At 43.9% G+C, this 72,089-nt stretch overlaps 1 protein-coding gene across 1 annotated transcript; it reads right to left on the reverse strand.

The window, feature by feature from the left end:
• Positions 1-32,019: 32,019 nt before the first annotated feature.
• LOC148684913 (uncharacterized) lies at positions 32,020-35,697 on the reverse strand. The gene is made up of 2 exons (XM_088675997.1): positions 35,580-35,697; positions 32,020-35,457 (listed from the first exon to the last, which is right to left on the reverse strand). Exon 2 carries the CDS (start codon positions 35,322-35,324, stop codon positions 34,284-34,286), a length of 1,041 nt encoding a protein of 346 aa, XP_088532123.1. The 5' UTR covers positions 35,325-35,457; positions 35,580-35,697; the 3' UTR covers positions 32,020-34,283.
• Between the last annotated feature and the right edge of the window lie 36,392 nt (positions 35,698-72,089).

Raw genomic sequence — 72,089 nt, forward strand, 5'->3', positions numbered from 1 at the left:
TTACCTTGTCATTGTGAGTTGGCTGAGGCTGGTGTGTGTATTTTGCATTCTAGTAAATATCCCTCCAGGACTTTGCAGCCTCTCTGGCTGCACAAACTTCCTGATCCATAAAACCTCCATAGGAGGAGTTGCCCCATGATGCCTTTCTTTTGGGACTTGATTGAAGAGGAGACACCCAGGAAGGCTGCAGAGTGCAGAACACCAGCGAGTTGGCTTATAGATTGAAATTAAGGGCACTCACAAACTCCCTTGTCAAAAACAAAGTGTGTGTGTGACAAAGCCCCTCCATCTTACCCATGAGAATTCCCTTTCCCTTTGATAATCTTTAAATGCAATTTAAGGATTAATTGATGGGGAATGGTAAGAAGGGAGAAACAAAAACAAAGGAGAAATTTTTGACATAGTTCTGGTAGAAACTCTCCACTTCTTGGGGATAAAACAGAAGATCCCAATGAGAAAATGGAAATGGTACACACATACTTGTGGGATTTATTTATTTTGTAGTTGCCTCCACCTAAATGTAATTTATGCAAGTGTTATTTATTAAATAACTGGTGCCTCAGTGCCAAGTTGCCCTAATTCAGCCACTAAACACACTGACTCATGTGTTCATCTGTGAGCTGTTCTTCATCCTTCTTTATCCCCGAGAGCTTGTGCATATGAGACATTTCTGGGTAAATAGAGCTCAGGGAGAGTTCACTTGACTTTTTATGGTTTAATTTATTAGATATGTGATCCCAGCATAATTTGGACAAGAAAGGTCATTTCTCCACCTTGTATCCATTAACGAAGTACTACAGAACTCGAGAGGCGCATAATTATGCAGTTCTGTGAGAGGTTTATGAAATTTCATTAGGGAGGTATTTTACCAGCCTTGACGGCTTTGGCTGTTAAAATATATATATATTTATTTTAAAATGTGCAGTTCACCTCCTTAAGATACCAAAGGAGGTGTTGAGCATGGAGGGAGAAAGTACCCCTCAGTCTGGACACCACCTTAATGACAAATTGAAAATGACGAGAACATTTTGGAAATAACTTATCAGGTAGGCCGGGTGAGATGAAATATGCAAATATTTTAAGACCTGCAAAATGTATAATGCATAAAAGAATCAAGCTCACCAAAGAACTTGGGCAAGCTGAGCATGCAAATGATTTATTATATCTTCCAAACTGCTTCTTCTATTTTATTTTATTTCCTTTTTTTGCTGTGGCCATTGGAAATATGTTGAGTGATCAGTTTTGACAAACTGCTGAACTGCACACCTCACTTTTTAGAGATGGCCCTTGTGGAGGACAGGTTTATTCCAGGATATATGACATCATTTTCTATCAACTGGAAACTGGGGCCAAGTCATACTTCCTTTTTCCTTTCTGAACAAAACCTCCAGTGCTGAGGCAATTTATATGTTTTCACATAGTGGAGGAGAGGCTAAATCTCTGTTTAAACATGGCAGATGTTCAGACAGGAAATGCAAAGCATCTAACTTCCTGATCCACCTCAATCTTGGTTGTATCCAAACCCACTCCTTGACATCATGACTGAACCTAATCAAAGCTGGATGGAACCAAAAAAAAAAAATCCTTCCAGTAGCACCTTAGAGACCAACTAAGTTTGTAATAGGTATGAGCTTTCATATCTGTATTTTAATTAACTGCTTTTTATGTTTTATTGTAATTGTATTGGTGTGAGCCGCCCTGAGCCCGGTCTTGACTGGGGAGGGTGGATTATAAATAAAAATGTATTATTATTATTATTATTATTATTATTATTATTATTATTATTATTATTATTTACAGGTAGGTAGCCATGTTGGTCTGACGTAGTCAAAACAAAATTTAAAAAATCCTTCCAGTAGCACCTTAGAGACCAACTAAGTTTGTAATAGGTATGAGCTTTTGTGTGCATGCACACTTCTTCAGATACACTGAAACAGAAGTCACCAGACCCTTATGTATGGTCAGGGGGTGGGGAGGGGTATTACTCAGAAGGGTGGTGGGAATGGGTGATTGGCTGATAGGAGTGGTAAACCTGTTGATGACTGTTAATGACTGCAATTGGTCTTGCAGGAAAAAAAGCAAGGGGTGCCACACTCTAAGCCTCGCATTACTGCAATTCACGCGCATAGGCTTTCTTCCTGCTCTCCCATTCAGCAGCAGACCTCACTCACGCTGTAACGTGCATTACTCTTCCTGCAAGCTCTGTCATCTCCCTTAGCCAAACTCCTCCGCCAACCATCTTCCTTCTCGTCACCAGACCCTTATGTATAGTCAGAGGGTGGGGGAGGGGTATTACTCAGAAGGGTGGTGGGAATGAGTGATTGGATGATGGGAGTGGTAAACTTTATTAACAGTCATTAACAGTCATCAACAGGTTTACCACTCCTATCAGCCAATCACCCCTCCCCACCCTCTCACTATATATAAGGGTCTGGTGACTTCTGTTTCAGTGTATCTGAAGAAGTGTGCTCTTCTAATCTACTTCCTGCCAATGTGCAGCACCTAATGCTGAAACGCTGACTTTGTTGAGGGAAAGGAAGGCATTAGGAAACATATGGATAGTTCAGACTTTGTGTAATGAGGATAACCTGTCGTGCTATGGTCCATGGGGTCACGAAGAGTCGGAGACGACTAAACAACTAAACAACAACAATGAGGATAACGGAGTGCAATGTACTTATTCTCTAGAAGGCCTTGTCACCCAATCGGTGTGTGCAATACAAACTCTGTAAGTAGTACCTTAAAGACCAACTAAGTTTTTATTTTGGTATGAGCTTTCGTGTGCATGCACACTTCTTAGTGTGCATGCACACGAAAGCTCATACCAAAATAAAAACTTAGTTGGTCTTTAAGGTGCTACTGAAGGATTTTTTTTTTTGCTTCGACTCAGACCAACACGGCTACCTACCTGTATCTGTAAGTAGTGTCAGTATTTACCCTCACCTATCCCTCAGCTTCTCCCACACATCCTCGTTCCTCACCAATGATTAACACCTGTTGAACAACTCCCTAGCATTTATAGCTAAATCCAAACAGGGTAAACTTGCTAAGCAATCTCAGTTCTTCAGCTTAAGCCAGGAAACAGTACTCTACATGAGATGTAAGTTTATTTTGATAAATGTTTCATAGTAATATTGAAGCCATACATTACAGTTATGTATTTCTGTTTGAAGTGAATATCTGTAAGTGCTAATAAGATTTGGTTTGTATTATCAGTGAATATCAAAATATACTAATCTAAACATCGAGAACTACTGAAGAAGCCCAGGAATTATTGTGGGAGTGAGCTACCTGCAAACCCTAGTTAACAAGCCCCTTTGGGGGCAAACGGTGGGATTCTAAATAACAGGACTGCCAGGGTTGAAACAGGAGGAAAACGCTGTCCCTTCATTTACATCTTCTCTTCATTCTTATCTTCAGCAACATCTGTTTACAACATCTTTAGCACCTCACGGTATTGGAAACGACGTCAAATTTATCTTTGTTGGTATCTCTATGAACTTATTCAAAAGAATATCTAAAGACTGAGTTTTACATCTGGAAAACGTATCAGAACTGGACATTCAGATGAAGTTAAACATTTTACAGTATATTGGTATTAGATATCAACAGATTGTTTTCAGAATTGTCAGTTTGTAAGTTTCTGTGGCTCCCACATAAGGCTTTTTTATATACAGAAGTCTCAGAAGTTTGATAAATTACATATGCTGATTAATGCATAATTGCTTTAGAGTTCATTGTGTGTCACCCATGCGTTGCATGTTTTATGTTGTACCCAATCAGTGTTGGCTCATTTATTTATGTATTTTGCCGCCCTACAAACCAGGGTGTCAGGGCAGTTCACAGAATAAAATCAAGATATAACCACAAAATACATAATAAAAATAATAACAACAACCCAATACCCCCCCCCACAAAAAAACCAAAGGCCTGGTTCAAAAGGAACATTTTTGCCTGGCGCCTAAAGGTGTATAATGATGGTGCCAGGTGAACTACCCTGGGGAGAGCGTTCCACAGAAAGGGAGCCACTGCAGAGAAGGCCCATTCTTGTGTTGCCACCCTCCGAACCTCTCGAGGAAGAGTCGCATGAAGAAGGGCCTCAGAAGATGATCTCAGGGTCCGGGTAGGTTCATATAGAAAGAGGCGGTCCTTGAGGTATTGCGGTCCTGATCCATTTAAGGCTTTATAGGTCAAAACCAGCACTTTGAATTGGGCCTGGAAACTAATTGGTACCCAGTGCAGTCAGACCAGGATCAGTGTAATATGCTCAAAGGAGCAAGGGGAAGGGTTGGTGGGGATCCTCTCTTTATGGCTGAACAGGATCTTGCACCCTTTGCCAGATTTCTCTGGGAGGTCTTGGACAGACATTTCCTACACTTTTGGACCTATGGAGTCTAGAAGGTGACTTAAGGCAACTAAAACAGGACAGGGCTAGCCCAACCATAAGATGGGTGAGACAACTGCCTCAGGTGGCAGATCCTGAGAGAGGGCCGTGGAAGCAGCCTCCAGCTTCCTACTGAATCTCTTCCTCCAGCTCTAGCCATTCTCTTCTGTGGCCTGTTCTGGGTCCCCTAATATGTCCTGCTGCTGAGGTACCATGGAGGATGAAAGTTAAACCACAGGAGGCCTAATGAGACAAAGAGTGGTCAGCTTTGGCCTACAGGCTGTTGGTTGCCAAACATACCTTGAAACATTGTAGCATGGAACCTGGGATCAGGGATCACAGACGCAATTGTGGAGAAACAGAAAGTAAGTTTTATTGCTGAGCAATAGGCACAGTGGGATAATTCCTCAAAGACTGAGCAAAGAGTCATCAGCGCTCTTGCCTTTATATACCTTTCTTGTATCATAACATATTCATATCCTGCAGCAAACTGAGCCAATAAGCAGGAACACAGCCCTTCCTGTTGTCCTTATAAGATTGTTGTTGTTTAGTCATTTAGTCGTGTCTGACTCTTCATGACCCCATGGACCAGAGCACGCCAGGCACTCCTGTCTTCCACTGCCTCCTGCAGTTTGGTCAAACTCATGTTTGTAGCTTCAAGAACACTGCCCAGCCATCTCGTCCTCTGTCGTCCCCTTCTCCTTGTGCCCTCCATCTTTCCCAACATCAGGGTCTTTTCCAGGGAGTCTTCTCTTCTCATGAGGTGGCCAAAGTATTGGAGCCTCAGCTTCAGGATCTGTCCTTCCAGTGAGCACTCGGGGCTGATTTCCTTCAGAATGGATAGGTTTGATCTTCTTGCAGTCCATGGGACTCTCAAGAGTCTCCTCCAGCACCATAATTCAAAAGCATCAATTCTTCGGCGATCAGCCTTCTTTATGGTCCAGCTCTCACTTCCATACATCACTACTGGGAAAACCATAGCTTTAACTATATGGACCTTTGTCGGCAAGGTGATGTCTCTGCTTTTTAAGATGTTGTCTCGGTTTGTCATTGCTTTTCTCCCAAGAAGCAGGCGTCTTTTAATTTCGTGACTGCTGTCACCATCTGCAGTGATCAAGGAGCCCAGGAAAGTAAAATCTCTCACTGCCTCCATTTCTTCCCCTTCTATTTGCCAGGAGGTGATGGGACCAGTGGCCATGATCTTGATGTTGAGCTTCAGAGCATATTTTGCGCTCTCCTCTTTCACCCTCATTAAAAGGTTCTTTAATTCCTCCTCACTTTCTGCCATCAAGGTTGTGTCATCTGAGATTACTTCTCCTCTTTCTTAGCATTTCTAATGCATACCCATATAAGGCACTTCCTTAGGCACTTCCTGAGAGCTGTGGTTGGTGTTTAGGTAAAGGGTAAAGGGACCCCTGACCATTAGGTCCAGTCGTGACCGACTCTGGGGTTGCGCGCTCATCTCGCATTATTGGCCGAGGGAGCCGGCGTATAGCTTCCAGGTCATGTGGCCAGCATGACAAAGCCGCTTCTGGCGAACCAGAGCAGCACATGGAAACGCCGTTTACCTTCCCACTGTAGCGGTTCCTATTTATCTACTTGCATTTTGACGTGCTTTCAAACTGCTAGGTTGGCAGGAGCTGGGACCGAGCAACGGGAGCTCACCCCGTCACAGGGATTCGAACCGCCGACCTTCTGATCAGCAAGCCCTAGGCTCAGTGGTTTAACCACAGCGCCACCTGGGTCCCTTGTGGTTGGTGTTTAATACAAGACAAAAATCCCCTTTCTTATCAGGCATCCTGTCAGCCGTCAAATAGAACATCCTGACCTTTTCCGTAAAAAAATCTTATCTGGTCTTGTGGCCTTGATGCTCAGAACATTCTGTCTAGCAGATGGCAAACTGAAAACAGCTAAAATACTTTGCAAGCAAAGAGCAAGAGATGCAGAAAGCATAATCAAGGCACAATGATAGGAATAATAAGGCACATTAGGCATAAAAACAGATTAATAAAAATCTCCAGGTCATTTCCTTAGGCCCCCTTAACCCAGAAATATTATCTGCAGGAGACAAAATCAGTGGTCCATGACAGGCATGTTGAAAATACACAACATAAAGATAAGTAATTAACAAGCTATAATAGTCAGTAAAACCAACTATACGTAAAGCAATATCAGGGTAGCAGTAACATTGCAAAGATTCAATTTAAACAGTGTCAAGTGTTATGGAAAGTGAATTCGTTTACCACTGAATAGGCTGGCTGTCCATCCAACATACCCATGTCATATCCCCAACCAAAGCACGTTTAGACCAGGAGAAAACAATAAGAAAGCTACTTACAAATCCATATATACATGTCAACATTTATTCTGTAGACTTCCAAAAGATGTTTGATCCAAATAAAGTTATCCCTCCCCCCCCATATTTAATAGAGCTTTTCTGATGAATTCTGACATGTTTATTTCCTGCTTCTCTCGCTCAACTTAAAGTTGTCCCTATAAATGTATGATTCAGACACCTCCTTTGCTACAATGATGCTAAAAATTATTCATTCGCTGCTTTTTTGTGGTGTTTCGTGTTTCGTTGTTTTTTTAAAAAATGCTTTTCAATGTGCATTTCATTCTGCATTTTATGAGAGCTAGTAAATGATTTAAAAAACAAAACAAAAAAACCCCTCCATCAGGAAAAGAAAAAAACTTGCAATGAAAGCCAACCTCTTAGAATACTTATAGCTATTTATGAGGCACTACTAAGTAAACATGGCAAAGGCCATAGAGATGAGCTGGAGAATTAGCACATGACTTATTATTAACTTCCTTCCAAGGATTAGTTGACCTCCTCCACCTCATTCTCCTACCTGCATGTAATATGGAAGATCTAGCTAACCGCAAGAGCAACAGGACAGGTGTCCGTCCATCGACCCATCACTCAGCTGCACTAATCGCTCATTTACTAAGCAAGATAGTTTTATGGATCAAAATCAACGTTGACATGATACCATAAGAAACTAATTCTTCCACCTAGTAATGAGCTGCTCTTTCATTTATCAGCTGGATGAGAAGCAGGGTGATGAAACACAGTTCAGCATCCTGCCTCGTTGCAATTTTTAATTAAAAGGGAAGGGGGAAAGAAAACCCTCCTCTTGCCATCTGAGGAAAAGCAAAAGAGTGCAATGTCAACCACTGCACAGATCTACAATTCAATGCAAATTCTGACTAAGCCTCTTAAAGAACGGGAACAAAACCTAACATGGCCTTGTTTCATCTTTTCTAGAGGAGAAGAGAATAAACAAGCTTGTCTGGCTCCATCTGCTAATGGATGTCGGATTGCCTGTACACAAAGGAAAGCATTTCATCCTCTTGCTTACAGTCCATAAGAAACCCTGCCATATTTTCCGGCACTACAAAACAGACAAGTATATAGTCATTTCTTCTATATCCCTAGAAGGAGGTTTCACATGGGGATTTAGTTCTGCGCTCAACTTCCTCGACTTTGCTTTGACCTCTCATGATCCCTCCAACTCCAGGAGATAACACACACACACACACACACACACACACACACACACACACACACAACACACACACTGGGTGCTTGCAATTAAATATTGGCCACAGCTCATGGCAGAGCACTTCATTTGCATGCAGAAGGTCTCAGGTTCAATCTCAAGGATCCGGTGGTAGTTGTTGCCCTTCAGAACTGGTGGGTCGGAAGGCAGAGAGGCCAACAGTAAGTAGAGCCTGTACCAATGAGAGACAGAGCCAGCTATTTCTGGCTTTGATCCCCACCCTCTTCCCTTCTGAGTTCTAAAAGGGGCAATACGGAGACAGCTACTCCTCCACATGCACTGCTGGGTGACCTTGGGCTAGTCACACTTCTCTGAAGTCTCTCAGCCCCACTCACCTCACAGAGAGTTTGTTGTTGGAGAGGAAGAGAAAGGAGAATGTTAGCCGCTTTGAGACTCCTTCAGGTAGTGATAAAGCGGGATATCAAATCCAAACTCCTCCTCCTCCTCCTCCTCCTCCTCTTCTTCTTCTTCTTCTTCTTCTTCTTCTTCTTCTTCTTCTTCTTCTTCTTCTTCAGAAGCCGACAGGCCATGCCACCCCTTGGACTGGTGGTAAGCAAGAAGGCAGGCAGGTGGTGTCTGACTGAGGCTGGTGTGACAGCGTTCCATTAGCCTGAATGGACCACCCTCCATTGCAATCATGTCTGGGTAGGACTGGGGAAGTCCCCTTGTCTGAGACCCTTGCGAGCTGCTGACAGTCAGTGATAGAGTATGCAGTGGGGAACCTATGGCCCATCATCTCTGACTACTGACCTCGCTGGCTGGTGCTGATGAGAGCTGGTGTTCAATGACATCTCTAGGGTCACATTTCCCCCACCCCTCAGCTCAGCTAAGACTGAGCTAAATAGACCTAGGCAGCTTCCTAGGTTCAAAACAACCCATCTCACCTCCCTGCAGTATACAGAGACGTTAAAGGGATATTGGGCTGCACCCAACTGAACTGTACTCAGAGTAGACACATGGAAATTAATGGACCTAAACTCATCATGCCCATTAATTTCAGTGGGTCTGTTATAAATATGACGGGGCTGGGCAGGGCACACCCACTGTTGATCACACTTGCTGCTGAAATATGGCTCCCAGAGGGTTTTCCAATGGTGGCCCTTCCTTTCATTTGGGGATGGAAAGTACCATGAGACAAAAAAGTGCCTTTTCTACCCACAATTCCACCCTTTTTCAGAAACCTCCCCACCACACTGGCAAACCTCATAGATCAGAAAAAAAATTGGGGAAACCCAGCCAGGTAGGTGGGGTATAAATAAATAAACCACCACCATCATCATCTTTAATTGCATCAGCCACTAGCCATAGCAATAAAATAAAATAAACTATACAGAAGATAGGGGTAAAAACTTAACTATACAAAATACATTTTGGCGGTTTACATCAATAATCAAATAACAGATCTTATTCTAACTGCCCCCGCTAAAAATCTTGCAGTTTTTGCAGTATTATTATATAACCTCATAGATATATAATAATGACCTTAAAGAGCAAGACACTACTCTTGTTTCATGCAAGCTGTAGCCCTAGACAGGACCATGCCTGTAAGGGGTCGGAGATAACCTGCAAAATTCCCTTGTGCCTGCACCACTTGACAGAACACGTGATGCTTTCTCTGGGGAGTGCAGAATCTCTTTAACTTGTTTTGAAAGAAAGGGACTGTTTAGCCTAAGCACAATCCAACCACCACTTAAATGAATTCACAAGGTGAATTCAAGCACAGCAGGATGAGTCCACCTGACACCTCTGCCCTGGTTTATGAGTTTGTCTCTGAATCTCCCTAACATTCAAAGTTTAAATAAATGCAATTTGATGGGGATGGAGGACACCCTGGAGGCTCCTGGCTGGGTACAACTCGGGAAGATGCTATTTTGAAAGGGAAATGAAGGAACACAGGACGAGAATTGCCTAAGAGAAAACAGAGAATAAATTCAGGAATCCTGAGCACGGTACCTACTAAATCTAGAGAGGCAGTTTAAAAGAATCTAAATAATTAAATGTGGAGCCTAGTCAGCAGAATTTTGGGAGCACCAGAGGGCAGCTCAGGAGGCAGGCAGAAACACACTTTTGTTTTTGTTTCTTTAGGTCTAACATCCACCAAGACTTCTCCTGGCCTATCTCATGCATCCTTGCATCTAGTTACAGGTAGGTAGCCGTGTTGGTCTGAGTCGAAGCAAAATAAAAAAATTCCTTCAGTAGCACCTTAAAGACCAACTAAGTTTATATTTTGGTATGAGCTTTCGTGTGCATGCACACTTCTTCAGATTCTTCTTCTTCGTGTATCTGAAGAAGTGTGCATGCACACGAAAGCTCATACCAAAATATAAACTTAGTTGGTCTTTAAGGTGCTACTGAAGGAATTTTTTTATTATCCTTGCATCTGTCCATTTAAACTCATTTGGTATAGGTAGACCTAGAAGGGGAAGAAATGGAGGCAGTGAGAGATTTTACTTTCTTGGGCTCCTTGATCACTGCAGATGGTGACAGCAGTCACGAAATTAAAAGACGCCTGCTTCTTGGGAGAAAAGCAATGACAAACCTAGACAGCATCTTAAAAAGCAGAGACATCACCTTGCCGACAAAGGTCCGTATAGTTAAAGCTATGGTTTTCCCAATAGTGATGTATGGAAGTGAGAGCTGGACCATAAAGAAGGCTGGTCGCCGAAGAATTGATGCTTTTGAATTATGGGGCTGGAGGAGACTCTTGAGAGTCCCATGGACTGCAAGAAGCTCAAACCTATCCATTCTGAAGGAAATCAGCCCTGAGTACTCCCTGGAAGGACAGATCGTGAAGCTGAGGCTCCAATACTTTGGCCACCTCATGAGAAGAGAAGAATCCTTGGAAAAGACCCTGATGTTGGGAAAGATTGAGGGCACTAGGAGAAGGGGACGCCAGAGGACGAGATGTTTGGACAGTGTTCTCGAAGCTACGAACATGAGTTTGACCAAACTGCGGGAGGCAGTGCAAGACAGGAGTGCCTGGCGTGCTATGGTCCATGGGGTCACGAAGAGTCGGACACGACTAAATGTCTAAACAACAACAACAACAGACCTAGTTACAGCACAGATCTACTTGTGGCAACTCCAATTAGAAGGAATGTTTGGAGACGTGGGGAATGGCTAGCTTAGAAATGATTCTGTTTTGAGCTCAGGCTTGCAAGAGAGGTAATTTTTTTAAAAAAGGTTTCTTTGGCTATGTCAAAAGCAAGAGGGAGAACAGGCAAGTGGTAGGTCCTCTACATGGAGAAGATGGAGAAATGCCACTCTTTGGGTGACAAAAAGAAGGTGGAACTACTGAATAGCTACGTTGCCTCAGTCTTCACCCAAAAGGAAACTGATGCCCGACCTGGTGATAACAGAATAAATGATGCAAGGAGGGAGCTGCGGCCCAAGATAGGAAAGCAGGCAGTAAAGGAACAACTAGCTACTTTAAATGAATTCAAATCTCCAGGGCCTGATGAACAGCATCCAAGGCTATTAAAGGAGCTTGCGGGTGTATTGCCTGTAATGATTCTTGTATTTGGGGAAGCAAGGATTCCACACATGAGAAAACCACTTCTGCGCCAGGGTCGGAGGTGGAGTTGTGGGCGTTGCGACCCGACCACGCACGCAGGGGCTGAGAATTCAGCCCCTAAGCAATTGGGGGTTCCCACACGCATCATTCGAGGGCCGACCAATTCTGTCGGGCGGGGGGGCGCGTCCTGCTTTTTTTAAGCAGGTGAAGGGCGGGAACCTGCCCTCTTTCACCCCTCTCACCAGCTACATTCACTTTAAATGAATTCAAACCTCCTGGGCCTGATGAACAACATCCAAGGCTATTTAAAGGAGCTTGTGGATGTAATTGCCTGTAATGATTCTTGTATTTGGGGAAGCATGGATTCCACACATGAGAAATGGATTAGGGCAGTTTCTCGGACTGCTTTTTCCTGTCTTTGACTACTAAGGAGGACCGGCCCCTTCCTTACCTTCCAAGTCCCGGACTGCAGAATCCGGGACTGCCAGCCCTGTGACACCGGAAGTTGCATTGACGTAACTTCCGGTGTCGCTTTGCCCTTCTATGGGCACCAAAAATGGCCGCTGCTGGCTTTGAAAGTCGCTTCTACGCATGTCAGGAAGTGCGTCAACGCAACTTCTGGTGTCACTCTGCCCATCTATGGGCACATAAAATGGCCGCCACCGATACTGGAAGTAGCGTCTATGCACTTTCGGACATGCGTAGATGCGACTTTTGAAGCTGGCAGCGGCCATTTTTTGTGCCCATAGAAGGGCAAATCAGAAAGAAAAAATGGCTGCTGGCAGGAGAAAATAACGGAGAAAAACGGGAGACGAAGTGATACGGGGGACCACCGGGAAAAGGTAAGTAAAAACGGGGGTTTCCCGGGGAAAACGGGGTACTTGGCAGCTATGCCCCTTCCTGTTCCCAAGTTTATTTGACCTTGCTGAACTAGCCCATGTTTCTGTAACTTTCGGGCTTGATTATTGCAGAGTGCTCTTTCTGGGGCTGCTCCTGGGTGACCGAGAAGGTTGAAGTGGTGCAGAGTGCTACTGAAGATGGCGCCATAGAGGAAGGGCTGTGGCTCAGTGGCAGCACATCTGCTTTCCATGAAGAAAGGTCTAATCTCTGGCATCTCCAGGTAGGGCTAGGAGAGACCCTAGGAGAGGCACTGCCAGTGAAGACAATGTTGACGTAGAAGGGCCATCGTCTGACTCAGTGTCAGGCAGCTTCCCATACAAGGCACCAAATGCTGGAAGACAATGAGAAACGTTGCTGCATTTCTTCTGATAGGCATTAGAAAGTACCTGGTTACATTAGTTATCAATCTTTTTTCTGGGCCTAGCTTAAGTTGCTATGCTTAAAAATACATTTTAATCCTTGCACAGTCTGGGACCCTCAAACTTTAAGGACTGTCTCTCCTGATATGATCCCATTTCGCAATACTTTCTCTGTTTTCTTTGTATATTACAGTAAAGTAACGGAAGGAGTATGTTCGCCTTAATTTGCAGCCCTACCAAACGAAATTCCATGCTACTGATTACAATTACCTCCCACCAATTAATAAACAAGAGTATGAGATGATTAACTGTTAAAGGTAAAAGATAAAGGACCCCTGGACGGTTAAGTGCAGTCAAAGGCGACTATGGATCATGTGGCCAGCATGACTAAATGGCGCAACGGGACACCGTGACGGAAACCAGAGTGCATGGAAACACCGTTTACCTTCCTGCCACAGCAATACCTATTTACAGTGGTACCTCTACTTACAAATGACTCAACTTACGAATGTTTCTACTTCCGAATGGAGCTCCATCCGCCATCTTGGATGCAGTTTAGATAGGATTTTTTCTACTTATGAATTTTTAGATAGGGTTGCTTTGACTTACGATTTTTTTCTCCCAATGCATTCCTATGGGATTCGGCTTACAATTTTTTTCGACTTACAAATGTGCATTCGGAACGCATTAAATTCGTAAGTAGAGGTACCACTGTATCTACTTGCACTGACGTGCTTTCGAACTGCTAGGTTGACAGAAGTTGGGACAGAGCAACAGGAGCTCACCCCATCGTGGGGATTCAAATCACTGACCTTCTGATTGGCAAGCCCAAGAGACTCAGTGGTTTAGACCACAGCGTCACCTGCATCTCCATATTAAAGTAAAGCCCCTACCAAACAAAATTCCATGCTACCGATGATTAACTGTTAAGGCTTAATTTGGGATTGACATTTTCCATCCAATTTCACATTTCCGTTAGTATAATTTAATATTTTCCATCTCCTTTAAATTCTTTTGCCGTCAAGTATTCTGTTTTTTTAGTTTCCCGTTCATTTTGCAACAGACTCCACATGGAAATCTAATCATGGAAGATCTAATCAAAGATGGGAGACAATCAGGGAGAGAGGGAGGGAGGGAAGGAAGGAGGAAGGAAGAGGTTGAGAAAAATATATTGAATAGATTACATTCATTTTATCAACTCCACAGCAGCTAGAGGTGTTTCAATGAAGATAAATGAAGACCTCCATCATCTCTCTTTGTAGACTTATTTAACCAACAGACTGTCTGCTGTACGATTTGTGATGGGTTTACACAGTGGAAACTAAGTGAGATATATCTTGGCTGCCAAATCCCGGTATTCCTTTGGGTTTCAGATTTAGTACAATAGAACCACTTTCATTATCTTTGTGTTAGAGATAATGGATAATAAACCATCCTACAGTACCCTAAGGAGACCTCAGAGATCCCAGAAACACTCCTACCATACCAGATATGGCTCAAACCTTTCAAACCTCCCCCTCTTTTTTCCCACCCCCTGAAAGTGCTTTTGAATCAAAATGGAAGTGTGTTAAAGTGTCTAAAAGCAATAATTAAGCTTTGCTTCCATTTCTCTGTCATATATCTTCAGGATGAAGGGGATGTTTAAAAAAACACTGCTGCTTCCAGTTGAGGTCCTACAGCAAAGGCTTGGGAATCTGGGGGGTGTCCAGAAGTGGCTGGACTCCACCCCCATCTGTTTCAGTGGCCACTGTTTCACTGGCCACTGGTGATACTGCTTCACTTTCCCCCAGTTGTGCTGGACACCTGTCCTCCATTGTAGAAGTCTCTGGAATGAGCACATCTGGGTGTGTTGAGTCATCCCCAGGAGGCCAGATGCTACCCCTGCCTCTGTCCTTGGTGGTTTTGTCAAAGAGCTGAGTTTAAATCTGTGATATGTAGGTCTTTACATGAGGTGTGGGAAAGAAACAAGTTGCTGTTAGAAACAAAGACCCCATGGTGGATTTCACCAGTGGAGGTGTTGACGGTTAAAAAAATAAATATGGAGGGGAGGAGGGCCACTTACGAGGAGATATTGATGAAATCAGAAAAGGGATGGAAGTTGAAACCCTATGACAAAATTAAAGAATTTCTGAATGGATGGTTGCAATATCACCAAGTAAATGATGTGTTTACAAGTGATAAAAAAATAGGATTTGAAGATAAAAGGTCCAAATTTCAAATAGAACTGTTGGAAGGCAGAACAAAACTGTTGTCAAAAACGTATGATCTGTTGTTAGAATGGTATACGAAAGATGAATTGACAAAGGGTGCGATGATAAAATGGGCAAAAGATTTTGGGTATAATATTGAATACGATGCATGGTTGAAATTGTGGAATCACACATCGAAGTTTACTGCATTTACTGCCCTGTAAGAGAATGTGTTGAAGATGATGTATAGATGGTATTTGACACCAGTAAAATTAGCTAAGATGTATAGAATGAGTAGTAAAACATGCTGGAAATGTAAAGAGAAGGATGGTGAATTTTATCATATGTGGTGGACATGCGAAAAAATTAAAAGATTCTGGGAAATGATATATAACGAACTGAAAAAAGATTTTTACATACACCTTTCCCAAAAAAAAAACAGAGGCTTTCTTATTGGGACTTATAGGACAGGAGATTGTAAAAGGAGACCAAGTATTATTTATGTATGTGACAACCGCGGCTAGGACTTTGTTAGCCCAAAAATGGAAAACTCAGGAGTTACCGACGATTGAAGAGTGGCAGACGAAAATGATGGACTATGCAGAATTAGCAAGGCTGACTAGCAGGATCCGAAACCAGGGAGAGGCAAGGTTCCAAAAAGATTGGAGTAAATTTGTGGACTATATGGAGAGGAACTGTAGAAGTTTAAAGACACTTGCAGGACTGAAATAAATCCTACGAAATGACTTTAAGTAGAGGGAGTGAAGGAACTGCGAGATAGGAGTGAATAAGAAAACCTTATGTGGGAAGGGAGGGAAGTCAAAGCTCGACAGACCACAGGGAATTTGAGATAGTTGAATAGATGTTAAAAGGAGAAAATTTTGTGTTTATTGTGTGTGGTTGTGTTTGTTGTTGATTGTTTTGTTATTGTTTAATGTGTTTATTTGAAAATTTAATAAATTGCTTTAAAAAAGAGCTGAGTTTAAATCAGTGTTTCCCAAAGATTATTTATATATGCGAAAATGGCTGTGCAGATGTTATTGGCCCAGAGATGGAAAGAAGGTAAAGTCCTGATCAGAGAAGAATGGCAGATCAAGTTGATGGACTTTGCCGAAATGGCCAAAATGACCAGAAGAATCAGAAATCAGGAAGAAAGACCAAAATTGTAATAAGGAATGCGGAAAATTTATAATTTATCTTAAAAATCATTGTAAACAGTTAAAATCATTAGTAGGATTGGAATAACACTTGTAGTTTAATGGTGAACTTTGGATATAATGGAGATGCAAAATATTTTGATTATTATAAAAGATGCAGGAGGGAAATGATAAACAATAAGACCCCAAAAAGGGAGGAGGGAAGTCCAGGAGATTCTTTGGAATCTTGTTTTTATGACGTATGTAGACTCTCAACAGCGATGCCATACCATTTCCCTAAAATACGCATTGCATTTTATTTACAGGAAAAGGGGTGTCTCGTTTTCAGCATAATGACTCACTGAGGGACAAAAATGCATAATGGGAGAAAATCATTTACAGATCAGTGCAGCCATTGTTAATGCACACATAAAGGAAGGCAGGTAAAGTGCCAGGAGACAAAAAGAGTTTGCTTTCTGTTCCTGATTGTGGCTGATGGAAATAGCAAGGCTCCAGATGTTTGACAGAAAATCCTTTGTAAGCCACCTCTAAGAGTTTCGGCAATAAATGCATGCCTTCAATAGAGGAGCACACCAGCTCATCATCAAAAGCCCAGAGGAGGGGGTGGAAAATTAATCCAAAAGGATACATTAATTAAGAAGTCTGTGTACTTCTCTCTGCGCAGGGAAACATTAAATGCATTAAGTCAGTCTAGGTCCATAAATACCTGCCACGAAGGAACAATGTTCTTATTTGATGGCTGGCATAGTGATGGCCCTGAACACCTGACCTGTGCCATCCTTAACAGGCCAAGCCCCAGGCAAGTGTAAGGAGCAGACTTGGAGCTGATTCAAATGTCCACAAGGGCATATGGTACAGTAGTCTGGTGGGACTGTACCACCACATGGAGGAGAGGGTTGGCTTGTAGGCTCTGTATGATATTCCAGTGTTCAAAATGAATTGCATACATGAACTCAGTAACTTGTAAATCAACTCTTTAGGGTTGGTGAATCTATCCCTATCCTCATAGGGAAACTGCAAAGTGTGAATAGAGACTTGCCTAAGGCCATCTAGCAAAGACAATATTTGAACTAGTGGCTCACTGCATCACACAGCAATCTCTTAGCTATTGCACCAGCTTACAGGTGAGACATTAGGGACATTTTGATGCCTACATATTTAAAAACAAGATAACCCCTACTCCTGGGTCCCCAAACTAAGGCCCGGGGGCCAGATGCGGCCCAATCACTTTCTAAATCCGGCCTGCGGACGGTCTGGGAATCAGCATGTTTTTACATGAGTAGAATGTGTCCTTTTATTTAAAATGCACCTCTGGGTTATTTGTGGGGCATAGGAATTTGTTCATTTTTTCCCCCTTCAAAATATAGTCCGGCTCCCCACAAGGTCTGAGGGACAGTGGACAGGCCCTACTCCAATAAATTTTGAAGCACAATAATACCGGGAAATGACTACACCATCCGTCCCCATGAATTATTACCAACCAGCCTTTGTCAGATTGCTACATTTTCTATTTTAAACTTGTAGTGTTTGAATGTTGTAAATAAGTAGCTTTGGAGATAATTGCTGGGAAGATGTGGTACAAGACTTTTGAATTGGGAAGCAAATTTGGCCTGCCCGATCTTGATTCCATGGATGCCCTCTTTTTATGGCCTGGTTCCTATGTGAGTCTTTCAATCCACAAACAACAGACCACATAGTCCTGGATGCTAGAGCTTCAGACTGCATGGAACATGTGCAAATATCACACCCAAATAGGCAGAGTTCTTTGAACAGGTGTTTTTTCTAGAGCAGGGATGATCTACATGGCATCCTTAGGGATGGAGGAAAAATCCAGTTTTGTTCACATTCAAAGGTGCCCCTAGTAAATAGGCTTTCCCCCAAAACAATACATGAACTGAAACAAAGCCTCTGTTCTCAAGTCATGCTTTCCCAGATTTTGCAATGCATATTTCCCACCAAATCATAGGTAATTTAAAAATGCATATATTGGGGTAAAAATCAGGGCCAATCTGCCCATGAAGCAAATTGAGGCAACTATCTCAGATGGCAGGGTCATAGAATCAGAGAATTGTAGAGTTTGAAGGGACTACAAGAGTCATCAAATGCAACCGCCTGCAATGCATGAATCTCAACAAACCGTCTGCCATCCAATTTGAAACCATACTGGACCTACCCAGGGCAGCAAATCCCAATGTTGATCTCCCCTCCACCCTTGTTCGTGATGGTTCCCTAACCATCTTCTTCCCTGGTGTGTGTAGAGGATGTCATTTTGAGGTCCAACTCAGGCGCCAAAATGTCTTGAGCTGGCCCCAATAAAAATGCATATATAACATACAAAAATGCAATATATTTGGGGAGATTGTTGGTGAAAATTACATTTAAAAGTATGTGCATTAAAGGAAATTCACTGATGAAGGATTTTCATGAAGCAAAAAAAAGAGTTTACAAATTGATGTGGAAATAGGGAAAAACTTAAGACTGGAAAAATGAGAACCTGCGAGACACAGAATCTGACCCATTCCTAAGATGTGACTACAACTCCGTACATGCGTGACCATTGACCATGCTGGCTGGAGTGACGGGAATTGTAGTTCAATAGCATCTGGCTGGCACAATGTTGGCTACAACCTCCCCCCCCCCCCAAAAAAATAGAGAATTGAAAATATATCTTACTTTGCTGCCAGAGGATTCAATTTGAAATTAGTCTTTCTCTATATATGTGTATGAATTGACACCTCTTCCTTTTCAGCTACTGATTTGTATTTAAGAGCTCTGTTATGGTAGCAAAAGGAAGGGAGGCATTCATTCTGGTTTGCAAATGACAAAATATCATCGACTTTTATTTCCTATTAACTTCCCCTTAGTTTTGTGCTTCCCTGACAGGCAGATCACTTTTCATTCCCCAACTCTGATATAATGACAATCAGTCGACTTTTAAGCAATGCTTCCAGATAAATGATCTGATGATAGGCAGTGGGTAAATATTTCCAAATAAACATAAACAGGGATGAAGCGTTCGTGAAATCAATGGGGATGTGTCTTCTATAAAATAATATTTGAAGAGCTCCAGTGATCTTTAATACCAGGATCATTTTGACGCCAATTTTAAATGATTGCAGCTATAATCTGCTCTTATTTTATCAAGGAAAGGAGGGGATATTCAGGAGTATGGCATTATGAAGGTTGCAAAGCAAGCATCAATTCTTTGAACTCAATACAAACACGCAAAAGGACCAGTTTCTTTCTCTCCCAAAATAGCAGCTATCAGTTCCCACTAAAACAATGCTTCCTACTCCCCCCCCCCCCAAAAAGGGCCCAAATTAGCATCCTCACTGCTAATTTCCAGACATTTCTTGAATACCATTTTATGCCAACAGGCTTACTCAGTTGTTTAAACATTTCCAAGGGGAGCTAGTCATTTGTTTGACTGTTTTGTATCCTAAATGTTTATTTTATTGTATTTTTGTTTTCTTGTGCTTTTATATCCTGCTGTACGTTATACAGTACAATTATGAATGCAGGGTTTTATGTCTATTAAATAGTTTATACATAAATAAGTTTGGAAAAAGTTTTTTTTAAAAAAAAAAATACAATGATAAGATCACAGAAACATATAAAAATCAGATTTAACAATTCAATATTGTATCACTGGTGGTGCCCGCATGCTTGAGAAAAGAATAATGTCTTTGCCTGGTGCTGAAAGGATGGTGTCAGGCAGCAGGGGAACCAACACCCACGGAAGGCTGCAAGGAACGGATAAGACAAGGAAAAGTTCTTACCAACTGCTCTTTATTCAATATTCACAGAGAGAGGCTTGGAAATGCAGCCTCTTGGAATAACAGTGTTGCCCCGACTGAGTCTCCAACCCCTCCCTTCATGTGTCATCACTACAGGTGCTGAGATGTGCTCTCTGCCTCTGAGCTCTTTGCTCTCCTACTTTCAAGGCTCACCAAGTTCAGGGAGAGGGGGGTCCTGGAATTCTTTCTAAAGAAACTGTGTCCATCAGCTGTTGCCCCTCTGCTGCTTCTTGTTCCTCCTCTCCCATTATTTCCCAGCTTTCCCCCTCATCTGCCTCTGAGCTGTGACCTTCCTCAAACCCCTGTTGTAATTCTGAACTGTCTTATTCTTCTTCTCTGGAATGGTCAGGCTGGGGAGGTGGTCTCCACCATACCTCCTCTGCCCAGTCCCTGATAGATGGCAAGGTTGATGCCAGGTGGTGGGTCTCCCTGGGGACAACATCCCATAAAGAGGGGGTTGCTACAGAGAATAACTTCTTAGCTTGTTCAGGTTTTTTGTTCAAGTTCTTTATACTTCTGGTTGCCAGCTGTGTATTTATGGGAAGACCCAGCAGTGTGTTGTTCTGCATGCATATTAATCAGACACAATTATAAACAACAGGAGCAACTTCATGTTGTGTTTAGGACTGCAGCCTTAGACATTGTGCCCTGCCCTTGGGATCTCGTGCCAATTCTTCTATATTCTATGGAGACCAGAGGCCTAACTAATTTTATCCCAGACATCTTCTGGGACTTGCATTTCCTGTCACCTGTGCACTGGCTCCAGCTGGTCCTGAGATCTCAGCATTCCTAATTATGATTGTGGCTGTCACTTTCCCCTTTTGATAGTCCCTCCTGTTGCAATGCCTGTTGGCTCTCCCTGTTTGTGCATTTGAAGTGCCAGCAGGAACGAAAGAACTCTGGGGCTTGTGGTTCTTGAGAGTGTATGTCACGTAAGGAAGAACACTTTTCTGGCTCTCAGAATTCCAATTGCACAGTCTGCAGGTGGAAGAACCGACTCTCTTTTCGTCTACAGAAAGAGCGTCTGAGCCATCTGCTTGAATTCTGTTACAATGCAGCTTCTGACTCACTCCAACCAATCTGACAAGTACTTACAAGATCAGGATGCCTTATATAGAAATAATGAATTGATGTGCACATATATCCTCAAGCAGGAGCTATAATTTAGCCACAATTTGCCTCTCATAGTAGTGAGTTTACAGCTTGTCCTGTAGACACTGTAGAACCAGGCAGAGGGCCTTCTCAGTAGTGGCACCTGCCCTGTGGAATGACCTTCCATCAGAGGTCAAGGAAATAAACAGCTATCTGACTGTTTATTTTATCTTTATCTGAAGGAAGCCCTGTTTAGAAAAGTTTTCAATGTTTGATGTTTTATTGTGTTTTTAATATTCTGTTGGGAGCTGCCCAGAATGGCTGGGGAAACCCAGTCAGATGGGTGGGGTATAAATGTATAAATAAATAAATATTATTATTATTATTACTACTACTACTACCAGCGAGGCAGCAACTGCAAAAGTATCCTCTGGAGAAGACTCATTTGTTTGTGTGTGTGTTTGTGTGTGCGCATGAATCATTGTCCTTTTCCCAGAGTTTGGTTTTTTGTGATGGTACACATCAGTATTTTTTTACATTTTTTTCCCTTTACATTTATATCCCACTTTTGTTTATTCAAGGAACCTGAAGGTGGTGTACATGATTCTCCTTCTCCTCATTTAATCCCCACAACAATTATGTGAGTTACATTAGGCTGAGATGCAGCGACTAGCCCAAGGTCACCCAGAGAGAGCTTCGTGGGCGAGTGAGGATTTGAACCCTAGCCTCTCCGAGGTCCTAATCCAACACCCTAGCCCCACTGGCTCCCTTAGTACATCACCATTTTTCTCTTCTCCGCTGCCCACAGCAGTCATTTTGTACGAGTACTAGCGACCCGTTTTTATTTTTATTTTAAGGGGAAATGTGCAGCCGCTCGCATGGAAAGCTGCTAAGACTTCAAAGCCGACCGCTTGCCACAAACATGCCTGTCAACAGCTTCCCAGTGACATAACTGCTGGGGGGTGGGGACGCTGACAGATGCTGCGGAGTGCAAAGTTGTCCCAAGGCGAAGGTGACAGAAGGAGGGACAGTGATCTAGGGATTGCTATCCTTCCCATTCCGCATGGGGTAACCGGTTCCATTCACATCACAGGAGGCAACCTCACCATACATTCCGCTGGTGATAATTAGACCCGACATGCTCGTCACCTCTACACTGCTTGCCCTCCAGAAGGAAAACAAGGCTGACTTCAAAACAACCCCCTGCCAAGAATAACCCCTGGAATCTAATATTCTTCTTAATTATAACCCCACCCCCCAGTGTTGAATAGCACGATAATTCCAGAATGAGCAGGAACACTCAAGCATTCTCAGCAATGCTATGGTGTGGTGTTTTTTTTTAAAAAATATATATACCTGGAAACTAGTTCAAATAAAACAGGGCAATTAAGTCAACCACAATAAGTATCTTTCCCAGCCACCATCCAAGGACACTGTACAACAGAGAAGAGGATTTCTCCGTTCCAAACTTTGCGAAAGCCAGTTTGCTGAAGCAAAGAAGCAGCCTCATTCCAGGTCAGACAATCAGTCAGTGTTTTCTGCTAGGACGCAGGGCCATCTTCTGAAAGACACACGGTTTGAAATTCCATTTAGATACACATCTGAAGAAGTGTGCATGCACACGAAAGCTCATACCAAAATAAAAACTTAGTTGGTCTTTAAGGTGCTACTGAAAGAATTTTTTATCTTGCTTCGACTCAGACCAACACGGCTACCTACCTGTAACTTCACACAACATGTAACCAATGGAACTTGCTGCCACAAGATGTCCATCAATTTGTTGTTAATAGGGGATTAGAAAAACTCACATTCTTCCCACAGACCTCCCCAGAGTGACCCTAGAAGCCAGTCCTCAGTAGCTGACTTGCCTCCTTTTTGACTGGAGCACAAAGGATGAGAAGATACGTTCTCAGTAGCTGGTTTGGTGGTTTGGTGGTTCTAAGTCATAGAATCATAGAGTTGGAAAAGACCACAAGGGCCATCCAGTCCAACCCCCTGCCAAGCAGGAAACACCATCAAAGCATTCTTGACAGATGCCTGTCAAGCTTCTGCTTAAAGACCTCCAAAGAAGGAGACTCCACCACACTCCTTGGTAGCAAATTCCACTGCCGAACAGCTCTTACTGTCAGGAAGTTCTTCCTAATGTTTAGGTGGAATCTTCTTTCTTGTAGTTTGAATCCATTGCTCCGTGTCCGCTTCTCTGGAGCAGCAGAAAACAACCTTTCTCCCTCCTCTATATGATATCCTTTTATATAGTTGAACATGGCTATCATATCACCCCTTAACCTTCTCTTCTCCAGGCTAAACATACTCAGCTCCCTAAGCCATTCCTCATAAGACATTGGAAGTGGGAAGTCACTGGAAGTGGGAACCCTGCTGCAGAAATGATCGGTCTTTGACCTCCTGCAACCACAAACCACTACATCTCTGGTTGTTGTTGTTTAGTCGTTTAGTCGTGTCCGACTCTTCGTGACCCCATGGACCATAGCACGCCAGGCACTCCTGTCTTGCACTGCCTCCCGTGGCTGAGAAAAAGATTGATGGGTGAGAAAATGAGAAATGGGGAGAAATTGAAATTGACAGAGGTAGAAGGAGGTGGGGAAAGACCCATTCTTTTCTATGCATTCTATCCCATCAATGGAGGGAATTTAGGATCCAACTTATGCCTTAAAATCAGCAGCCTCCCTCTCTGTTTGAAAACGTCCCCAATGATTAATCAACTACAGCTTAATTGATTCATCTACTGATTGAACTGATTAACACTTGTGGCTTTTAAAAAAATAAGGAAAGCTACTTCTATATTTACTTCAATTCTCATCTTATTTTTATGATGTGAGTGAGCAAGGGCTTCTGGTGCTTGTTTTAAATAGCCCTGACAATTAAATTAACCTGTCTGTACAAGATTTGGGGGGAGGGGAGAATTGCTCGCTTTCAAGATAAGAATGAGCATCTCAAAGACTCAGGATAGCTATGACATTTGAAAAAGTCCTCTTGAGAAATGCAGAAGTGATAGCATTAAAATAATCACAGTGAATGTTCTATCATCAGGAATCTCTGAGAAGTGCTAAAATACATTTGCGAAATATTCATTGCCTCTGCCTAGGCCTGGTGGGGAATGCAATTTTCATGGCATAAATATTATCACTGGGTAATGCCTGTTCATCAAACTCCTTGTAAAGGCCTGATCACAGTAGCCCACTGTAAATAATTTAAATCAGGGCAGGGCAGTTTTAACTAGTGGAGCCCAATCTGAAAAAACCTAGAAAAGATGGATCTCAACACATCTTTCTATAGGTTCCCAGGACATTTCTGGGCCTGCGCTGACTTCTACCTCAGTTATCTGGCTGGTTCAGAGCAAAATAAGATCAATTCAAACTTAGCGTCTGAACATTCTCTTGGTGTTAAGGATGTGCAGCACAACTGATTAGTTTCTCCATTCTGACTTTTTAACTTCCCCCAGGATTTCTATAGATGTTAAAAACAGAACATGACCCCTTCTGGGTCAGTTCAAAGGTCCATACAGTCCAGCATTCTGCTCTCACAGTGGCCAAGCAGATGCCCATCTGAAGCCACAAAACAGGACCTATGTCAGGTAGGAAACACATGCCCTACCCCATACCCTCCAACATTTCTCCAATAAAAATAGGGACATTCTATTCCATAATAATAATTGTACTATTTATACCCTGCCCATCTGACTGGGTTGCCCCAACCACTCTGGGCAGCTTCCAACGTATATAGCAGGCACCCCCAAACTTCAGTACTCCAGATGTTTTGGACTACAATTCCCATCTTCCCCAACCACTGGTCCTGTTAGCTAGGGATCATGGGAGTTGTAGGCCAAAACATCTGAAGGGCCGCAGTTTGGGGATGCCTGGTACGTAATAAAATATTTTTTTAAAGAAAAACCTTTCCTGTACAGTGTTGCCTTCAGATGTCTTGGGGGTTGGATAGCTCCATACCCTCCAACATTTCTCCAATGAAAATGGGGACATCCTAAGGAAAGGTGGGACATTCCAGGATCAAATCAGAAACTGTAAATCCGGGAATGTCCCTGGAAAATAGGGACAGTTGGAGGGTCTGCTATTCCTCTCACCCAAAATAGGCCTCCAGTTTCCACCTGGAGAATATCTGTCCATCATCCTGACTGCAGACAGAGAGGAAGGCTATGTGAATTTCAAAGGGATGGGAGAAATAATACATTGTCCATATATTATTAACTCATGCTTTTTCAGAAGGTGATGCTTTTGGGGGATATGTTTTTGGCCCATGGAGCCCTCAATGTGGGGTTCCTCAAGGTTTGAGTTCACCCTCCATGCCTCTTAACATGTATATAACATCGCTGATTGGGTCATCTGGAGGTTTGGGGTATGTTGTCAGCAGCATGCAGGTGATGCCCAGCTCTAGTTCACCTTTACATCTGCAGGTGAGGCAGCAGTTGTGCTGGACCATTGTCTTGCGTCGGTAATGGACCGGATGACAGCCAATAAACTGAAGCTCAATCCAAATGAAACTGGAACACTATCAGTGGGTGGTTCCTTGAGTCTCAAGTGGCCTTGGTGGTGCTATGTGCCTTCCATCAATTTCAGCTCATGGCCCATCTGTGCCCCTATCAGGGACAGGGATAGTCTAACTTCTTCTGTGTATGCCTTGAAAACCTCTGGGTTAGATTCCTGCAAAACATTATACATGGTGCTGTCTCTGAAGACTGTTCAGAAATTTCAGAATTTCTAGTGCAGAATCCAGCAGCCAGGTTGCTCACGGGAACAAGCCGCTTTGAGCATATAATGTCAATCCTGGCTTGATTGTGCTGTCTGCCAGCTAGTTTCCAAGCCCATAGCTCAGGACCACAATACCTCAAGGATTGCAATGCCTCAAGGGCCGCCTCTCCCCATATGAACTGAGTTGTGTGACAAAGCCCCCAAGAAATCCCAATAACTCACAACTGACACAATATTTTAGGTTTGGTTTTTGGGCAAATACAATTTAATTCTGAGTGTTGGCTTAGGCTTTGGTTAATCCTTCTGTCCACTCTAAGGGACAGGACCATTTCCATCTGACCATTGGGTCAGGACCATACCATCTACCCCGTTGGGCAGGACCAATTCCATTTGACCATTTGGGTCAGGACCAGCTCCGACTTACCTAGTGGTTGGTAAGTCAAGTAAACACCCCAAGGGATTGGAGGTACGGTTCACAGCACTCTCCTTCCCCCAAGGAGTGTTCCCCAAGGCTCGGCTCTGTAATGGACACACCATCCTTGCCTATGGCAGGATGATGGACTAGAGTCCCTGAGCCCCAGGATTCCTTTAACGGAATACTTCTATAAGGAGCAAGTAAGGGGGGTAGGCATTTTCTGCCATGCCCCTCCTATACCATTTTAACCGAAGCCTAACGGCCAACCTAACAAGTTGTGACAATTTGCTTGACAGTAGACAAAAACCAAATGGCAACAGCCAATCAGCCAAGTGGCAAAATTCCTACTGGGCCCCTGAATACAGGCGACCCCCGCTAGTCGGGCAAGCAGTGTCAGCTAAAGCCTAGATGCAGCGGTGGGCGGGCGGGAGATTCGCAAGCTTTTCAAAAGAATGAGAAACTGAAAGGAACGCGGTCGTTAAGTTAGAAGTGGCTGTCAATCAAACTCTGGGCACGAGAGGCCCGGAGAGTGGCAAAGTGAGAATGGGACTTTTTGTGGTGGCTCCCTGTTTGTGAAATGCTCTCCCCAGGGAGGCTCACCTGGCACCTTCATTACATATCTTCAAGCACCAGGCATAAACATTTCTCTTCTCACAGGCCTATGGCAAATTAAATAATCTATGGTCTTTTAAACTGGGCAGGGGGGTATTGCTTTAGTTTGTTACTACATGTATGCTATTTATGTTTGTGTTTTTATATTGTAAACTGCCCTGTGATCCTCAAATGAAGTGTGATATTATATATATATATATATATATATATATATATATATATATATATATATATATATATATTCTAATAAATCCCAGCTTGTGTCATGGTAGTTGCATTTTTTTCTCTACAAAAAAGAAAGAATCTCATACCTGTTCCTTCTCTTGCTCGCAAATCATTGCATTATTTCAGAGGATGCTCTTCCAGTGACTTTTGATACAGAACTGTTGCAGATTTGAAAAACAGCACAAATATCCCACGCACCCACCCCCCGGGCTGGAATAAGCATCTCAACATTTGCCTTCAAATGCAATCACTCCCTATTCATCATCCCATAGCATTCCATAGGCTGGGTTTGTGTTGTTGAGGCAACAATTTATTCTGCCCCTCTTTGTCGCTATTGGTTTCTCTTGATCATCTGTTGATCTGGCCTATTTAATACGGCGGTAAATCTTATTGATGGCGTCTTGGGCAACAAAGATCACCGAGGGCACAACAATCATTACAGTGAACAATAACCAGGGGTGCTCAGATCCTTTATTTATCGAGGCTCTTGCAGGGCCCGATGGACATCCTCAGAAGCACTTTATCAGTCTCTGGTATAATTCATTCTCTCTCTTTCCTTGCAAGGGGTTGGCTCCAGAGGAGATGTAAATAAATCTGTTCTGAACAGTACACAATTGTATCCAGAGACAGGAACTGCATGTGCCAAACAGCTAATAAATAGGTCATACATGTTGGCGTTTTGTAATCAGTTATAATTACCCTCTATTATATATGATCCTTTTGAGCCACAATATCCATCTTCTTGACAGTGGGCTGTTGCTGAAGGCTCAGCTCCCTGTTAGCGGAATGACATGTATAGGAAATGCCAAGGTTACTATTGTTTTGTTAGGGGAGGGAAAGGGAATCTGATGCCGTGCTGGTAATAAGCAGTAGGGGGCAGGCTTTGCCTCTGCAAATGTCTGGCGGAAGGGATGCATCTGGGCTGTCCTTTCAGACATGCAAAGCACACAAGCCACAGATGGATAGAGATGACAGAAAGAGAGAGAGGGAGCTGGAGCTGAAACAAACCGAATGCTCCACATGGGGCTGCCCTTGAAGGCAGTTCAGCATCTTTGCCTAAAACCGGAAGCCACAGCTCACTTCCTGGTGGGTTTATATAAGCAAGATAGAAAACTCGGGCAGTGAAATTGCAATGAACAAGGACTTGCTTTAGCAAATGAATGGCATGTACAGTGGAACTCTTTACATGACCTGTTGTCAGGGACTGGGCAGAGGAGGAATGGTGGAGACCGCCTCCTCAGCCTGACCCTTCCAGAGAAGAAGAAGACAGTTGAGAATTACAACAGGGCTTTGATGGAGATTACAGCTCAGTGGGAAGATGAGGAGGGAATATGGAAAATTGGGAGAGGAGGAGGAGGAGGCAGAGCCGGAGCAGCTGCCTGAAACGTTATCACTAGAAAGCATTCCAGATCCTCCATCTCCCAGAACATGGAGAGCTTTAAAAGTAGGAGAGCAAAGGGCTCAGAAGCAAAGGGCCCTCAGCGCCACCCATAGAAGAGATGGTGAATGAGGAAGTGGGAGAGAAGGGGAGGAGAGATTTACTTGGGACAATGTTGGATCCTCTGACGCCTGACACTTGTACACATACAATGTCTGTACCCAAAGGGCATCAGGAACACTTTCAGAAAATGATATTTGTGAATTTTAACATGAATGGATCCAGTCTGCACCTCCTGAGCAGATTAGAACACAATTATTTGCTGGCTTTACTACTCTCTGAATGTTCTGGTGCAATTCTGGGTGAAATTTCATGTGGATTTATTAACAATCACAGATTAATGCAGAAACAGGACACTATGGACTTCACAGTTGAGCATGAATGAATGTGGACTTGGGTTCATTCATCCATAGACTGTGGTGGCAAAACTCATTGTACACACATGATTGGATGTCTGCAATGTACCTGCTGGTGAACAAAATATTTATGTGTATGATCAGGAACTGTGTTTTTAAAGGGTTGCTGTCTGTGTGAACATGCCTGTGTTTGTGCAGACTTCTATATGGGTAAACACTGTGTGTACGTGCAAATCTACACAAATATTACATTGGATGGGACTTGCCCCTGTGATCCCAACTCCCTGCTAGGCATGTTCATTGTACAATTGAAGAAATAGTGCTATAGAATTGTTGGGTAACATTATACATCTACTTTTCTTTATGCATGACTACTTTTATTTTTTAAAGCCACACATTTACATAGAGCATTCAAATTTCATATGCCCGGTGTGAATTGGAATACAAAGCAAAAAGCTGGACCAGGTTGGGGTTTTTTGTTTTGTTTTGCTATCTCACCTGCTGCTTCCTGTGAAGTTGGTCTCATTCAATGATAACTTTTTTGACTATATTAACAGAGAAGTTCTAGGGACAAATACTTCAGATTTCAGTAGCAGATTCCATTCCCAATGTATTTGTAACTCAGGGTATATAATGTATTATTTTGTCATTATCCCATCTTCGCAACACTTTCTCACATCACAGAACCAAATTTGCTTAGCCATCCAAGAATCACACAATGTAGACTTTTCACACATGCACATTTCTCTCACTTGACACATTGAATTGTGTAAAGCATTCATGCATCAGTTAGTAAGGGAAGGCAATTGCACTAGATAAATAAAAGGAGCAAAGCGCAATGTTCAAGATTGTGAATGTTGAAAGTGATATTGGAAATGGCTTTTGGCAGACTAAGCTGATATACAAACCACATTTCATTGTGATATCTTGGTGTATGCATTTCCTGTATGCATTTCCTGGCCCTCTTGAAAAGAAATGATGGGGCTAACCTAGTTTTCAAAGAGGAAAGGTAGGTTGGGATCCTGGACATGCATGCCATAGAACCATGGAATCACAGAATTGTATAGTTGGAAAATACCCTGGCAGTCATCTAGTTCAACCCCTTGCAATGCTGGCATCTTAACTTGAGCATCCATGACACATGGCCATCCAACCTCTGCTTAAAAACCTTGAAGGAAGGAGAGTCCATGACTTTCCAAAGGTCAAACAGTTCTTACCATCACAAAGTTCTTCATGGTATTTAGTCGGAATCTCTTTTTTTTTGTAACTTGAAGCCTTTGGTTTGGGTTCTAGCCCCCAGAGCGGGGGAAAACAAGCTTCCATCTTCCAATTGACACAAACGAAACAGGGAGAAAGTTATAGCATAGTTTGTTATTTGTCCATCTAGCACAGCATTTTCTACTTTGACCGGTTGTGGCTCTCCAAGGTCTCACGTGAAGACCTTTCTCATCACCTGAGCCTTTTTAACAGAAGTTGTATGGGATTGAACCGGGTGCTCAATCACTGAACTATGGAGCCAGATTGTTGCCATTTTCAGGATTCAACTGCATAATGAGCACTCACATCATATATTGTGGATGCCTTTTACATTTCCCAGGGAACTTGCTAGTAGAAGGGGGCTGGTCTGCTTCTCAGTGTGTTATTCAGAGGTTCACACCCAGCCTTAGTATTGTATTAAGTTTCATTGCTGGGACGTGGGGCCAGCCCCATTATAAATAGGGGGAGGAGCCGATATTAGCCAGGCAGACGGCTCTGGTGATTCACCCTCCCTACCCTCCCTTAATTAATGTTTTCTTGTTTGCTGGTTAACTTTTGCTCCCTGTTTATCGTGCGCTGCTACAGTCTATGACTGGTTGCTGTTGAAGGACCGGGAAGAAATTTTCCTGCATTGGCAGGTTTTGTCTCCCCTGTAGCAATTTGTCACAACTTTGGAGGTTTATGGCCTTGGGTGGAATCCTTTAGTCTTTTCTTCCCTATATTGGGGGGGGAGGCATGAAGTGGTGACTCACCCCCCTGCGACGGCAATTCCAGGGTCCCCCTCTTAAAGGGGTTACATAATGCGTGTCACTGGCCACACACTGAAAGGTCGTCAGTGAACTACCCTGCGTGCGGGGATATGGGCTGGGCTGCCTGCCTACACTTATGTTGCGCAGAGCACCCCCATATCCCAATTACCCTGATGTGCCCCAGTTCTCCCAGCTGGGGGGGCTGGGAGGGAAACACGCCCAAGGCCTAAGCCAAGGTCTTCCTACATTAGGAAGTTTAATAAAGTTGTGGCCTAATTTTAATTCTATGTAACATTTTCAGAGTCTTTATTTCTTTTCCCACGATCCCTGGGGGCTGGGGCTGTCGTGCCTGGTCACGCAATGGTAAATTTGGGGTGGGGAGGTAGAACCTAACCACAATGCCTAGTAACCACAGATAACTTTCTCCTTCATGAATTTGTCTTGCACAACAAACCTGCTCCCCCCCCCCAATGGACTTTTTACAATTTGGAAAGTGATGGGGGAAATGCACTGGAAAGTGTGGAATAGCTCTTAGAATCATAGAATCATAGAATCATAGAATCATAGAGTTGGAAGAGACCACAAGGGCCATCCAGTCCAACCCCCTGCCAAGCAGGAAACACCATCAAAGCATTCCTGACAGATGGCTGTCAAGCTTCTGCTTAAAGACCTCCAAAGAAGGAGACTCCACCACACTCCTTGGCAGCAAATTCCACTGCCGAACAGCTCTTACTGTCAGGAAGTTCTTCCTAATGTTTAGGTGGAATCTTCTTTCTTGTAGTTTGAATCCGTTGCTCCGTGTCCGCTTCTCTGGAGCAGCAGAAAACAACCTTTCTCCCTCCTTTATATGACATCCTTTTATATATTTGAACATGGTTATCATATCACCCCTTAACCTTCTCTTCTCCAGGCTAAACATACCCAGCTCCCTAAGCCGTTCCTCATAAGGCATCGTTTCCAGGCCTTTGACCATTTTGGTTGCCCTCTTCTGGACACGTTCCAGCTTATCAGTATCCTTCTTGAACTGTGGTGCCCAGAACTGGACACAATACTCCAGGTGAGGTCTGACCAGAGCAGAATACAGTGGTACTATTACTTCCCTTGATCTAGATGCTATACTCCTATTGATGCAGCCCAGAATTGCATTGGCTTTTTTAGCTGCTGCATCACACTGCTGACTCATGTCAAGTTTGTGGTCAACCAAAACTCCTAGATCCTTTTCACATGTACTGCTCTCAAGCCAGGTGTCTCCCATCCTGTATTTGTGCCTTTCATTTTTTTTGCCCAAATGTAGTACTTTACATTTCTCCTTGTTAAAATTCATCTTGTTTGCTTTGGCCCAGTTGTCTAATCTGTTAAGGTCATTCTGAAGTGTGATCCTGTCCTCTGGGGTGTTAGCCACCCCTCCCAACTTGGTGTCATCTGCAAACTTGCTCAGGATTCCCTCAAGCCCATCATCCAAGTCATTGATAAAGATGTTGAACAAGACTGGGCCCAAGACAGAACCCTGTGGCACCCCACTAGTCACTACTCTCCAGGATGAGGAGGAGCCATTGATGAGCACCCTTTGGGTTCGGTCAGTAATCCAGCTACAAATCCACTGAATGGTAGCATTGTCTAGCCCACATTTTACCAGCTTCTTTACAAGAATATCATGGGGCACCTTGTCAAAGGCCTTGCTGAAATCAAGATAGGCTACATCCACAGCGTTCCCTTCATCTACCAGGCTTGTAATTCTGTCAAAAAATGAGATCAGATTAGTCTGACATGACTTATTTTTCAGGAACCCATGCTGACTTTTAGTGATCACAGAGTTTCTTTCTAGGTGCTCACAGACTGTTTGCTTAATGATCTGCTCTAGAATCTTTCCTGGTATTGATGTCAGGCTGACTGGGCGGTAATTGTTTGGGTCCTCTCTTTTCCCCTTTTTGAAAATAGGGACAACATTTGCCCTCCTCCAGTCTGCTGGAACTTCGCCTGTTCTCCAGGAATTTTCAAAGATTATTGCCAGTGGTTCTGAAATCACCTCTGCCAGTTCTTTTAATACTCTTGGATGTAGTTCATCTGGCCCTGGAGACTTGAATACATCTAAACTAGCCAAGTATTCTTGTACTACCTCCTTACTTATTCTGGGCTGTGTTTCCCCTGCTGAATCATCTGCTCCATATTCTTCAGGTCGGGCGTTGTTTTCTTTCTTGGAGAAGACAGAGGCAAAGAAGGCATTGAGGAGTTCTGCCCTTTCTCTGTCCCCTGTTTGCATTTCACCATCTTCTCCTCTGAGTGACCCCACTGTTTCCTTGTTTTTCCTTTTGCTACGGACATACCCATAAAAGCCCTTTTTGTTGCTTTTAACCTCTCTGGCGAGCCTGAGTTCATTCTGTGCTTTAGCTTTTCTGACTTTGTCTCTACACGTGCTGGCTATATGTTTGAATTCCTCTCTGGAGATTTCCCCCCTTTTCCATTTTTTGTACATATCCCTTTTAAATCTTAACTCAGTCAAAAGTTCTTTAGATAGCCAGCCTGGCTTCTTTAGGCACCTTCCATGTTTCCGTCTCATTGGTATTGCCTGAAGTTGTGCTTTTAATATCTCCCTTTTAACAAACTCCCAACCATCATGAACTCCCTTCCCTTTTAGTATTACTGTCCATGGGATTTCACCCAGCGTTTCCCTAAGTTTTCTGAAGTCGGCTTTCTTAAAGTCTAGAATTTGGACCTTAGTATGCTTGGTTGCTCCTTTCCGCTGGATAATAAACTCCAGAAGAGCATGGTCACTCCCACCTAATGATCCTGCCACTTCTACCCCACTAACCAAGTCATCACTATTGGTTAGGACCAGATCTAAAATGGCTGATCCTCTTGTTGCTTCTCCCACTTTCTGGACAATGAAGTTGTCTGCAAGGCCAGTGAGGAATCTGTTCGACCTTATGCTCTTGGCTGAGTTTGACATCCAACAAATATCAGGATAGTTGAAATCCCCCATTACTACTATCTCACTTCCTTTGGAATGCTTGGCCATCTGTTCCAGGAAGGCATCATCTGTGTCCTCAGTTTGGCTTGGGGATCTATAGTAAACTCCCACAATGAGATCACTGTTGTTTTTCTCTCCCTTAATTTTGACCCAGATACTCTCAATTTGGCTTTGAAGTTTTAAATCCTGGATCTCTTCACAGGTATACATATCCCTAACATATAAAGCTACTCCTCCTCCTTTCCTGTTTGGTCTATTTCTCTTAAATAGATTGTATCCCTCTATTACTACATTCCAGTCATGAGACTCATCCCACCAGGTTTCAGTGATGCCTATTATGTCATATTTAGTTTGCTGTACCAAGAGCTCAAGTTCATCTTGTTTATTTCCCATGCTCTGTGCATTAGTATACAGACATTGAAGACCGTTGATCATTCCCCCATGTCTCTTATTTAAGGATATTTTCGTCCCACCACTAGGTCTGCATGCTGCTTGCTCCATTTGGTCCTTGACATTTGGATGATCATCTTCAGCATTTGATAGACTCCTACCTTCAGGACCACTGTCTCCCTCCCCCACATAAGTCAGTTTAAAGCCCTCCTGATGAGGTTTTTGAGTTTTGTGGCAAAAACATTCCTCCCAACTTTTGTGAGGTGCAGTCCATCACTTGCCAGAAGTCCATCTTCAAGAAACTGCAGACCGTGATCTAGGAATCCAAACCGTTCCTGTTTGCACCATTTGCGAAGCCAGTTGTTCACTTCCCCTATTTTTCCCTCTCTCCCTGGGCCATGTCGTTCAACTGGGAGGACAGAAGAGATGACAATTTGTGCATCTAATTGCTTCAACTTCCTGCCCAGAGCCTCATAATCATTTTTGATCTTCTGTAAGCTATGGCTTGCAGTGTCATTGGTTCCCACATGCACCAAAAGGAAGGGGTATTTGTCGGTGGGTTTTATGATTCCTTGCAGCCGTTCTGTTACATCTTTGATCTTGGCCCCAGGTAGACAGCACACCTCTCGAGACATCTTGTCAGGCCCACAGATCACTGCTTCTGTACCCCTCAGTAGGGAATCCCCAATCACCACTACACGCCTCTTCATAGGCTTGGTTGGGATTCTTCTATGTGCTGTCCCTTCCAAGGTTACCTGCATATTTCCAGAGGACTGACTTGGTTGCTCGTCTTCATATTCCTCATCAACTGTGATGAGGGAGAGATCCTCAGGTGGAGTCTGTTCCTCGTCTTCCATGAGCACTTCAAAACGGTTGTGTAATTCTAAGCACTCAGAGCGATCCCTGGGCCTTCTACTTCTATGAGTCACGTTCCTCCATACATCTGGCTGCTGTGTTGGGGAACTGACCTCCTCCTCAGGGAGATCCCCTGTCTCCTCCTTGGTGCAGACAGTGTGCTCTGCTGCATCCAAGAAAAGCTCCAGCTCTTTAATTCTCTGGAGCGTAGATACACGCCCCTGAAGCTGCTGCACCTTCTCTTCCAGAAGGGCAACCTTGTTTTCCAGTAGGGCAACCAACTTGCAATTGTTGCAGGTGTAGCTACCCACATCCTTTGGCAAGAAAACAAACATTGCACAGGAATTGCAGGTGACAATGGTTGTTCCCTCCACCTCCATCTTGAAAACCTTGAGGTCAAGGGGGAAAGAGGAAGAGGCCTAGGTCCCCCCTAACAAACGTATGAGATTTGCTGCCCTAGGTCAAAAAGATGGGTCACCCAGATCCAAGAGGCAGATCCAAGAGGCAGCAGCCCTAGAAAACCAGCACAAGCACACAAACAAGTAAGAAAACAAATAAGCACACAAACTTACTCACACACAGCCCCAAAAGACAAAACCACAAAACCTACAGAGTGTCTCCCAAGCTCAGCTCACCTTCTGCTCCTTCCTCAGTTGCTGCACTCCAAGCTCTGACTAGCTCCGCCCACAGCTAATCACCTGAACTTCCTGACTCACACTTCTAGGTGAAAGGTCACAGCCAGAAACAAACAAGGTCACAGCCAGAAACAAACACCCACACAAGCCTGGACAGTCACCCAAATCCAAGAGGCAGCAGCCCTAGAAAACCAGCACAAGCACACAAACAAGTAAGAAAACAAATAAGCACACAAACTTACTCACACACAGCCCCAAAAGACAAAACCACAAAACCTACAGAGTGTCTCCCAAGCTCAGCTCACCTTCTGCTCCTTCCTCAGTCGCTGCACTCCAAGCTCTGACTAGCTCCGCCCACAGCTAATCACCTGAACTTCCTGAGTCTTGATTGACTCAGCATCATCTAACCTCCCCACAAACAAAGTGAGGGAGAATGCTCACTAAATAACCAATGTTGTCCAGCTTCCCAACCCACACATAAGGATGAATGCCCAAGAAATAGGTGATCAGGAAGAACCCTGGGTGCTCTCCTCGACAGTCAAACAAGTATTTGCAGTTTTACAAATAAAGTCAAATGCTAATTGGGTGAAATATGTGCGCTGGTGCCCCACACCTGTAGCTGGAATGAAAAGAAACATTTGCCAACCTTAGTGCAGGTAACTTGTCCCTCTGTTGCTCTTCTCCAGCGGAGATTAAGCTGTTCACTTGAGAGGAAAAATGGGAGGAGAAGTTTGAACAGAGTGGCGGTGTTTTGATTTCATTGGGGATGGAGGAGGATGAGTTTATAACCTTTCATGAGTGCATGATTTCAGTTGTGGCTTACTGAGGCATGAGCTCTATCTCTCTTCCCAACTGTCTCACGCAACCAGACAGTAACCACAGCGGAAAAGGGAGCAATTTCTGTCAATTCAAAAAGCAGACTCTTCGCCTAATCTCTGTGGGCTTGGTTCTCAAATCCATTAAGGTCCCTTTGCTCCCATTTGACAATTTCATCAGTGAGCTGTAATGACCCTCATAACTTCACAGCCATCTAGGAGCTGATTTGTCCTTCCCGCTTGCCTTCAAGGAGCTCTGAATGGCCCTTTCTCCCCAGATAACTAGCCTGTCTGGGGAGTTGTTTGATTGAAGCTTGCAAGTGTATGAATATGTCAACCCCAAGAGCCCCACAGTCCAATCTGATCCATATTTACTCACAGAAAAGTCCCACTGATTCTAAAGGATCTTATTCCCATTGGTATATAGGGTTGCACAAGAACTTATTAGCACTAGCAACAAGTGGGATGGGATGGAGCTGGCCTCTCGATACCAGCGTTGTTTATGTTTACCTAAATACGGAAAGGTGATGGTGATATCTGGGAAGTGCAAGTCTATGGTGCTGTCTCTCCAAGCCAGCTGCTCACAGTATGACCAGGGCCAGTCACTGCCTCTCAGTCTAACCTACCTCCCAGTCTAACCTGCAAACCTTCTAACATGACGTGGCCCAAATCTAAGATACCATCTTGCAGATCCTCCCTCCCACGTGAGTCACATGACCCTCATGAGATCATGCCCCCCCCAAAAAAGTGCTTTTGGGGGGACAGCAATCTTGCGCAGCACCTCAAATCACTTGCTTTTGGGCACCATGCCTGGAAAAAGTGCAGCTGGAAATCACGTGAGGCCACGGCAGCCATTTTGGCCGCTGTCCTCTCGCAGGGGAAAATGGGATGTCCCATTTTTTCCCAGGGCAGTTGATGGGTATGGGGCTGTTGTGTGGATAAATTGGGGAGGGGGTTGCTATGTACACCACCTCGAGCTCATTGGAAAAAGGACAAAATAATAGAAAAACAGTTTTCAGTTTGAGAGGTTGACTGCAGACTAAGGCTGCTCCCCTCTACCTCAGGAGTGGCAGAAAATTACCCCCTCAGTTGTTGTTGGACTACAACTCCCATAAACCCTGACCAGAGGCCATACTAGCTGAGGGTGATGGGGGTTGTAGTACAACAACCTCCAGAGAGCCACAGGTCCCCCCCTCTTCTATACACATTGACTTGAGAGTACTCCGGATTCTTTGATATTCTGAGTAAGACATATCTTAATCAGGAGAAACTACTAATATGCATGTATTAAGCTGTACTAATTTGTCATTTCTGATGAAGAGGCCTAAACATAATACAGTTCTGCATTTGTAAGAACTCAGATCTTTTAGCGTGGAAGCACCTGCACTTTGGAACTCCCTGTCTATTGATGCCAAGCAAGCACTTTCACGGTACCCTTTTTGCCACTTTCTAAAAAAATAAATAAAAGTTGTTTAGATGTGCCTACCCAGATGTTTAGAAAGTTAATGCGTGTTTTAACCTGTTTTTAGTCTGCTGTTAATGTAACTTTTCAAATGTATTAAATCACTGTTGTTAATTTTTCTTAGTAGTAATTTTATTGTTTTATCTTTTTGGAATACAACTTTGAGGTTTCTTTTCTCTTTTGCCATTAAGTGGTATATAAATTTCATGAAACAAACACTTGATTTGATTTGCAGAAACTGCTACCATAATTCAAGGTATTCCTATTTTGTTGGCACAACTTTCCATTTCAGTGCAGAACCAAATGTCCACTGAAAGCAATTAAGAAAACAAAGAACCCATATCAAGGAAGTCAGAAGTTGATGGAACATTTTTGTGAAATTGTGATGTGTTGTTCTATTTTTGTTTGTTTGTAAGAGATGTCTTGTGCTTCTTTTGTTTCTTTTTCTTTTTTCTTTTTTCAAGCTTTTGTTGTGTGTGTAAGTGTTGGTTTTAAACCATTAATTTAATTTAACTTTTTTTTTTTAAAAAAACAAACAAACCCAAAAGTCCACTGAATGCTAATTTTAAATCTACTGACGATTCTACAGACTGAAATATCAAGTTAGTAACCCACCCACCCCCAATTTCCAGGAAACAAAGGCCTTGTTTCTGTGGAACTCACTGAAAAGGCGGAGGAAAAAAGTGAGAGAAGGTGCAATAAAACACCACCAACTATCCCTCCAAAACTCCCCTATCTTTAATTGGCTGCTCTCAGAGAAGAGATAAGGCAAGATGATGAAGGCAAGATTACCAACGTGAAGGCTGAAAATGCTAGGCCTGTTTAGCCAAGATAAAAGGAGGATGAAGGGAGATAATGATTCCGCTCAATAAATACCTGGGAATGGACAGTAGGAGAACGGAGTGAATATTGCAGAGAGAAATGGCTGGGGGAGAGAGAGAGAGAGAGAGAGAGAGAGAGAGAGAGAGAGAGAGAGAGAGAGAGAGAGAGAGAGCAATGTGGCACAGTGTTGTACCATGATCCTCCCCTTTTTTGAAAATATTTTTATTATTATTTTCCCCAAAAAATAATAATCAATAAAATAAGGATACAGGCATCAAACCACCATCTAACATTTATACTTCTACTAAAAAAAAAAACCCTACTATTTTATAAACCTTCCTCTGAGGTTCTTTAAAGCTCAAGACTTCCTTTCACCTTCTTCTACACGTCCTTTACATCTTACATATAATTATCTACATTCTGCTATCATTTTTATCAACTTGTTACACCTTTACATTCTCTAATTCTTTACTACTTACAAGTGCTTAATCCAAACCTGCCAATGTACCAACTTGTTTACAGTATTTCTGCACATACACAATCAATTTCTCCCATTCTTTTTTAAACTTCTCATTGTCAGAGTCTCTGAGTTTTGCCGTCAGTTTTGCCATTTCTGCAGAGTCCATAAACCAGCTTAGTTATTAAATGCTTAAGCCAAGAAAGAACTTAACATATGAAGTCAAATGTATGTAAATATACCAAAATTTTGAGGGAGAATTTCCTGAAGAAATCAATTAAACATTGTAGCTTAAGCCAATATGAGATGTAACATATGAACTTGAATGTGTACAAATATATCAAAACCTTGAGAGAGAATTTACTGAAGAAGCCCGAAACTCTTAATGGGCGAAACAGGTGACAAACGCCAGCACCCTGTTTAACTCTTGTGCGCAATACTGTTTACACTTCGTTTGATCAACTTTACTAACTCTTGTGCGCAATACCGTTGACACTTCGTTTGCTCAACTTTCATAGAATCATAGAGTTGGAAGAGACCACAAGGGCCATCCAGTCCAACCCCCTGCCAAGCAGGAAACACCATCAAAGCATTCCTGACAGATGGCCGTCAAGCCTCCGCTTAAGGACCTCCAAAGAAGGAGACTCCACCACACTCCTTGGCAGCAAATTCCACTGCCAAACAGCTCTTACTGTCAGGAAGTACTTCCTAATGTTTAGGTGGAATCTTCTTTCTTGTAGTTTGAATCCATTGCTCTGTGTCCGCTTCTCTGGAACAGCAGAAAACAACCTTTTTCCCTCCTCTATATGACATCCTTTTATATATTTGAACATGGCTATCATATCACCCCTTAACCTTCTCTTCTCCAGGCTAAACATACCCAGCTCCCTAAGCCATTCCTCATAAGGCATCGTTTCCAGGCCTTTGACCATTTTGGTTGCCCTCTTCTGGACACGTTCCAGCTTGTCAGTATCCTTCTTGAACTGTGGTGCCCAGAACTGGACACAGTACTCCAGATGAGGTCGGACCAGAGCAGAATACAGTGGTACTATTACTTCCCTTGATCTAGATGCTATACTCCTATTGATGCAGCCCAGAATTGCATTGGCTTTTTTAGCTGCCGCATCACACTGCTGACTCATGTCAAGTTTGTGGTCTACCAAGACTCCTAGATCCTTTTCACATGTACTGCTCTCAAGCCAGGTGTCACCCATCCTGTATTTGTGCCTTTCATTTTTTATTTTTTATTTTGCCCAAGTGTATTACCTTACATTTCTCCTTGTTAAAATTCATCTTGTTTGCTTTGGCCCAGTTGTCTAATCTGTTAAGGTCATTTTGAAGTGTGATCCTGTCCTCTGGGGTATTAGCCACCGCTCCCAATTTGGTGTCGTCTGCAAACTTGCTCAGGATGCCCTCAAGCCCATCATCCAAATCATTGATAAAGATGTTGAATAAGACTTCAAGATGCTGAATAAGACTTCATTGATATATACAGGAGCCTGGCTAAGGGAATTCCCAAAGACTGAAATTTCCTTTTGGACAAAATTTGTATGTGTTGTCTGTTTGTGGCTTCTGTAATAGTTTTTGTACATTGTTCTGGAGGGCGGGGTAGAAATAAAAAAATGTTGTTGTTGTTGCTGCTGCTGCTGCTGCTGCTGTTGTTGTTATTGAATTATTAACACTAGATTGAGAACGTGAAATAGTGTGGTAGTTTTTTGTGTGCCGTCTATTTGCTGCTTATTGTATACTGATCCTTCTATTGTTGGCAACTGTTCTTCTTTCCCTCTTTGGGCTACCAGGATCCAGGCTGCTGTTGTTGTGTACATAAATAATTTCTTCTGTTCTTTGGGAATTCCTGTTCCCATTACACCTAGGAGGGAAGCTTCTGGTTTCTTTGCAAAGGTTAGTTTAAACATTTTCTTCAATTCATTATATATCATTTCCCAGAAGCTTTTAATAAGCATGCTCCTCTACTTCACTCAGTTAAACTATGAAATGCAACCCAACAAGACAAAGGTATAGCCATAACCTGGCTGGCTTTAAAAGAGGGCTAGGCAAATTCATGGACGATAGAGACTGTCAATGGCTACTAGCCCAGACCCTCTCAGTTTCCCTATTTCCCAGAGAATGTCCTGCATTTACAGAAGCTGTCCCAGTTTCTGATTTGAACCCAGAATGTTCCTCTTCTCCTTAAGACCTCCCTATTTTCATTAGAGAAATGTCAGAGGGTATCGACTTCAGTTTCATTGACTACGCAAAAGCCTTTGACTGTGTCAACCACAGTAAACTATGGCAAGTTCTTAAAGAAATGGGAGTGCCTGATCACCTCATCTGTCTCCTGAGAAATCTCTATGTGGGACAAGAAGCTACAGTTAGAGCTGGATATGGAACAACAGATTGGTTCAAAATTGGGAAAGGAGTGTGACAAGGCTGTATATTGTCTCCTTGCTTATTTAACTTATATGCAGAATTTATTATGCGAAAGACTGGATGAATCCCAAGACGGAATTAAGACTGCCAGAAGAAATATCAACAACCTCAGATATGCAGATGATGCAACTTTGATGGCAGAAAGTGAGGAGGAATTAAAGAACCTCTTAATGAGGGTGAAAGAGGAGAGCGCAAAATAAGGTCTGAAGCTCAACATTTTTTTTTTAAAAAAAAAAACTAAGATCATGGCTACTGGTCCGATCTCCTCCTGGCAAATAGAAGGGGAAGAAATGGAGGCAGTGAGAGATTTTACTTTCCTGGGCTCCATGATCACTGCAGATGGTGACAGCAGTCACGAAATTAAAAGACACCTACTTCTTGAGAGAAAAGCAATGATAAACCTAGACAGCATCTTAAAAAGCAGAGACATCATCTTGCCGACAAAGGTCCATATAATTAAAGCTATGGTTTTCCCAGTAGTGATGTATGGAGGTGAGAGCTGGACCATAAAGAAGGCTGATAGCCGAAGAATTGATGCTTTTGAATTATGGTGCTGGAGAAGACTCTTGAGAGTCCCATGGACTGCAAGAAGATCAAACCTATCCATTCTGAAGGAAATCAGCCCTGAGTGCTCACTGGAAGGGCAGATCCTGAAGTTGAGGCTCCAGTACTTCGGCCACTTCATGAGAAGAGAAGACTCCCAGGAAAAGACCCTAATGCTTGGAAAGATTGAGGGCACAAGGAGAAGGGGATGACAGAGGACGAGATGGTTTGACACTGTTCTCGAAGCTACCAACATGAGTCCGACCAAACTGTAGGAGGCAGTGGAAGACAGGAGTGCTTGGAGTGTTCTGGTCCATGAGGTCATGGAAAGTCGGACATGACTAAACAACAACAACAACAAATGGTAAGACTTTCTATTTCCATCGGAGAAATATTGGAGAAAAATTATGTGACGCCACGGGCCAAGGAGATAAATAAGGATACAACCTTTAGGCAAGGATAGGGAAGTTTTTATATATATAAAAAAATGTTTAATATTTTCTTATGTTATATATGTTGGAAGCTGGGTGGGGCAACCCAGTCGGAAGGGTGGGGTCTATCTATCTATCTATCTATCTATCTATCTATCTATCTATCTATCATCTATCTATCTATCTATCTATCATCTATCTATCATCTATCTATCTATCTATCTATCTATCTATCTATCTATCTATCTATCTATCTATCTATATCTATCTATCATCTATCAAACAAACAAACACATCCCTATTTTCATCAGCAAAATGTTGGAGGGTATGCTAGCCACAATGGCTATGTTCTTTCTCAGTGTGCCTCTGGATAGCAGCTGCTGGAAACCGCAGTTTGGCCCCAAGTCCTGCTTTTAGACATCCCATTGGCATCTGGTTGACCACTGTGAGAACAGGATGGTGGTTGGCCCAGTCCAGCTGTGTTCTTCGCATGGGCCAGTGAGGGGTGTGTCCTGGGCCAGGTGGAGACGTCTGGAGGGTCTGAGGTTCCCCACGCCCAAGCATATTGTTTTTGGGGTGTGCGATATCAGCCATTGAACCTAGGACTTTCTATATGTAAATTGTGGGCTTTACCACTGAACTATGGTCCTCCTCACAGCTTGGATCAATGGATCTCCACTGGACCAGCCACTAGTCCTGAGAAATGAAGCATCAGGGCTGGCTCCACCAACAGGATGAATGAAGTGGCTGCCTCAGGTGACTGGTTTCGGATGTTGGGAGAGGGCAGCAAATTCTTAGTTGTATAATTTATTATTGCTGCTTGGTTTATACTTAGGGGGAGTGTCTGTAGTGATTTTATATGGCTGGAATACATCCTTGATATATGATAATACAGTGGTACCTCTACTTACGAATTTAATGCATTCCGAACGCACATTCGTAAATTAAAATATTGTAAGTCGAATACCATAGGAATGCGTTGGGAGAAAAAATTCGTAAGTAGAAGCATCCCTATCTACAAATTCGTAAGTAGAAAAAATCCTATCTAAAATGCATCCAAGATGGCGGACAGAGCTCCATTCGTAAGTAGAAACATTCGTAAGTAGAGGTACCACTGTACCTCTTTTTTGCCTGGGTAGAGGAAGAAGAGTAGTGTGTGTCCAGCCACACTAATGTTTTTTTACACCCACCATTGATGTGTGGCCCCCAGAAAACTACCTGTGAGAGAATGGGGCCCATGGCTCCCATGGGGCCCTTCTATCCCCTTTCATATTTTTCAAAAGCAATCCCCCCCAAAACATCAATGGAGGAGAATGGCCAGGTTAGGGGTGGGGAATTCAGGAGTAAAAACTTATTTGGGCTTCTTGTCAATAGATTTCTCTTACTGAAAATTGCTCCTGTACCTTAGAGGTCTTTAATGACACATAATGATAGACTATTGTGGCTTTGGCGGCAGAAAATGCATATGACTCACTTTTATTAATATTCAGCAAGACATTAAAAATACCTCATATACAACCCTGATGAGTTATAGCAAACCATTTCTTAAGCATACTTCTGTGGCTTTCAAGAATTCAATTAAAAAGAGGCAGGCTTCCTTACTCATAGCTTGTGACTTTGTAGTCTTCAGGTTTCACAATGAAATAAAAGGGAAGGTGACCCAGAATATTCAGACTCAGCTGACATCTACACTGCATACTTGTCACAGTTGATGCTGTTGCAACCACCTTAGTTTCTGCCCCTCCAGAAGCAAATATTTAAACTATGATGTTCAGAATGTACTATAACTTCTTTTTCAAGAACCCCCTACTCCCTCTATTAAAGTACATTTAAATCATCATCATCATCATCTAGGAATCAGAATCATGACACAGATTCCTAAACTAATTTAAATTTGTGGTGTAGACAACAGCTTGCTTTCATGTGTTGAAGTCACTATATAATAGAAAAGGCTGCTTTGCCTAGCAAGAGCAATCTTGAGCCCTGTTCACCACACCTGAATGATGAAATAGATATTCTTAATGACTGCAAATTCTCCAAGCAGGCCTACATGAATCTGCATTTTATCAACTTTCAGAACTGTTATAGTAGCTCACCACTGTGTTGAAAGAGCCTGGGGATCCATGGGAAAGATCCCATGCTGTAATATCCCCAGGGGCCCCTTTTGTGTAATCCAATATGTCGCATTAACTCTAGGGGCAGCAGGGAAGAGGTGTGGCAAATTATGTTTCCATTTTGGATTGGGCTGGACACTGGGGAGACTGGAGGTAGGGCAGATAACGAAAATGTGCTGTTACAATGCCCAGTAAAATCTCCAGAGGGGAGCACAGAAGGACAGTAAGAGGTCACAAATTGTGGTGCCCTTCATGAAACAGTGAAGCAGAATGCCTTATACACAAACTAAGCTAATGCTTTCAGGTAGCACCACTTATCTTCTATTTGCCTATGAATTTTGCCCCAACATGTGGGAACAACCAGCTTTTGCCCTCTCTACCATAATGCCATCAGTGCTGGAGGGACAATGGCGACTGTGTTTTGCAAGGTGAGTGGAGGGGGGTTTCTGATGGAAGAATCCCATAGCCCCTGAAATACTCTCCCAGGAACTGTAGGATTGCACTCTTAGACTACTATTTTTTAAAATACCCTGTCTGTTTGCAGGTTCGAAAACATTTCAGTTAGAAACCAAATGTGCACCCTTTGCTTCACACACACACACACACACACACACACACACACACACACACACTAAAGTTAGGTCTTTGGATATTAAATAGCATGGCACATCTCAAGCAGCATTTGAAATATGAACTACCTTCATCTGTGGAGCCCTTATCCAGAGATGATTCTAGCTCTGTTAACGCTACTGAAGTGGTTGTCAAGATGGACAAAAGGAGATGCTTCCTGCATAATGCAGAAGCCCCAACATCTGCTCTGCTTCTGCCCATTGCAATAAATCCCAATCAAGTCCTCCAGCCCAGCTTTGGCAACGAGTATGATCTGAATTGCTAAGCAGACATGCATGTCAGTCGGCAAAGATGTTCTCTTCCGAGTGAGCTTTGGCATGGTTATTGTTGCCATGGAGACTGCCTTCCTCGTAGGCACATGTGCTACCATGACATCTGTCTTGCTTTGTTTATGGCTCTCAAGGAGGAGCATCCCATTGTGGCACTAGAAATAACAGAATAAAGCTGTAATGGCCGCACAGAGACAAATGCAGTTGGAAAAAATGATATTAAATTTATTTCAAGTCTGCTTTTTTTGTTTTACAAAAAGCAATAGCTATTTTCTTAGACCCTGTGGAATAGCATCCATTAGTCACTTTTCAAGTCCAGAACCCAACCATTAGCAATTAGGGGTTCCTGTACTAGTAACTGGTAAATCTGTTCAAGGGGCAATGCAAGGAGATTATTTGCAGATTTTGAACAATACAAAACAGGCATTTCAATTGCTGTTCTCGCTGCTGTTTAATTTGTTCTACTTTTGAGAAGTTTATTTGTTTGCTATTTATTGGATTTGATGGATTCTGTAATTTATGTATATTTTCTTTTTTCCCCTGTTTATTTTATCGGCATCTGCTCATCTCAAGAAAAATGGAGTGTGCCTTGGGGGGGAGCCAAACCGCTGGAGAATCACAGCACCGGCTGTGGCTGCAGAGACTGGTAACTTGTAGTTGCTTCCTCCTGCATTTTTCTTCCTGCTTTAAGCATTGAAGTGACCTCTCCAGGACACAAGCCTGGGCAGTGGTTGTGGAGGTCCTGGAAGGCCCATTCAGAGGCATGAAGGGCAGCAGGGTGCAATTGCCATGGTCCCTCTCCAGGGACTGGCTTCTCTTTTGTTTAAGTTTATAAATTGATTCTGACAAGACTCCTGTCCCAGCCCTCAGCCAGGCATAGGCAACCTTTGGCTCCCAGATGTTTTGGAACTACAACTCCCATGATCCCTGACCACTGGCCCTGTTAGCTAGGGATCATGGGAGTCGTAGTTCCAAAACATCTGGGAGCCAAAGGTTGCCTATGCCTGCCTCAGACAAACTCCCAGCTGAGTCTGTGAAGATCATGGTTTGGCTAATGAAGAGCTAAGTCCCATTTGAATGGTGTGATTTTCTGCTGGGTCACTCTCTGACAAGTGGACTGGTGGCAAACTATTTAAGAGGAGAGTGTGTGTTATTGTATTTCTGCCTAGTAATGGTACTTTGACCTTTTTTTTTTTGTCCCCCAAACACACTCAGAAATTGGACGATTTTAAAAATTCTTTATGATAATCAAATACTTGTAAATGAAATACTTGTAAAGAAATATGGATCCAGTTAAGGAAGATGCTAACTGAGTAAGGGTCTGTTTGTCAAGCAGTCAGGTCTAATAGTCTACTGCAGGGCTGAAGAACCTTGTCTACCCCGAGGACTGTATTCACTTCTGGGAAATTTCCCAGAGGCCAAATTCCGGTTGAGGGTAAAGGCAGAGACAGAAGTAGAAAGAACAACAAACATGAATGGTTTTTTTTAAGGTTTTTTTTTAAAAAAACAGTAGGCTAGTTTCTGTAGACTTCCAGCCAGATATGCAATAAACCTTATCAGAGTTTGAGGGCATGTTACAGCCAGGCAAAGACATGCAAGCAAAGTCCAAAGCAGAACTGGTGAGAGGAGTTGGCTGGGGAGTGTCCTGGAAGGTCATATTCGCCCCGAGGGTCTGAGGTTCTCTACCCCCTTGTCTATCATAATCAATGGGAGTTTCGTCACGCGTAAAGAGTGAACATTAAATAACCGTTGCACATTATTCATTATGTTTGTATCCTGCCTTTCCTCAAAGGAGCTCAATAGATGGTCACTGTGAGAGCCAGTGTGGTGTAGTGGTTAAGAGCGGTAGACTCGTAATCTGGTGAACCGGGTTCACTTCCTGCTCCTCCACATGCAGCTGCTGGGTGACCTTGGGCTAGTCACACTTCTCTGAAGTCTCTCGGTCCCACCCAACTCACAGTTTTTTCACGGTTTAAATCTACTGGTTCAAAATTCAGTTCTGTTGGTTCAGCAGTCTTCTCCTCCAAGATTAATGTTTTTCCATTAGAGTTGAGCATTTCCTCTTTCATTTCCTTTTTTTTTCCAGAATCAAGTCCCACTGTATATTTTCTTCCTCCAAATCCAGAACCTTCTCCTCCATCTTGTTGTTGTTCTCCATTTCCATAAGTGTGACAGAGCCGGAAATGGTATTATTATTGTCTTTGTTTTTTGTTTTTTATCCTTAAAAAAGGATAAAGTCCCATCCAAACTGGTTCCAACTTCTATTGTTTGCTTACCATTCTGAACCAGACAAGGAGAAGAAAGCTTCAGAGGGAAATGGCCCTCAGTTTGTAATGCAGCCAAGCATTAGGAACTGAGCAAATTTATATCCCAATTGAGGTAATTATTAATTTCACCCCTATCGCTAATTTGATTCTGTGGTTTGATCTCTTGCTGTGCTAACGACTTCCATATTTCTCAAGTTTCCTTCCTCTGAGAAAGAAGCTTCATTTTTCCCCTCCCTCATTCTTGTTGTTGTTGTTGTTTAGTCGTGTCCGACTCTTCGTGACCCCATGGACCATAGCACGCCAGGCACTCCTGTCTTGCACTGCCTCCCACAGTTTGGTCAAACTCATGTTTGTAGCTTTGAGAACACTGTCCAACCATTTTGTCCTCTTCTTAGGATACTTTAAAATTGCTTTAGAATTTTGGTGGGCGTGAGATTTGTACCTTACATTACAGTTGCAAGGTGGTTGAAGATGGGGGATGTGTAACCACCATACATATGTGGTGGGCATTTTCTAAGCTGGAACCATTTTGGATGAGTGCCATTGACGAGTGTTTGCTTTGACCACAAAGCAAAACATTATTTGTACCCCAGCTTTGGCATTTTTAACAATCTTTGAAAATGGAAATGTTAATTTGAGATGCAAAGAATTGCTTGCTTTTCGTGTCGTCGCAGCTCCAATTTTTAGAAGATTTGCAAATGTGGCAATGAAAACAAAAAGGTTGCATCTATGAAATTTTCAGGGGGGGGGGAACTGACCAAGGAAGTTACAGGCTTAGCTGCAAAGAAAGACAAGGGGGATTTTATACAGACATGGTGTAAGGGGGACTCTTACACCAGCCCCCATCATCCTGACGTCCACCTCGCCAAGCACAGAGAGCAGCAGTGGGTCTGAAGCAGCTAGAGGAGGAGGAAGAGACTCGGAGGGGGCGAGAAATCAGAGTGAGGAACAATGGGAGAGCTCGGGGGCGGAGAGATCCAGACAGGAGCTCAGGGATGTTGGAGAGCCCTGTCACCGACTGCTCAGGGAGGAAACTGAGAGGGCATCGCTCCTTCCGGCGCAAGAGTTAAGGAGAGCGCCGCGACGCAGGTCAAGGGGGAGGCGTTTTGGGGTGCCCCGACTACTTTGCTGGCGTAGGAACAGACGTACGCCATTGCCGGATTCTGATTCGGGATGAGAGGTCATGTTTTAAGGTGTCTCTGCACTGTGAATAATTAGCACAATAAACGTCTTTAAAGACAAACTGGACTCAAGCGGAGTTACTCTAGAGTAGCCACGACAACCCTCTGACACATGGTTATCATTTCAGCACATGCTCAACAGAACATCCAAGTCAGTGGCATCCACCAGACTCGCCTTTAGTGTCACACTTACAGTAACAACTTCATGCGGATGACCGGCACCTATTTTTCTAGGGGGGGGGATCACTGGTTTAAATGGAAGGGTGGGAAGCAGGGAAGCTTGCATGCTGCACACTGCTGATGAGATAGGAATATTGGGAGCTCCCTCACACTGAACCAGACCATGGGTTCATAGAGCCCAATATTGTCAATATTAATTGGCAGGAGTTTTCCAGGATTTTACACCAGGATTTTCTTCCAGCTTTACCTGGAGATGCTGGGGAATTGAACATGGAACCTTCTGCATCCAAAGCAGATGTTCTACCACTGAGCTATGTTGGATTTGTAGAATGAAAGGAATGCTCCATGGGCACCTCAAAAGTAAGGGAAGCACAGCAAGGGCCCTGAACCCCACTCTTTAGAACAGTGTTTCCCAACCTTGTGCCTCCAGATGTTTTGAGACTACAATTCCCATCATATCTAGCTAGCAAGACCAGTGGTCAGGAGGAATGATGGGAATTGTAGTCCGAAAACAGCTGGAGGCACAAGGTTGGGAAACACTGCTTTAGAACTTTATCAGATTTTTCTCACTCTTTGAAAATTATCAAATGTAATATGTTTTCTCATTAACTGATGGAAAGGATGGTTGGGGGCGAGGTAATTGGGAGAATTTTTTGACACAGCACGAGTCTGAGCCATCTGGATTAGCAGCTTCAGCTACCACTGGAGCCTGACAGCAACCATGGGGCATACAACAATGATTGAAACAGTTCTGGACAAAGACTACATTTAGCTTTATTGAATTATGTAGCACATTGACTCATATAGCCTGGAAACTGTAACTGCATAGAGCATGGATAATGCAAAGTAAACACACAGAAACAAATTGGTCTTTAAGCTAATTACTAGATTCATTTAAAAGAAGCACAAGGGTAAGGTATGCTTGCCAGCCGCTCTGTAATGCAGGCTCTCGTGAAATGTTTTCCTGTCATCTCCAATACAGATCCCCGAATGTTAGACCTACACAGAAACCTAGAATGTGACTGACCTTTAGCCAAGCAGAGGTCAACACTGAGAATGACGCTTGTGCTATGAAAGGTTTCCGTGACAAAGTTCCGACGACAAAACAAAGTCAAAGCTTTGTGAAATGTCAGCGTTAATGCTGAGCTGAAATGGAGGTGGGTGCCTTGAGGGAGCTGTATTCCCGTCGCAAAATGAGTCACCCTTTTTTACCTTCCCAATTTGGCACACTCGTTGGCAAAATGACATGGAGCTGTTCAAACATGAACCCACATGACCAGATTGAGGCTTTCATAGATAGGGATCTGCGTCCGGCTCTACATCCAGGGAAAGCCCAAAAGGTAGGTGTTCTTACAGACTTCATCTTTTTTAAAATTTAAGGGTGCACTCTCCCAGTTGTCTCAGCAAATGAGAAGAGTCCCTTCCTCCTTTATTCCAACAGTACCAGCAGATAGACAAACCAATGGCTGCAAAAAGGACTACAAAAATCAAATTGATAAGATGTAAGGTTTTTTTGGGGGGGGGGCGGAGGGTTGGACATGCTTCCTTGGGGAGACCATTTCCAAGCCTGTATCTCCCCACCCCAGAATCTCACATAATGGGGAGTAAGTCAGAGAAGGACTTCAGAGGATGATCTCTGTCTCTGGGTAGGCACAGGTAGGAAGAGGTGATTCTTCAGGTAATCTGGGGTGGTTTTACACAAGGACTTAATTTTTAAACAGGTTGTTGAGACATTACAAATGGGTCATTGGCAACATCTCCCCCCTTTAAAATCCATCTGATCCCCAGCCCCCCCAAAAGTGTAAATCCAGATTAAATGAAGGGAAATACAGCTAGCATTTTGATGCTGCTGATGTCATGTGTGGACTCTGCAAGAAAGCAACTTTTTTGAGGAACACAAATCCCACAATAGACAGCAACCTGGCAGCACACACAGCCTGGTCCTAAGCCGTTTATGTCAAAATCTGCATGCCAGAATATATTCACAGAGCGGAGTAACCATTTTACCTATTCATCTGTATCCATCCTTAGTCTTGATTCATCCATTTATGAAGCAGCAGAATAACCAACAAAACAAAAGGCTTTCCCATTGTTTGGTTCAGCATCACTTCCACAACAGACAAAGCCTAAGCCATTTGGGTTTGTGCTAATTGTGGGTTTTTTTCTCTCTTCAGCTCAGCTCATGACTCCCAGAGGAGGCTGGTATGAAGCAGCAGGAATGCTATATCCTCTGGGTCATGTCCAAAGAGCATAGCTGCCAAGTTATCCATTTTTTAAAGGGAAATTCCATTATGCTGAATAGGCTTCCTCGCGAGAAAAGGGAAAACTTGGCAGCTATGCCAAAGAGCCATACAGCTGAGTCAAAATGGGCTGTGTGGGATCAGAATAGGGAAAACATCAGCACCCTGGACAGATCACTGTGTCAGACACTGGCAGCAACTCAGCCAACAAGGTTTTTTTTTTCTCTCAGCAAAGTACAGAGACCTATTGAAGGTTGGCTAATCTGGACCTCCACCTGTTCTGAGGAGCTGTTTCTGCTGTATCAGGGGGTGTCCATTGGACTGAAAGTAGGGGAAGACAGACCCTTGGGTGATTCCTCCTTGCAAGTATGAAACCAGAAAACAGTGCATTATATAGAATCATAGAATCATAGAGTTGGAAGAGACCACAAGGGCCATCCAGTCCAACCCCCTGCCAAGCAGGAAACACCATCAAAGCATTCCTGACAGATGGCCGTCAAGCCTCCGCTTAAGGACCTCCAAAGAAGGAGACTCCACCACACTCCTTGGCAGCGAATTCCACTGCCAAACAGCTCTTACTGCTAGGAAGTTCTTCCTAATGTTTAGGTGGAATCTTCTTTCTTGTAGCTTGAATCCATTGCTTCGTGTCCGTTTCTCTGGAGCAGCAGAAAACAACCTTTCTCCCTCCTCTATATGACATCCTTTTATATATTTGAACATGGCTATCATATCACCCCTTAACCTTCTCTTCTCCAGGCTAAACATACCCAGCTCCTTAAGCCGTTTCTCATAAGGCATCATTTCCAGGCCTTTGACCATTTTGGTTGCCCTCCCAACATCACAGTTCCATTGCATTTTGGATCTGAGGGGCAGGGGGTTATAATCACTTTCAGAGGAACCTAAACCTCTTTATAATTAGGATCCCCCTTCATGAGTTCCTGCTCAATACAGGAATGTCAGGGGTAGAATGGACAGGGAAAGAGACATTAGATGTGAGGGAATGTACACAATCTCACTCCCCTACCACATTATGACAAGACTTATTCACTTAAATGCAGGACTAGGGCCATGGAAGGGGGGCATTTTTAAAAGTACTTTAGGAGATCTATATCACAGGAGCTAAGCCACAGTTGACAAACGATCTTCCAACTAATCTTCATATTCCATGTGCAGTTACTGTTTTGCATGTGTGTGTGTGTGGGGGGGGGGGAATCACTTGGCAACAATGTATGTTGTGACAATATTTAAAGCAATGTTAACTTTTCCTTTTGCCTGAAGCACACCAGTGGCAGTGGTAAGATTTAAAACTTGTCCGTCCTGCTGAGTAAATAATCGTTTAAAGCTATTTTATTCCCAGCTGCACACAACACAAGCACTTTATGCTTCCCACCTCTGCTGTCGAAAAGCACTTCCAATCCTGCAGAACAGTAGGGGAAAGAAATAATAACTGTAATATCCAGAGAGTGGATCCCAACACTGACTCGAAACAGTTAGTAAAAGTCTGTTCCTTCGATTTATAACTTTAGAGATGGAAACAGAGAGGGGGGAAATAACTCTGGAACACAACTGCTTTCATTCAATGAAGTACAATTAAATCAGATTTTAGCATTCACCCAGACGGCAAAGCAACTAAGGAGAGCCAGTGTGGCATAATGGTTAGAGTGCTGGTCTAGGACTTGGGAGACCAGGATTCAAATCCCCACAAAGCTCACTGGGTGACCTTAAGGCTCATTACTATCTCTTACCCTAACCTACATCAGAGGGAAGTACAGAGGATAACAATGGGGAAGAAAGGTGGGATATGGCTGAATCAATGGCTTTGATTCTCTTTTATATTTTATATTGTGGAAGCTAATGTTCTTGCATTTTCCCCCTTCTTTCCCTCCCATTTGTTTTATACCTTTTTTGTAACTCATCCTAGGAACATGCTGAAGAATGGGATATTAAAAAATAAAGTCCGGTATGTGACTGTGCTAGCCTCATACAAAAAAAAAACAATGACGAGTCCTGTGGTATCCACAAAAGACTCACAAACAGGTACACTGAAAGCTGTGTGCTGTGAAGGTGCTATTCACCATAAATGTACATCAGTCGTTGAGAGTGGAGATGATTTTCACCTTCAAATCAGTACGAGGAGGAAAGGGTGAAAGCTTTCTTCCCTCACACAGAACGTTTCGATTATGGATCGAGGACCCACGCCTGCTTTTCCTGAAAAAGCATACTATTAGAAAGGATGTTTCATGCATCTGATAGCATGGCCCTTATAATACCAAGAAACCAGGATAACTAACTACTGTGCTTCCTTCAGTTCCAAATCCTTATTCAAATATTTTTCTGGCCAAACCAAAAAATAGCATGCATTCAACAAGTCTGCTTTATGTTCAGTCCATAATTTCAGGCCAGCTGAATACCAGTTGTTGACGGACAAGCACAGAGCTCCCTGCCCACCTCTTGCACAAAACATTCGCTGTTCTTTCTGTGAATGTTTCTGCCTGCATGTTCAGGATATATTGCCACAAAAAAATATGCATTCTTTTTTAAAACAACAACAACAACAACAACAACAACAACAACAAAGTCTACTTCATGCATTACATTGCATCCTGGCCAAAGTTCATCTCATTCTGAGACTTGCTGATCAGCCTGTCATTGCAATGGTCCTTAGCAGCTGTTGTTATGTATATATAAAAGTCTACATACATGATGCTTGGGGTTTCCCCAGCCACTCTGGGCAGCTTCCAACTGAATATTAAAAACAGTACAGCATCAAACATTAAAAACTTCCCTAAACAGGGCTGCCTTCAGTTGTCTTCTAAAAGTAAAATAGTTGCTGGGAGGGCAAACAGAACATGAGTGCAACTGACTCTCTTCACACACATGATTCACAGAAAGTGGTATTCATAGCACCCTGCTCTGACAATGGAGGCAGAAGATTGACATTGAGGCTAGTCCCTACCCCAAGGCACTTACAATCTATTATAGACACAGGGAAGCAACAGAAGATGTCGGTGGTAGGCAGGGCCGGATTTAGGTTTGATGAGGCGGTTCGAACCCCCGCAACGGAGTGAGCTCCTGTTGCTCGGTCCCAGCTCCTGCCAACCTAGCAGTTCAAAAGCACGTCAAACTGCAAGTAGATAAATAGGTACTACTCCAGCAGGAAGGTAAACAGCGTTTCGATGTGCTGCTCTGGTTTCCCAGAAGCAACTTAATCATGCTGTCCACATGACCTGGAAACTGTACGGCGGCTCCCTCGGCCAATAACGCGAGATGAGCGCCGCAACCCAAGAGTCGGTCACGACTGGACCTAATGCATTTTTAAGCTAATGAAGGTAATGTGGCCCTTTATATGTCCAGCTGTCCTTTCTCAACAGCAAATTGTCACTGTTTTTTGTGTTGAATATATGCTATAGAATATATGCTATAGAATATATGCTATACAGGATGCAATGTAATGCTCGAAGCTACAAACATGAGTTTGACCAAACTGCGGGAGGCAGTGCAAGACAGGAGTGCCTGGCGTGCTCTGGTCCATGGGGTCACGAAGAGTCGGACACGACTAAATGACTAAACAACAACAACAACATATGCTATAGTATTATAGTAGCAAGTGGTGGTAATAGGAAACTGTACTAGTAAATAATAATAATATAGGCCTACTAAATAATAAAGATGAATATTTTTCTAAAGTATAATGGGATCAAAATAAATAAATTATGTATGACATGAAAGCAGTCAGTAGGCATAAGACTCATACCCTCAGTCTATGCTGCTTGATCATCAGTCTACAAACACTCCTTAATATTAGATAACAGGTACAACAGCTTGACCTACATTCAACTGGGCTGCAATGCATGCTACCTGTTGCCATGCAACCAGCCCATGCAGAATGTAGGCACCCTCTATATAGAAATGAGCAAACCAGTGATTTTTTAGGGAGCAGGCTAGCAGGCAGGGCCCATTACTTACATCATAGGAGCCTACAGAACACAAAACACTGTTGCTCTATGTAGGTTTTATTTTGTTTGTTTGTTTTTATCTTATATTTTGGAAATGTACATCCAGTTTTCCCCCTTTAACTTTTTTTTGGTGGGGGGGGGCAAGAAAGTGGAGCCCTAAGCTATAGCTCGTTTAGCTTATACGTAAATCCGGCACTGGTGGTAGGATATGAGGCATGAGTAGGAAGGGAAATATTGTGTGATTATTTCAAGTAGAGCATTACTTAGTGTTGTTCTCTGTTGATTGGCTTTCTATCAATGGCAGCTGTTCACATTCAATAGTTCATTTTGCCCATGGTTCCAGGCACTTGTTCAAAACATCAAAACTACGTCAACCCCCGTGGTCCTCTGTAATCAGATTACAATCATATGGTGCACTGTAAATCACTTCAAATGCAGATTCGGATGAACTTTCCAGAATCCTCTTGCTTTATATGTGGTCGGTTTAGCTGTAGTTGCGAATATGTGGCTTTCCCTTGGGGACCAGAAAACCATGTGCATCTCTTGCATCTCCAGGCAATATCGAGGCCCCTGTTCCAAGAGGAATTGGTGTATCCTGGCTGGCCGACTGACTGGCTTATGTAGTGTATGGGCCACAGAGCCTCATAATTGACTTTCTCTGCTCTGCTGATTTAATTACTGTGAAGAGTTTTTCCTTATAAAATAAGTAGTCAGGTTTTATACATTTTTAGTTCTGTTACATTACGGTGTCACTGTGGCACAGCTTCCATTCAATGGCCTGACTGTCTTTTCCTAATCTTGGTGACATTTTCCCATAGCTCTTTTCGGAGCACATTTGGAAGACGCCCCATTGTTGATCTCTTGATATGTGCAGTAAATAAATCCCTAGCCATAGGGAACATGCTAAGGAGCTTCACCTGTGTGTGTGGTATAAAACATGCAGGCTATTGTATTGTATACTATTTGTACTAGCAGCACAGGTACATTTTTCCTGTATCACCTGTGTGTGTGGCTAGGTCAGTGGTGGCGAACCTATGGCACGCATGCCAGAGAGGGCACTCAGAGCCCTCTCTGTGGGCTTGCACACCGTCGACCCAGCAGGGCTGTAGCTTCTGTGCTGGGGGTGGGGGAGGAGGAGGAGGGCTCTCGCATGCATCCCAAGCCTGCAGCCCTGATGCCGTAGCTTCTGTGCCGGGGGTAGGGGAAGAATGAGGAGGAGAGGAGGGCTGGTTTAGGGATAGGGTAAGGATTAGAATCAGGGTCAGTGTTGTTTTATGTTTTTTTGTGATTTTGATTCATTTGTGGGTAGTTTTTTTTTTCAATTTGTCATGTTGCTGCTTTCCACAAACTGCAAGTTTGTGTTGGGATTTTCCATTTCACCTTTAGTTACAGACGTGGGATTGTTACATGTCACATGTCTGTTTACATTCCAGCACTGTTTGCTGGTGCAAGCGGAACTTCCATTGTGTTGTTGTTGCTTCTCTCTCTCTCTCTCTCTCTCTCTCTCTCTCTCTCTCTCTCTCTCTCTCTCTCTCTCTCATGAGACGGCAAGGAGGGACAACATGTTTCTTTGTCATGATTTCTGATTAATAAATCTGTAGTTCGCTTGTATGTCTCTACAAGCCTCAAGCCTCTTTTGTTGAGCAGTTTGCTCTGCTAAATAAAGTGTGCCCATGTCAGCAGACTTGGGCCACTGATTGATGTTGCACCAGAGGTTGAGGGATCTTCATGGCGTGAGGGCTGGAAGGAGACAATCCAGCTGGGGGCTAGCCAGCTGGCCATTTGACCCCCGGATGCCGACAGTTTGTTGGCTTTGTGTTTTTCTGGAAAGTTTCTGTTTTTATTTTGAATGCAGCCCCATGCGCTGAGTGACTGAAGGCTGGGCCAGAGCGGCAAGCGAGCAGGCAAGGGATGTCACCCCCGCACCTGAGAGATCCCCGCCTCCACTCCTGCTTGCATGCAAGTGGGAGTAAGATTGGGAAGCTCAGCTGAGGAGTGCCTGGCTGCCTTCAGGTGGTGCAGTGGGTATCAGATGCAGCTTCCGGGCTGCCTCCACCTTCCCCAACCCCAGCAACTATCCAGCCTGGCTGCCTTCATGAGGTTGCAGGGGATCTGATGCGGAGGTGGGGGGCTCCTTTAAACTTCTCCCTTGAGAAGTGAAGCCACGAACCCTGCAATGGAAAGTGTGACGGAGCCTGCACCTCCCCAGCTGAGCAGCCCCGATCCAGCTCCTGTTCCCATGCAAGCAGCAACGCTGCATAGCAGAGCAGCCCAATCCCACTCCTACTTTCCTGCAAGCAGGAGCAGGCTGGGGGGTGGAGGTGATGGTGACATCCCTTGCCTGCTCGCTTGCCACCCGGCCCGCCTTCCCTCACTAGGAAAACAGAAGTGCGGCACTCAAAACATAAGTTATACTCAGAACAGAGCATGTTCGGCTTCCGAAGAAAGTTCCAAAACCGGAGCACTCATTTCCAGCTTTGAAGTGTTCAGGTTCTAAGTAGTTCGAGAACTAAGCTGTTCGAAAACTGAGGTACCACTGTATTTATTTCCCCTGATTTGAACTGTATTTATTCCCCAACCCAGTGGTGATTTCCTTGAGTCAAAATGAGAGTACACCTAAACATTTTTTTAGAATGAAAAACACTGAGTTATACCATAAAATTATATATCAATGGAAATATGATTTAATAAAGAATGTAACGCAATAACTTTTATGAAGGATTATTTCTTACAACAGCAGTCATAAAGAAGAAATTTGACATACAGGTTAAATTGCCGCGTTGGCACTTTGCGTTAAATAGGTAGACACTTGCAGTTTGGGCACTTGGTCTCTGAAAGGTTTGCCATCACTGGGCTAGGTGCTTAAATGATTCAGACTGCAGGCCCATGAAGCCAGAATGGCATGATGGCTAGAGTGTTGGACTATGGGACCTGGGAGACCAGGGTTTGAAACCCCACAGCATGTAGAATGTCAGGATGGGATGCATGAAGATTTGATTATCTGAAAAAATAAAAATAAAATAAACACCTTTTCACACACTCCTAGAAATAGGCTATGTCTATAGAAGAGGCTGTTGACTCACCACGGTGTCAGCCAAACCTATTTAAAATCCAGAGATGCAAAAGCATTCCCAAGGTCTTGCTTTGTACAACTCTAATGGAAACTAATAAATCCTGAACAGCCTTTTTTAAAAAATAAAATGAAAACAAAATCTGCACATCTGAAATGCAGCCACAATAGATTTACCCATAAAAATAATCTGTTGTGAGGGTAGCAAATGACAATAAGCATCTGATGGATCTGAAATATTTAGTTTTATCTACTATTTGTGTATTAGCATATTAATCTGCCTTTCTGGATGCAAATGTTGTCTTTTTCCTTTTCTTTTTTGGTTGTACGAAACTCTCCCCCCCCTTTTTTTCAAAAAGCAACAGCAGTAACCCCAAACTCTTTCAGTTTCGGCGTAATTCATGTTTGAAATGCAACAAAAGCCTCCCAAGAACAAGGGAACTACATAAATCCTTTGCTAAATCCTCCAATCTTTCGAATAAAAACTGGGGGGGGGGGTGAACCACATTAATGTTTGCATAAGCCCAATAATGGGACAAGGTCCAACTGTTTATGGCTACATTTTACACTTCTGTTCTTGGCTAACATGAAGATTAAAAAAAGGGGGATTAATTTGGAGCCCAGGGAGGCTGTGTCAGACTGAATATGTTCTCAGTGGCCAATGCATTCTTTGATCACAGAATCTGCCTGAACGGCAAGCATTACAAAGAAGATCAGAATGGCTCTTTGTAATCTTTGTTTCTTTGAAAGAGAGATATAGCAGCTGTTTCATGAGCACAGAGGCTCATGGGTTCGGAAGGAGGGGATCCAGGTTCAGCAACAGAACTGGAGGGCATGGTTACTAGCCATGACATGACGGCTGCCTTCCGCCTCCACTGGCGGAGTCTGAATAACAATTCCTGGAGTGCACAAGTGGGGGAGAGGGCTGTCGCACACAGGTCCTGCTTTCCGGTTTCCATAGGCATCTGAAGAACAAGGTGCTAGACTATATGGACATTTGGTGTAATCCAGTGGGGCTGTCCTTATTTTATTTCCTTTTATTTCCTTTTTAAAAAAATAGGTTTTCATTAAAATATTTTCCTTAAGTACCAAAAGCACATCCAGCACCTCTGTTTTCAAATCGCAGAGTCCTTCGTACAGTCAGTTTGAAACATTCATGTTATATAGGCAATATGGGGTTGAGGGGGGGAGAGAGAGGTGGGGAGAGGAAACAGGGAGGGAATGGAAGGGGGGGAGACAGTAAACTTTCATTCTTTGCATAGTATGTGAGCAGAGCATGGCTGTCCTTATGATGCAATGTACCAGTCTGTTGGGAAGCACAAGACAGTGCTACTGAACTCAGATCCTGCTTTCAAGTTTCTCTTTGGCATCTGGTTGGCCACTGGGAGACCAGGATTTGATTGGCTTCTTATCTGATCTGGCAGCTTGTTGTTGTTTAGTCGTTTAGTCATGTCCGACTCTTTGTGACCCCATGGACCAGAGCACGCCAGGCACTCCTGTCTTCCACTGCCTCCCGCAGTTTGGTCAGACTCATGTTGGTGGCTTTGAGAACACTGTCCAACCATCTCATCCTCTGTCGTCCCCTTCTCCTTGTGCCCTCCATCTTTCCCAACATAAGGGTCTTTTCCCGGGAGTCTTCTCTTCTCATGAGGTGGCCAAAGTCTTGGAGCCTCAGCTTCAGGATCTGTCCTTCCAGTGAGCACTCAGGGTTGATTTCCTTAAGAATGGATAGGTTTGATCTTCTTGCAGTCCATGGGACTCTCAAGATCCAGCAGCTAGCATCTTCTTATGTCCTATGAATGCAGCCCACCCCCACCCACCCCCGACTTTATCTGGTTTTCACAACTTCCCCCAGGCCACACTCCTCATGGCCTTTGCTTTGTATGCCAGGTGTTTTTGCTTGGCCCAAACTCTAACGATGCCTCTTGTGGAGGGTAGAGAGGGACTTGTGAGCATGGTGTGGAAACTTTCCTAGCGTACAAAGGTTAACATTTACATGTGTTCCTCCACCCACTCTTCCCTCTGGCCCTGATCACCTCTGGCCTGTAGCTCTTGGAAGGGAATGACAAGAAGGGAATGCAGTCTTTGGACTGATAGGGGCTCCTCACCCCTGTTTTTAGGAATTGCCCGGCTAGGCAGAAACTTGCAAATCTGAGATCCTCTTGCTGTTTGACGCAAAAGTTTCAGACGGCAAAAGAAGCCTTTCTTGATGCTGAGAGTAACTGGACTGTCTTCCTGAAGGTCATCATCCACTGACCCCTGGACGCAAAGTGGCATCCTGATTTGTCAGGTAAACAAGACTGTGACAAATAGCAGTGACATCTTAGTCAGAAGGACAAGACATGACTCAGACCTGGGATCGCTGTGCAGACAACTGCCATCATCCTCTGTGACAAATGGTTTTAGGCTGACAGTGTGTTTCACGGCTTGAACTCTCATCCATCACCATGGAAGACAGAAGCGTAGGGAGTCAGAGAAGGAGGAAGAACACGGGGATGGATATGAGCTCTGCTGCCAGCCGTAAATTCGCAATCATATTTTGTGGCTCCTCTGCTTCCTTGTTTGATTCATGCCTTAGCCAACTCTTCCCAGCACTGAAATTATATGTCCCTCCGAAGTCTCAACAATCAGTGAATAAGTATACCACTGAGATCAAAGAAGTCCCTTCCCCCTAGTCTAGTTCTGCTGACTCAGGCAGGTGTGTTCACTCTCCAGGGTCCTAGTTTGGGATCTTTTCCAGCACTGCTACCTGAGAACTTTTTGATGTATCAATTTATGAAAGGTCACTACAACAGCAATCTCTTCATTAAGAGCTTTGGAAAGGCATAGTAGAAAATGTACCACTGCTACTACTGCTACTGCTAATGTCTGTAAGAAGATCCTCTTCTAGAGGACCCTAGGATCCCTAGAACGCCATTGTGTTTCTTAACTCTAGAAACCACCTTGTATGTACTTACTCTGAGAGCTTGGGCATCCTCTTCATCACAGGATTGCCCGTATCCTTTTTCTGAAGTGTAGTGGTTCCTACTAAATCCAATTGGCCTTCCCCCATCCTTTCTGGCTCACCACTGGTGTTAATAGGCCCAGTTTCCTTCTCATGGTTACTAGCCATGAAGACAGTGCTGTGTCTCTATGGTTGGAGACAGTATCCTTCTGAATACCCCATAGAGGAAACCACAGGAAGGGCCAGAGCTCTTGTGCTCAGATTTTGCTTGTGGATTTCCCATGGGCATCTGTTTGGCCACTGTGAGAACAGGATGCTGGACTAGATGGGCCATTGGGCTGAGCCAGTATGTTCCATACTTTCCTTGTCCTCAATCTGTTTCCCAGTCTCCACCTCCTCTGAGGTAAGATCGATTCTATTTCATCCCTGTAATGTTCTTCTCTGTTTACCTTTTCCATATCTTTTCCCAGTGCATTTTTTGTCTGTTTGCGGTATCCTTTCCCTCACCACCATCACCACCCTAGCTTCTACTCACTTCATTCAGAACTTGCCTTGACCAGTCTCCTCCTTTGTCCTGAAGTCTCTGCCCTGGCATCATTATTCTGTCACTCCACTTACGCCCACTCATCTCACAATAGTCTCAGAGGCATCACCTCCAAATTTTCTACCATGCTTTCCCCAAGCTCTCAAGAAAGAAATGAGTTACAGGTAGGTAGCCATGTTCGTCTGACACAGTAAATAAAAAATTAAAAAAATCCTTCCAGTTGCACCTTAGAGACCAACTAAGTTTGTCATAGGTATGAGCTTTCGTGTGCATGCACACTAAGTCACCAGACCCTTATGTATAGTCAGAGGGTGGGGAGGGGTATTACTCAGAAGGGTGGTGGGAATGGGTGATTGGCTGATAGGAGTGGTAAACCTGTTGATGACTGTTAACGACTGCAATTGGTCTTGCAGGAAAAAGCAAGGGCTGAGGTGCTAAAGAAAGCTTTATCGTGTATAATGAGATAAGAATCCAGTGTCCTTATTCAGACCAGGTCTCTCCATGGTTTTAAGCTTGGTAATAAGTTGCAATTCAGCAACTTCTCTTTCCAGTTTGTTTCTGAAATTTTCCGTAATAAAACAGCTACTTTGAGATCTTGTATAGAATGTCCTGGGAAATTGAAGTGTTATCCTACTGGTTTCTCTGTCTTGTGATTCCTGATGTCAGATTTATGTCCATTCATTCTTTGGTGTAGGGTTTGGCCTGTTTGTCCAATATAGAGAGCTGAAGGGCACTATTGACATTTGATGGCATACACAATGTTAGAAGATGAGCAATTAAATAGTCCTGAGATTGTATGTTTGATGTTGTTGGGGCCAGTAATGGTGTTGTCTTGGTGTATGTGGCAGCAAAGTTGGCATCTGGGTTTATTGCAGGCTCTGGTACCAGTGCCCATGTTAAGTCTGGTGGTGGTATTATTGTGGGTGAGGAGTTGTTTAAGATTGGGTGGCTGTCTGTAGGTAATGAAAGGTCTTCCTCCCAGAGCTTGAGAAAGAGAACTGTCATTGTCTAGGAGAGGTTGTAGATCTCTGATGATGCGCTGTACTGTTTTAGCTTGGGAGCTGTATGTGATTACTAGTGGTGTTCTGTTATTTTCTTTTTGGGGTTTGTCTTGCAGCAAGTTCTCTCTGAGTATCAGTCTGGCTCTGTTGATCTGTTGTTTAACTTCATCGGGTGGATATTTTAGTTCTAAAAAGCCACTTCTTGTTGAACATTCCATATTGTTCCAGGGGGCACTTCCCCCCCCACACACACACCAGATAAACTTTTCAGGGGCACACCAGGCTACAGAGAGGAGGGGCAGATGGGAAACTTTCCTTCCATGAAGTTCCTCAATCTAACTTATCTGAAGACCCAACCCAATGACCTGTAACAATGCCACAGTCTCTTGTCATGCGCTGGCCTCAAGCTAATACGCTTGGAAAACTTGTGAGAGCCAGTAAATGCAAAAGTCAAAGTGAATTATGAAATCTATATACACATACAAAGAGAGGAACACACTTCCATAGTCACTTTGCATACGCAGTGTATTTTCATGCCGGAGCATAATGAGGAATGTTGCTCAGCCAGGATTGTGTCATGACAGATCAATGTCCACTGGCTGACATATAGTCCTTGGTAATAATAATTGCAGAACTGCTGCCCCTCACATTTTCTCTCTCTCCTTTAATAAAGCCTTAGAGTGCTTTGTAGTTTCTCTTCACTTCTAATTTGCTTTAGCCAGGGAGAACACAGTGATAAACTGCCATTGCGCAGGAAGGAACACAAGCTTTGGGTGCTGACATTTAATTAAAGAATTAATTGGAAGCAAATCTGCTTCCCATAACTTGGGGGTGGTGTTTTTAAATACCCACTAAAGTCAGACCTGCTTTTCCTCAGTTTTTCATTATCTGAACATCCGAAAGAAGCAGAGAATCCTGCAGCTTGGGCCCTCATCCAAAGCTTTTCATGCAAAACTTGGGTGGCGCATGACTGAGGACCAGAGTTCAGTGGCAGAACACATAGACAATGCGCATAGACAATGTCAAGATCCATCCCTTGACAACCTCCAGTGAAGATGCCTCAGGCAAGAGAGCCGGAATAGACCTTTGAGAACTTCATCAGAAGTTCCTGGTAGTATGAGAACACCAGCCTTCTGACTTTGCTTCTTCCAGTCATTTTTGGACTACAACTCCCATCAGCCAACATGGTCAATAGTTACCCTAGCCAGAATGGTCAATAGTCAAAGATGCTTCTGAACAACAGATGCTGGTGAGCATAAATGGTGATGAACATAAGAGCAAAAGAAGAGTTTGCTGGATCAGGCCAATGGCCCACCAAGTCCAGCATCTTATTCCAACTGTGTCCACCAAGATGCCTATGGAGAACCCTCAAGCAGGAGCTGAGAACAGAAGCACTCTCCCCTCCTGTGATTTCCAACTGGATTTAAGAAGTGTTAATGCCTCTGACTCTCATGGCTCTCATGGCTAGTAGTCATTGAAGGGAAAGTGGACTATCAGAAGTGGACACCACTTGTGTGGCGATACCCCAATGCCTCCCCGGTAGAAATAAAGACACAGGACACATTGCATAAGGTTAGTGGGCGTAAAAGGCCACAACTTTATTGATTATGGCTGTAGAGAGGTATTGGCATAGGCATTGGATCTAACCGACTATATCTGACTCAAGCCCACTCTGCTGGCAGTCTGTGAAGGGTTAACCACCGATGGATGAGTCCTGCGATGCACATCAACTAGGAGCTCATCCTGGGGCCACCACTAGGGGGCGTGCCCTCTGGCCCTCACCTACCACGGCTTCGGACTTGGCAACGCCCCAGGACTTGGCAACGCCCCAGGACTCCTTAAGGGAGTACCCTTCCGCATTCTGGGGGAGGTGATGGCAGCAACCTCCCCCCCACACCTGAACCTTCCAGAGATAATCCAATGCCTACCGCCAAAACCAAAGAAGTTGCTACAAGGTAGGAGAAAACCATCAGGCCTGAGCCAATTTGCCAAGTGGGAAAATTCCTACCAGGCCCCTTAACGGCGACCAACCGTGGTCCGCAGCAATGTCAAAGAGCAAAACCCTGCCCAAAAAGATGGTTTCTTCACTGGGCATATTCCACTCTGCTTGGCCACAGAGGCAGATCTGAGATGTTGTGATTGACTTTTAAAATCTTGGTAGATATTCCTATACTCCTTTTGTGGCAGCAGTGGTGGGACAAAGAATGTAGAATCGTTTAAAGTTGCAACATTTCACTTCAGCGATGAAAACCACAGTCATTCAACCTGGCCAGCTTGTGATAAACACTAAAACTATTGCTTGGTCTTGGGGCTGGGGGGGGGGGGTGAACCAACAGCAGGAAGGGTTTTTTAAATAAAACTGCAAGAATCCTGTTCAGGGGGTTGCATCTTTAAAACTGCACACAAATATCTGAGAGGCAGGCAATACCGTTAGGTGGCGTCTTCTCAATTTGTCTCTGCTTTAGAAAGGTGGTAAGGTAAAGGGGACCCAGGTGGTAAAGGGACCCAGGTGGCGCTGTGGTTAAACCACTGAGCCTAGGGCTTGCTGATCAGAAGGTCGGCGGTTTGAATCCCTGTGACGGGGTGAGCTCCCGTTGCTTGGTCCCAGCTCCTGCCAACCTAGCAGTTCGAAAGCACGTCAAAATGCAAGTAGATAAATAGGAACCGCTACAGCGGGAAGGTAAACGGCGTTTCCATGTGCTGCTCTGGTTTGCCAGAAGCGGCTTTGTCATGCTGGCCACATGACCTGGAAGCTATACCCCACTCCCTCGGCCAATAATGCGAGATGAGCGCGCAACCCCAGAGTCGGTCACGACTGGACCTAATGGTCAGGGGTCCCTTTACCTTTACCTTTAAGGTAAAGGTAAAGGGGCCCCTGACCATCAGGTCCAGTCGTGTCCGACTCTGGGGTTGCGGCGCTCATCTCGCTCTATAGGCCGAGGGAGCCGGCGTTTGTCCGCAGACAGCTTCCGGGTCATGTGGCCAGCATGACAAAGCTGCTTCTGGCGAACCAGAGCAGCGCACGGAAACGCCGTTTACCTTCCCGCTGGAGCGGTTTCTATTTATCTACTTGCACTTTGACGTGCTTTCGAACTGCTAGGTTGGCAGGAGCTGGGACCGAGCGGTGGGGGCTCGCCCCGTTGCGGGGATTCGAGCCGCCGACCTTCTGATCGGCAAGCCCTATAGGCTCAGTGGTTTAACCCACAGCGCCACCTGGGTCTCTTAGAAAGGTAGTATCTGAGCTAAATTCAAGGTGTTAGTGGTGGTAAAAAAAGCCCTTTACAGTTTGGGAGTAGGATCACTGCACTCTGCAAGAGACAGACTCCTGGAGACACCATCTCATCAGGAGGTCTGCTCTGCGTGAGGAAGGAATCAGACCTTGAGGGTGAAAACCATACCCTTCTCTAGATGCTGACCAAGGGCCCATCACTGAGCAAAAAACTCCTTTCTGGCCTCCCAAGTGGTAATAATCCCCTTCTGGAACAGAATGCAAGAGCCCCAAGGAACAATAAAGGCATGAGACAAATGAGACTCGATCCAGCACTGGGGACACTACCAATGTCACCGTGAGTTTCCTGGAAGTAAGGTGGCACATGAAATGGACAAGATCGAGTATTCTGATACCTCATCATCCCATGATGATGTGGGGCTACCTTTGAAGGTGACCCAGAAACTACAACTAATCCAGAATGAGGCAGCTAGACTGGTAACTGGGAGCGGCCACCAAGACCACATAACACCGGTCTTGAAAGACCTACATTGGCTCCCAGTATGTTTCCAAGCACAATTCAAAGTGTTGGTGCTGACCATTAAAGCCCTAAACGGCCTCAGCCCAGTATACCTGAAGGAGCGTCTCCTCCCCCATCGTTCAGCCCGGACACTGAGGCCCAGCGCCAAGGGACCTCTGGCGGTTCCCTCGTTGCGAGAAGCCAAGTTACAGGGAACCAGGCAGAGGGCCTTCTCGGTAGTGGCACCCGCCCTGTGGAACGCCCTCCCACCAGATGTCAAAGAGAACAACAACTACCAGACTTTTAGAAGACATCTGAAGGCAGCCCTGTTTAGGGAAGCTTTCAATGTTTGATGGACTACTGTATTTTAATATTTTGTTGGAAGCCGCCCAGAGTGGCTGGGGAAACCCAGCCAGATGGGCGGGGTATAAATAATAAATTATTATTATTATTATTATTAAATGAAGCAGCTGGGGTCCAAGGGAAGCGAGGCTGATTCCCTGCCATGCGCTCGCTTAAATCAGCAAGCCACGCCCCCCTGGTGCTTCCCAATTGGCTGCACCAAGGGCACGCCACGGCAGGGAACAAACCAATGGGCTAGGGGGGAATGGCAACCATTCCCCCCCCCCCACGTGAAGGCCTCGTGGGCCCACAACATCTCTTCCTCCAAGGCGGAAGAGATTTTCTAGATCTGGCACAGCTCTTATTATGTTCTCATGGAGCAGAGAATAAAAATAGGTAAATGGAACAGTGATCTGGGTCAGTATAAGGCAGCTCTTGACATATGTTGCATTCTGTTTGTGGTCACCATGTGACCAACACTGATAGTCTAGGGCTGTCATGGCATGGGGTGTTTACAAATGTTCTGACCTCTCAGGGAACAAAGCTGTCAGCTTCTGTGAAGGAAGGAACAGTCAGTGTGGCTGGGATAATGAACTCAAAATAGCCCCTAGTTATAACTTCATGGGGTACAAGGCGCAGGGAGCAGAGAGGCAGGGAGCAAGAAAGTAAGAAATACAGAGTAGGTGGTAGATGGAACAATAGTCTGATTCAGTTTCAGGTGACTGACTCTCTGTGTCTTATTTCCAGTAGTGTGAGAGAGTGCTGGGAGATTGCTTTTCCAGACACAGAAGGTATCACAACAGTGAATCTAACTTGCACTGATTCTTTCAAGCATGGAAGCAGAAAGCAAAAAGAAAAGATGACATGGAGCGATAGCCCCCTGAAATCATCCTGAATGCAATCACGTTGAGAGATCTCCCAAGGTAAATGAAAGAGATCGGAAGGTTACCTTAGCATCTGTCTTCCCTGACTTGAAGGCCAACTGTACTGGAAGGAGAAGGAGATGAAAGGGGTTGGGGGGGATGGGAATCCCACTAAGGCTAAAAACACAAAGTGAACCTTCAAAGGTGTGAGTACATTAGCTGTGAGGTACATCAGCAGGAGGACAGGTACGACTGGAGAGAGCTGATTTGTTAACGCAAGAATGCCCACGTGAAACACTACTTCCAGTCTTATCTAAAACAAATGAACAAGCAAGAGAAGTAGCTGAACTTTCCTCCATAGAGAGAGAGAGAGAGAGAGAGAGAGAGAGAGAGAGAGAGAGAGAGAGAGAGCATGGGCCTTTGAGAAAGCCTCACTTATTGGGGTTGCCACGACGGCAGCTTCCAGCAAGTTGCTGCCGCCACATCATCCCAGAAAACTCAAAAAACAGGATTCAAGCACAAGAGCAGTCTTCGTTCCTGTGGTTTCCAGCAACTGGTATTTGCCCAATCCTCTTTGAAAGCTATCCAAATTGGTAGCACCGTTGCCTCCTGTGGAGTGAGTTCCATACATGAAATGCGGAAAAGTCATTTTTCTTTTGTCTGTCCTGAATCAGTCCCAACATTCAGCTTCATTGGATGAGTTCTAGTGTGATGAGGGATGGAGAAAACCATTTCTCTGTCCGCTTTTTACATGGCATGCATAATTATTATCTTTTAATAAATTTCTATCTTGTCACTTCTGACTTGACGTTGCTTTAAACTGAAACACCACAAACACTGCAGCCTTTCCTCACAGGGCAGTACATATATTGTGTGTAATCCCTCTCACGCACAAAAACCTCCCATAATGCATAATATTGAATTAATATGAGAAGATTGAAATACTATATTATGTACATAGTCACTAATTATAATTGAAAACCCGCGAGGGTTTAGAATTCTGGACAGAGCCTTCCTGCATCGCAGCAGCTGAATATCAACCAGAATTCTTAACAGCTGGTAAAAAGAGAAGTCACTCTTCGTAAAGATATGACTTACCCCAGAGAGAACCTGAGCTGTAATCATTGCCGGCAAAGCACAGTTCCATTTTCCTCTCCGATTTACACTTCTCCCACAGTAGTAAGCTTTCTCAATAATTTATCAAGACTTTAAGTATAATAATATTGTTAATTGATAGGAGTAATTTTTTTGGGGGGGGGCTTTTTTAATATAGTGAATCTCTGGTGTGCAATAACGTGTTCATCTTGGGCACCATAAAATATGTAGAGGTGCTTATTTTCAATAATTAACGCTTTGCATTGTGGGTTAATTTTATAATAAAGTGGGAATAAGGATGTATATACACGGAAGGTTTCATATCCGGATAAATGTCCCTTTGTGTTGTAACTCTACAGTCAGGAGAAACCCTGAATATTAGTTTGTTTAAACCATGCTTTCTACTGGCTCCTCTGATGGGTAGATGGCCATTTAAATTAATCACATTTTATAAAACAAATATATTTTGTTATGCACATGAGGTTCCAATCCACAGGATTCTTCTTATTTAGCATCCTGTCTTTGACAGGGGTCAGCCAGAAATAAATAGACTGCTATTAGAACTAAGGATGATCCCTCCCCCCTTTGTGATTTGATTGGAGTTATCTCCTGCGTGGTGCTGCTGTTTTCTTGCAATTGTTTAAGAAGTATTTTTTTTAGGTAATGGTGATATAATGAATTTTCAATTCCCTTTGTATTTTGCCTTAGTCCAACCCTTTCCATTGCTGGAACACACAGCTGCTCCCCTTTATGGGAATCGAACCTGCAACCTTGGCATCATCAGCACCACGCCCTAACCAACTGAACTATCCTGGCTGACTTAACAACATGGGGAATCGGAGCAGTCTGTAAGCCACCCTGAGCTCCCTGGAAGAAAGGTGGGACCTGAATGTAACAAATAATTGTAAAAAACAACAATAACAACAACAACAACTAGCACCATCCACATTTCCTGAGCCAATGTGCACAGCAGAACTGACTTATCTGCTGGATGTTGCACTTCCAAAATATTATGGGCTCCAGAGTGTATTGAACTGCATTTATAAAAATGCAGAAACGTGAGAAAATAGGCTTAAGGGTGACAAAAGTGACACGGACCCCCAAATTCCCGCTGCCAGCTAGTGTGGAACAGTATGGAGGCCGTTTGCTCTACAGCAACCTTCATCAACCTGCCATTCTCCTAACGTTTTGAACTATAATTCCCATCAGCCCCAGACAGCGAGGGAGTTGTAGTCCAATGGGAAGGTACCAGGTTGCTGAAGTCTGCTCTGCAGTATACATAACAACTTCATCCATCCCTGCCCTGAAACAATTGTCTTAATTTTCTCCTTGGCTCCTTCTGATGGTCTATATTTATCTACTTCGACCTATTTCCCCCTCTTCCTTTTCTGTCTCCAGAGGTTTTCCCAAGCATACTTTAATGCAGTGCCCCTGTAGTTAATTCAACTTACATGATGTCGAGTCTTGTCCTACATGCTGTGTTTTTTAGTAAGGCTCCAGGCCAAAACAGAAATTGACAGTGTTTGTTGACCTTTTCCTCAGACACTGCTCAGTCTCTCCTCCTGTTCGCTTCTCCTTGGCTTTTTAGCTGCAGTATCTGAGGTGACAACTTGTGCTAACACCATGTACCGAGAGATGCCGAAAGGGCAGCGGAGGAGGAGGTGAACCCACAGAATGACACAGCAAAGAGGTTCTTGAGAAGGGAGTCAACCGAGGGTGGAGGGAAAAGAAAAGAACTCTCGCATATAAGGCCTAGATTCTTAGTAGGGAATCTCAGGAAACTTCAGTTTACAAACAACTTGCAATGTGATACCAGGGCCAAACGCATACCCTCCAAGTGTCCTGATTTTTCCAGGGACTGTCCTGGAATTACGAAAGCCATTCTGGTTTAGCGGGTTCTCCACTCATGGAGAGCACAGGTTGCGCAAGGGTTAATGAGACAACTCCCGGGTTGCTGGGCAGGTCAGTTTGGATGGCCACATGGTGATTGGGTACTTTAAGTTGCTGGGGGGGGGGAGGTATGTTGTAAGTTAATGATTGAAAGCCATAGCCGTTTTAAACTCCTGCACACAGTTTTATAGTTTCACTTTTGCGGCGTGCAACGGATCTCTCACCCACCCGCCCTGTTTAAGGGTCTTCTTGCGTTTGACATTGCTATGCCTGTCATGGGGTTGCCTGCTTTGGGGCAGGGGCCTGGTAGGAATTTTGTCCATTTGGCTGATTGGCTGGTGCCATTTGGTTTTTGCCTTAAAAGGTAAAGGTAAAGGGACCCTGACCATTAGGTCCAGTTGTGACCGACTCTGTGGTTGCGCGCTCATCTCGCATTATTGGCCGAGGGAGCCGGCGTATAGCTTCCAGGTCATGTGGCCAGCATGACAAAGCCGCTTCTGGCAAACCAGAGCAGCACATGGAAACACCGTTTACCTTCCCGCTGTAGCGGTTCCTATTTATCTACTTGCATTTTGATGTGCTTTCGAACTGCTAGGTTGGCAGGAGGTTTTTGCCTACTGCATAGCAAATAGTCACAACTTGTAAGGTTGGCGGTTAGGCATCGGTTAAAATTGGTTGGTGGAGGGGAAAGGAATTGGCTGGGCCTACCCCTCAAAAATGCTGCTGCTGCTAGGGGTATTCCGTTAAAGGAATCCTGGGGCTCGACATGCTTTTGTCCGTACCCCCGCAAGGGGCTAGGGCCACACAAGAGCGCCGGGGAGCATTCGGGGAGAGTTGAGGGGCCTGACACCCAGCTTCATCTAGCTCAGTTGGTAGAGCAGGAGTCTTAGGGTCATGGGTTCAAGCCCCACCTTGGGCAAAAAAAATCCTGCATTGCAGGGGGTTGGACTAGATGACCCTTGTGGTCCCTTCCGACTCTACAATTCTATGATTCTATGATTCATCCTCTCTCAGGGGGTGTTTACCCATACTGGCTTCCCTAGGTGGCTAGTGGATGTCACATCTGTCCCAGGGCGGGGGGACAGAAGGATGGAACCAATGCCTAAGCAACCACTCACATTGATTGTATTTAAATAAAGTTGTGGCCAAAATAATGCCAAAACCTTAAACTCAAATTGCTGTGTGAAGTGTGAATTATTAGGGGGGTGTCTTGGGACCTCGACACGCAACTGATTT

The sequence above is a fragment of the Zootoca vivipara genome, chromosome 8 (assembly GCF_965207765.1).
Source record: "Zootoca vivipara chromosome 8, rZooViv2.hap1.1, whole genome shotgun sequence".
Taxonomy (NCBI): Eukaryota; Metazoa; Chordata; class Lepidosauria; order Squamata; family Lacertidae; genus Zootoca; species Zootoca vivipara.

Bases quoted from the DNA above. Each gene is read 5' to 3' on its own strand.
- LOC148684913 (XM_088675997.1), bottom strand. From the start codon at position 35,324: ATGGAGGTGGAGGGAACAACCATTGTCACCTGCAATTCCTGTGCAATG.